Below are 72,089 nucleotides of genomic sequence, written 5' to 3'. Positions count from 1 at the left end.
TCTGTGTCCGTAAGGCTTATACATCGTTTATGCTGAGCCATCATTGAGCCAAAAAGGTATAAAATCACTCACCAGCTGCTCGGCACACCATTTAAGTTTATCAAGGCGTTCTTATCAACAAAGGAAAATAATTGGTTCTCGATGCTGTTTATTGACACCTACGATCAACGTCATATTCACATAAGCATAGATGAAATGTGTCGTCTGTTTCTGAGATGCATCATGACGGCACCACCTATCGAGCAAGTTCAGAAATTATCTACAACACGGCGGCTATACAGCGGCACTGCGCTGCAATCCAGAACCACGGGGCTGCGCACCAGAGAATCGAGGACTGTGGTGTCGTGCACCCTGAACCGGTGCAGGAGGTGCAGGTGAGTCGAATACACCTATAGTAAAAAACGCCCATGGAGTTACTGCGTGTCTCTGTCCATGTAGTATTTAGCGCCTCCTCCCCCCCCCCTAAAGATATAATTTGACCATCAAACGAGCTCGATCAAACCAAACTTCAGCTAAAATAGCTTTGCAGAAACTACGTTTGAACCATAGCCATCGCTAAACAACCAAACCACCGCATCAGCCCATTTAGGGTTGGACTTGCATCTACCGGCATCGCCATTATGTCAAGTTGCGTAGCCGAATCCAGGATTTTTTTCTCACCAGTCGTAACAACTATAAATGAGTACGACTTTCTGTGGGGGAATGCGAATTTTTTTGCATTCGCTCGTAAAAGGCGGATAGGTACAAACCTGTCCCAATCAGTGCGCACTCCGGACTGATTGATGAGCCGGGCGGCCGATAAGCCAGCCTTCGCAGAACTTTGCCGAGTGAATGGGTGGTACAATTTCTTTAGTGGAGAATATTGTTGGGCGAGCTTCGGTCATCTGGACAGAGTCTCAGCGGCAACGTTGTATACAACTGTAGATTACTGGAAAACTGCATACAGGAGTGAATTGATAGAGTTGAAATAACTAGAAATGCGCTTTGAATTTTTATACAAGCAGATGAGGGTTACTTGCATACAGCGCTTGCATATAAAAATACAACGTCCTGTGAATCATCGACAGCATACGGAAAGTTAAACAAGCAGTTGCAAAGAGCTGTGCTTCAATGTAACGCGTCATATTCAAAGTCGCTGGCGCCTTTTTTCACAAACAATGTAACGCAGTTTTTCTAGTGTGTCCTTTTTTCCTACCTTTGCACGCCATATTTCAAGGTGAAGTTCCCCTTTGAGGTCACGCATTTTACCTTCTGAAAATGACGCCTATGTCACAATGTTTATTCTTTTCCACGAGATGAGCTGTTCGGCAAAGTGCATGTCGTTATAATCTGTACAGTTTTTCGGTAGCGAAGGGCGTGAGGTAGATGCATACTCGAGAAGCACAACGCTCTGTCTCTACTGTCCTTCTTTTTTCCTAAGTTTTTGCCCTGCCCTTTCTATTTGACCAGTAGATATATAGTTATACACATGAAATTATTACTCATGAATTCATACTGACAGGTAAGGAAATGGAAAATCTGCTTCGGAAAAACGGTTTCTTAACGTTCGGCTCCGTGAACGTCGCTCTTTCGTTTATATGCGAAAATTCAAGCTGCGGTTAATTTGTGTTTTCGTTCAGACAAGCGAGCACTATCAAGACCTTTGGCAGACAACAAATTTTATAACAACATGATGGGCGTGACAGTGAGTTGATAGTAACACAGCTTGCACTGCTTGAAACATCTGCTCAATTTTATAACGGCGTTGACTCTGGCTTGTTCGCAATTCATGATCAAAAATAAGCCGAGCACAAGTACAACGGGGCAAATATAAGCAAGACAACCTAGCTAATAATTGTTCTCGCTGCGGGCGCATTCCGTTGGGTGAAAAGTCGAGTGTCGTGTCTAAAAACCAGGTGCACATCACGTGTGAAATTATAGAAACGGACATGACCGATAAGCTGGATAATGAGTGCATTCGCTTTCCTTCTATAGCTCCTCGTAAAAAAAAAAAGAGTTTTGGTGCATGCAATAATCATGTTTGTTGAAACGTGTTAGCCGGATACTTTATATCTTTTGAGAAATAAACCTAAAATCAGCACTCGTTTGTCCTAATGTGTTAGTGCGTCGTTTTTTCGTTTTTATTTTTGCGCTGTAAATTCTACGATCTCGGTGTCACGTTGTCGAATAAAAACGTGACCGAAACGCGTTACCGATTACTTAAACGTTCTTTTTTCTATCTGGCATCAGGTAAGAATAAAGCCAACACGGTGTTACCTACCTGACAATAACATCGGCGCATCGAGATGACGCACACACAGCCAAAAGAGAGGTATCCGGTGCATAACTGTGAAGAAATCAGCGCTTTTCTTGACAGAAACTGAAAGCAACTGACAGCAACCGGGGTGCTTTTTTGAAACGCTTTGTCCAAGCTTCCCCCGTTGTTGGCACCTTAGCTAACCCTACAAAAAGGGAGGTAGCTGAAGAGCAACAAGTGTTATCAGGGGGGAAAAAGATGACACACTTAGCGCACAGCTTACTTCGGGCGAGGTGTCAAGACAACTTGTCTCCATACGATCACATGCTTACGCTTCAGGCCAGCACGTGGGCTAAAATGCCAAAATATTTACTGGGGTGTCTTGCCCAGAGGTGCAGTTTGCTTGTAACCCCCTTCTTTTTATTTTCCTCCGCTCTTTTATATGCCCGTGTGCTCAGCGCTTAGCAGTGTTTCAAGTGCAGATGCAATAAGGTATTTTTCACGTCACTCATCCTAAACTCAAAATGTAGCGAGAACTTCGACGCAAAGCTTGACAGCAGATGAACACAAGATCTAGGCACACGTGCTCCACGATCTTACGTAACACAAAAGGAAAAATTGGGGTTTTTTTAAGCATATACTTCATTTCTAAGCGTAAGGGTTTGGTCGGCGGGACTAACACCGTGAATTTTACAGCACGCATGTTACGCAGAGCTCCGAACATGATAGACTTTCGTTCGATAAGTGTTCCTTTAGGCGCCTAAGCATGTGTCACCTTGCAACGTGACTGATCAGAGACGTAACAACGTGATAATAAGCAAGAAAAACTTAATCTACATTTGAGATTCAGGTCACATAACGCGAACTATAGTAACGCAATAGTGCGACTTGACGCATGCAGCACGCTATGTGAATTGGAGGCATGCTGTAATGGAAGACACAAGGCATTATGACAATCTGCTATTCTTGAGGAGGCATTAACATGGTACATTTACCACTAACATTGCACGCACACGCCTAGATTACAGTGATATTACCTATCAGTCTGCGATACCGTCAGCCTTAAAGATGCTAGACCCTGTCCACTATCTAAGCATTCTCCTTTCTATGGGTGCTTTTCAAACTAGCCTTTTCGAAAGCCCGTACGTAGAATAAAACATATGGTCACTCCATCTGCAAAGATGGTACATGGCTTTTTGTGCACTATCTCAAAGATAACGCAGATGAGGAACATCCCACTCACTCCACAATATAAATTTGTCAAATTCTGCCTTCTTCCACAACCATGGTTGGCTGGGACAGACCTACTCACCCTGTTTGAGCAGTCTTGCTAAGAAAAAAGGCGTACCATTCCTAGCGCACCGTTTGACAGCCCCTGCGCTATATCCACCACCATGGTAGTGGCGGGTTATAGACTCTGATCTATCTTTCATGAAGGTTACTAAACACGCACCTACTGCACATATTCGCATACACTTCGTCGAACTCCAACACCAGTATACTTGCCTGGAATTTTTCACAGATGCTTCAAAGTATCACATTAGTGTGTCCTATGCAGCTGTTGGCCCATCTTTTTCTTGTTCTGGTATTCTGTTCCCTCAAACAAGCATCTTCACCGCAGAAGCTCATGCAATATTTGTGGCCGTCAAGTATATTAGGGAATTAAAATTACAACTACTGGTAATATACACAGATTTGCTGAGCGTAGTAATAGCTTTGAAAACTCTGAAAAACATAAAAGTCCCGCCCTTGTGTCACTTTTCTCTTTTATGAACGATCTATGCTTTCAAACAAGATGTTGTAGTGTGCTGCGTGCCAGGGCACCGTGAAATCAGAGGAAATGTGTTGGTGGATCGCCTTTGCCGCATCCGCTCAAGACAACGCTGCCCCTAAACGCATTCATAGCTGTCTCTGCCCTTGAAATCAAGCCTTTTTGTACGAACGGGAGCTGAAAGCGTGCAAACGGTGCCTACGGGATAGGCAAACGCAATACAAATTACATGTCATCAAACCGAGACTCGGAACTTGGCCAACAGTATCGAAGTCACGCTACACACACGTCACACTTACCAGGCTACAAATACAACACCCACCCACACACATACACACACTAGACATTTAAACCTTCTGTCTGGCGGTGACCAACCCATCCGTGAGAGATGTGGAGATCAACTTACGGTTCTCCACATCTTCGTTCAGTGAAGCCATTCAGATGCTCTGAGAAAAAAGCACTGTTTATTGCCCTACCAGCAGCAGCTTGCACTACACCTTGTCGGGATCATCAGTAGGGACGCACTTTTTAATCCCCAATCCCTGTTCAAGTTTTAATAGAATCTAAATAGTTGTCAACCCATATTGCGAGCTGATCTGTAGCGCGACCTTTGCACAGAGTCTGTGGCTGCGGCGGCATTCACCACCAACACTGTGATTTATTGCAGCTACACATATTACGTGTCACCTGCATGATTTTGTTACTTTAGAGTTTTAACCCGCCTCAGGGCACAAACTATAGGATCCAATATACAGCAACTCTCCAGTAACATAACTTACTTCCTTTACACGTCATTGGGAATGACAGCCCATTGAAATGCTTTTACCATTTTTCATGGCACTCTTTAGCCAAGCATGGCGCTTGCACCAAAACACCCACATCATCATCATCAGCAGCAGCAGCAGCACCACCACCACCAGCAGCAGCAGCAGCATCATCGTCATCGTCGTCATCATCACCAGCATCATCTTCATTGTCGTTGTCGTCATCTTCATTGTTGTCGTCGTCATTATCATCATCTTTACTGTCATCACCGTCATCATCATCATCGTCATCAACATCATCCTCATCAAAATCACCATCATTATTATCGTCAAAATCACCACCACCATCAGCATCATCAAAATCAACCATCCTAATTGACAGAAGATGTATAGTAATTCGTGATTGAAGGATAATTTTGAGTGTAAAAGAACTAGGACGGGGAGAAAGATATCGATGAATTATCACACTCTAAAGCATATTCCATTATGTGCTGAAAATCTGAAGTCTTAGAGTAATTACTGCTGTATTGCTGGGAAGGCACGTATTATTGAAACATTGTTACAAGAGGTCTTAGAAGCAATACCTTCTTTTAACTACAACGAAGTGTTCTTAGGAAGAAGTATTTAGCTAAGTCTTCAAAGACCTTATGCAAGTTCTGCCGGTGTTAACTAATGGCGAAACTGGAGGGAGAAGTGCGTGGGTGTCCGCCCACGTTCCTCTTCAGTCCGGAAATGATGTACTTCAAATGACTATCAAGGTTGGGCTAAATCAGAAAGCATTATCTATGGTCTGCTTTACTATAATTGTTTCGTATTTTTCCCTATAAAAATGGCAGCTCTCGAAGCATGGTAAAAATATTGAATAGGCCACCTCCGTCTAAATATTTTTTTTTTCCTTTATGCCTCCTAACGGGAGACCTAGGCTAAAAACGCCAATGGCAGCGAGAGCGAAATGTTCCCTCACACCCTCAGAGGAGAGCATGCATTTATGATAGTATTTTATACTAATATTGCCAGAAGTTTTATGCTGCTATGAACTACAACACACGTGCTCTTATGGGCAGACGCTCAGCAAAGGATTAAAGGGATTTCACTTGTCTAATAGCCACTTCATATCGCACAAATACGGCTATTTCTGATGTTGTCGGCCCATTCCACTTCCGCATAATTATTTCAGGATGGCTGGAGATGGAATATGCACGAAACAATTGCATGAAGACCTACTTCAGCTTATTCTGCAAGTTTCAATTTACACAAACTTTTGCCAAAAGGCATGGTGTCAAGCATGCGGATGTAACATCCTAACATCCCTATTCTGAATACTTTAGGCTCTATGAAGGCAGACTGGGGCGCGTTTTATGAATGCAAGAAAGGTGACTACTGGTCTACTAGAATAAACATTTCTTCATCTGTCCAAAATTTGAAAACATAAAGGACGTACTGATGAGTGACTGAGAATCACTGTTTTATTGGAACGCTTTGAAAAAGCAATGAAAATAAAGACCAAGAACACACACTTTCTTACTGTCCAATACTTGTCTAAGGCCTCGTACAGCTTTTCCGCTGGACACATTCTTGTGCCTGTGGTCAAACAAATGAATTTAACTCTTGCTCTTAATAAGTGTCTGTAATCTAATGCCCCCACAGGTGTACTGAGCTTAAAATGCAAATATAGACAAAATGACCACCTGCGGAATGGGCAGAAAAAACCGCTTGTTAAAAGTCCGATGCCACGGAGCACGTACTCGTGGATTGCTTGGCAGTCACGTATTTTTGAAACATTCGTGAAATAACACCGACGATTGTAGTACAACACACATGTTCTTAAGAGCTCATGTTTGGCTAGTGTTTGCAGGAGTTCTGCTTTAGCCGTCAATCCTATTGACATAAGTAGCGCTATATATGTTTTCATAAAGAAGGTATTCGCAGCGCACAGTTTTCGACGGAGTTCTTTTTAGATGGCCATTAAACGGGCAGACGAAAAGGAACGACTGAACACAGAACTGCCTGACCTCATCCTCAACACTCGGCACAATTTCGTACCGCGTAGGAAGCACTCAAACAAATGAACCTACCATCCCACTCTAGACCAGGTCTTATGAATGACACGCCCACCCACTCCCGGGCGTAAGTAGCCTTCTCTTGAAACTTTAATTCTCTGCTTTTCTCTCAATACAGGTACACTTGAGCTCAATACATGAGAGAGCAAAACAAGTACTGCAATAGTGGTAGAAATCCTACTTCACGTATAAGAAAGCTGAAGGACCCGGACACATCCTCGTGAAATGCTTGGAATTCATGTATTATTGGAAAACTCCTCAAGCAGCGCTCGAAGAGAAAGGTTCCGTATGTACCTTTGGGATCAGGCTAATACAAGTGGGCGATGGTGACGAAGCGTTTTTAGAGGCAGTAAGATTGTGTAGCCATCTAATTACAGTAACAAAATAAGTCACTTTTAGGGCGGATGACAGCGTACAAAGCATGTGAATTTACGCTGCCTTATGTTCTCTGTATTGCTAAAACGTACTACGCAGTAAGAACGTCTCTTGTTGAATGTGAAACTGCAACTCATTTGAGAGTACTTTACGCAATATATTGAAACGTTTGTGGTTGTCTGCAATGTGAGAGACGGGGCTCCAATGTAGCATTGAAGACTTGGACGCATTGTAAGCTACAAGGTGTTTTGACTCATTATATACGTTTTTTGTGTTTAGTCTACCTGCATAAGTTCTGTAGGTAGTCTTTTCGCGAACATCTCAATGGTGGTTATAGAGAAGAGCGCAATAGCAACGAGCTTCACGTAACTATATTAAACTGGGGATAATTTCACCGGCATGTCCTCAAATCTCAAAGAGTGGAGGCGGTTAGCAAGAAGACATTTATCTTGTGGCATCGGATTGGGGAAGTTAGAGATAAAGAAGTGCAAAAAATCGATGTAACAAGGCTATTCTCGTTTAATTTGTAGATGACGAATTATCCAAAAATGGGTTAAAAAACATGAAAAAACAAGTTTCTATACATAAGGAAGAAGATTGAGTACAACGAGGAAGAGAGGTCGGCCTGGAAAGAGGGTTTCTAGCCTGCTACTCCTCACGGCCAAAGTCATGACCAGAGTCAACCCTGTAATACTTACATGGTGATAATCAGGGTCATTCCATAGACGTGTCATAGATGTTTTTATAGCCTTGGTGAGACGGTGATATCATATCGGAGAAAGTAAGTGGATACGACATCACCGTTCGAAAGCGCGATTTCCACTTCTGCGTCAGCTTTTTCTATTCTCATCTGTGCCACAGAAACTGGTGTGCGCTGTAACGTAACGGTATGTTCGGGTTACACGCTTTATTTAACATATTCATTATATCACACAACAGACTGCTGTATCCGATTTCTCGCTTCAAGTGGTTGCTAATTCGTTGAAATGTGGGGATCGAAGCAATGCAAATGACAAAGCGTAAGTTATAGGGACACAATACCTCACTCCACGGCTTTTAAGGCCGTTTGTCATTATCTTCATGAACAAGAATGAATGCGGCTTTAAATTTCCAGTTGTATAAGTAAAATAAAGAAGTAATTATTTATTTAAAACATAACAAACTATAATACTTTATTTCTACTCAATCTAAAGACTATAGCGCTTTATATGAATTGGCAAAAACTATTATTGCGCTCTTTCTTTATTATGAACGTTTTTAATAGCACTCAAAATTCAGCACTCAAAATGTTTAACCAATTCATATCATAAATTACAGTCCAAAGCCCCTGGATTGGTATGATATATATAAGAGGTCACAACAACAACTGGAAGCGTTTGTTGCGTTTTTTGTCGTTCTTCACTCTAAATCGAAGCATACAATACAGCCCAGCGTTTGCTTGCCGGAATATATTTCTTGCATACTAGCATCTTTTCAAACGGTTATGCATTTCTTTATAAGTCTAACTATGCTGTTTTCGCTGCATTAATCTTGAACTGAATCGTAATAACTATAGCCCATTTCTCGAACTAGCTACCTGAATATAGTGGCCCCTATTATAGCAATGCAAGACATCCTCGTACTGTTCGCCACTCGTTCGCTCTTGTACGGATTTTTTGTGCGAATGTTACGATGCCACCATTCCCACAGTAACGCCAGTGCATTTCGTTCGAACACAGTTCACTGTGGCTGGAAAACTGTACCAATCACCTTGTCAGAAACGTGCCCATGTCCGTTATTCGAAACACGTGTACCAAAAAAGACAGCTTCATGTTTACACCTCAGTTCTTGCAGGCTAGCGAAGCCTTTCCGTTCGAGGAAGGATTGAGCGAACGCAGGAAAATGGAAAACCTCACAAATCTGCTCTGGTCCACTAGCGTTCTTCTCGGTAATCTGTTATAATCGGTGCAACAAACTTTGCATGATAGATTGGTGACATTGGCCAATGTAGATGAGAACTCTCTTTCTCGTAAACAGGCAGTAACCCTTGTAGAACACGATTGATGCCATTGGGGTACTATGTCCATTGACAGCTTTTTTCGAGGGGTCATGCTAAGATACACAAAGAGCACTCTGAGAACAAACACTTTACCATCAGGAGACGAACGAACATTGAGAGCGATGCGAACAAAGCGCACTTCAAAAATGGAATTCAAGAGCAGTAGTACTACGACGTAATAAAAGGGTTTGGCTGAGCGGCCCACCTAACAGTGGTTTACAGCAAATCAAAGCAATCCACAGGGACGTGACAATTTGGCAACCATTTGCCCCGAAAATGTAGAAAACTTTGGTTCTAACACAAGCTCATCTATCTATCTATCTATCTATCTATCTATCTATCTATCTATCTATCTATCTATCTATCTATCTATCTATCTATCTATCTATCTATCTATCTATCTATCTATCTATCTATCTATCTATCTATCTATCTATCTATCTATCTATCTATCTATCTATCTATCTATCTATCTATCTATCTATCTATCTATCTATCTATCTATCTATCTATCTATCTATCTATCTATCTATCTATCTATCTATCTATCTATCTATCTATCTATCTATCTGTCTGTCTGTCTGTCTGTCTGTCTGTCTGTCTGTCTGTCTGTCTGTCTGTCTGTCTGTCTGTCTGTCTGTCTGTCCATCCGTCCATCCATCCGTCCATCCATCCGTCTGTCTGTCTGTCTGTCTGTCTGTCTATCCATCTGTCTGTCTGTCTGTCTGTCTGTCTGTCTGTCTGTCTGTCTGTCTGTCTGTCTGTCTGTCTGTCTGTCTGTCTTTTAAAGATTTGTGCTGGGTGCTAATTTTGAGCCCTTCTACCTAGCGCCTCCTCTTGGAAGTGTTTACAAAGGTCCACGTGATGTTCTCCTGCCCGACAATGTGCTCAATACATGGCGAGCTACAGAATCCTCAGATCTTACGAGCTAAAATGTAAATAATTATTGCAACAGAAGCCGAAAACATGTGCCACTTTTACAACATTTATATTGTTGAAATACTTGATTTATACTATAAAAATGATTCTAAAATGAAAAGTGCGGTAAAAAAACAGGACGCGAATGTTTTGTGAATCGAAAATTCACTTCGCTATGAACGAAAGCGCTAGCTTACCGTTTGACATTGTCTACAAGGTAGTCTTCATGTGGTTGAATGAATGTTTGCTTTTACATGGTTTATGTTTGTTGTTTAGTCCCCAAACGTATGCTTGACTTGAACACTCCTCAAAGCGATCGACAAACGGGGTTTAGAACTTGCTAAAATAACTATGACATCTAAAGGTGCAGATAGCTTCCCCCACCCATGAAGTTCGTGCCAAGCGATGGCAAATTTGATAAGAAACACGAAAAAAAGAATTCCGCCCAATATGAGGGGAACCGGCAACTCTGGGGATCTAGAAATATTCAATATTCCTCTTGGGCATGATGTACTAGGGCTGCCCAAGCACCCAAACCAGATGAACTCTTGTAGCAAGCTCCCTCGGCAAAAGCATGCAATAAGTCATTCAGGAGCACAAACTGACATCAACAAACCAGGCTTGCAGAGTGGTCTGCTACAGTTTGGGTCTAGATCTAGAGGTTCGGCCAGCCTAATTACCGTATTCCTGCTCGCCAATTCATATGAATAAAGTTACTTTTCCTGTTCCTCCTAACGGCATTTCAGTTGCCTCCACGAAGGAACTATTTCTTTCTCTATAGACCCAGCATAACTACTGTTTCATTTTCAGATGACTGAATACAGAGGTTTTTGAACAATCGCCGCAGTGCCGCATCTACACAAACATTAAGCCAGCTTTGCACTAGTGTGGATAAACCTGAAGGGAGTGCTGAACTAAGCAGCCTTATTAACGCGATAGCGTTAAAGAGCTCGTGTCTCAGAAAACATGCCGACGGCGGTGACCCCGTTGGATTTGAGCAAAAAAACGTCTGTGTGTCTCTTACCGAAAGATCAAGTTACCGTTATAGCCGTGGGACGTCGCTACTTGTCAACGCGTGCGCACGCAATCACACTGAAAAAATCGCGCACTCGAAGAAACAAAAAGTGCTCAAGGTGACGAGGCATGGTAGTTTCTTTGCCCTGCCACCCCTACCTGCTTAGCTTACAGCGCTTTCGTCGGGACGAGAGAAAAGACAATGCAAATGCAGCATGTGACAAACCTTTGTAACTGAGCTCGCACTGGACGGATTCTTAAAATTTTGCGGCGTTGAATTTGTGAGGCAATAGGCTCTTCTAGTGAGTAATTGATTCCATGGTTTTTGTAGCTATTTGTTTTTTTCTTATGTTTTTGTTCTTGCTCCTGTACGCCTTCTTTTCTCTTCTCTAGTTTCTCTCTATAATTTTAAGTATTTCTTTTTTTTCAAGATTTTTTTTCTGTTTTTCTCAGTTTTTACTTTCATTTCCTCTTTCAATTTTTCGAAGTGGCCTTTGCAATGGTACGTCGAGGTTAACTATATGGCAGTCGGCACCCCAACGGGCACCGCACTTCATATTAGCAAGGCGCTCGTAAACAACAAGCAGAAGACGACCTCTTTGAATCAAACACGCACTCAAATGGTTCTGATAAACTCCAGAATGGGTGTGAGCTAAAAGTTTAGGATCTACTTCTACATATACGCGGTTCTTCCTGCGGGAATATCATCGCCAATGCGATTAAAAACAGAAAGTAGACTTTTTTGAGGTGTGAGTGGCCGCCCACATGGCCATAATGTATGTGGTTTCACCTGCTATACGCCAAGCGATGACAACAGCATACGATCAGAGCCTATACGACAGCCCGGCCTCCTAAGTTGCTGTACACTTGAAAACACAGTTTCTTTCTTTCTTAGTCGAGCTACTCAAAAAAGAAGAATGGTATTTAGTTGCTACGTATAGTTTCTGAAACGGGGATTAGCATTACGCAATGATTTGATTGTCGCTATGCGTTTTGCATAAGCAGCGTTTAAAATGGGCTTTCTCTTTTTTTTTTGCCATTGTCCCATCAGCGCATTTGACCACCTCTGAGAGGTGCGATGACCTGCTTGAGAAAACTAATGAGCGACCTGATGTCCTGCGAATGATCTGAGGTTGTCGACTTCAGCTTATCTCAATTTCCGTAATAGCGTCTGCTTCTCGGATGACCAAAGGACGTCTCTAGAGAGCCTTCTTAGGTATTCATCTTTCGGCATTTATTAAAAAAATTTCGTTGCATTCGAAAAGCTTCTTTTTCTTAGTTTTCATTCACGTCGTGCTAATCAAAAACATCTCAAATTCTGACGACGTGCAGATTAAATATTGAAGGAAAAAGCAAAAATAAAGAGAACAGTCTGATGACGTCAAGTGTTCTCGTCTTCTTACTGAAAGGGATTGTGATGTCAGTTCAACGACCACTGCGTGGCTAGCTGAGTGAGCCGTTAATGAACCAAGCGGACGAGAAAGTGCAATGAACTGACGACGCAAACTAGAATTTCCAGGGTTGTGTCATGAACGGAACGCTCACTTGTGAGGAAGAAAGGTCATTGTTTCATTCACGGAGTTTGGAGAATATCTTGACCCAAGGATATTCCAACCAAAATTGCTGTAAAATGAGTCACATGCACTCTACACGGGTTAGAAGTGTGTGGTAAAATAATATGTTCAGCCATTCAGCAAGGTGCTCAGCAATCTTGTTTAGGTCCACCTACAATAAACTTTGCTTTTTTTGATGAATACACTGCTTTTGGTGCATTCTGTAATGCGAGTGGGACTTCACATACTTGCAGCGTACTCTTTGCATGATTCCTAAGCTGCGTTTTGTACTGAAAACTCCTAAATGTTTGCACATTGCATTGCTCCAAGTTTATCAGTGCAATAAATAAAGGTATAGTAGATGTGGTAAAAATACTAAACAATCGTTTTAGAGCGGCTCAGGCGTTGGCGGCTTATTTCAAATAATACGACTGGCCGTCTTCACACTTTATGCTGTTAAATGTGTGAAAATGATTACCTAATAAAGTGGAAGTACAACTTACAATCTAACTGACGTTGCCAAGCGTATATGCAGTACTTATTTCTTAAAATAGTGTGCCCATGACTGGAGAAGTCTACACTGTTTTTCCTAGTCACACTCACAAGAATAACCGGATTCCATTTCACAAACAGTAACATGGCAAATATCAGAGGCGACATAGTAACTGATCAGTGTCAGTGTTCTGCACTACAAATTGCTAAAATTAACAGTTAGCAACAAACGGGCGTTGTTGAATAGAGACCAAGAGCGAAATATATTGTCTGTTTTGTGCCTCTTCTGAAAAACACATGCCTCAAGTAAATACTTATAGGTATTAGTCTTTGCAACGTAATACAGAAATATAATGGCATTCGATGCTACATTGATTTACTCGCAGAAAAAGAAAGCCTTGCGATTTCTCTAGTGTAAGTCTGGCGGTTCGTGGGCCCTCTGACACAGCAGAGCCAGGGAAAAGAAAACCTTTGTTGATACACTTATCCCAAAGAAAGGGGGATTGACGAAGAGTCGGACAAATCATAAATACTGAACTTAAGATTATTATTATTCTCTCGCACGCACTCTGTCTTTTTCTGTTTCGTTTTCCCTTTTTAAGCATATCTCCTTACTACACTCAGCTAGGCTAAATAGCTCCAACCAAAAATTTTAGGTCAGAAGCCCTAAAAACGACATTTACCTGCGTCTAGTCAACACTAACGGTGGCTTATCTGACGCATGAAAACACTGAGTTATTTTTAGTAAGCCAACACTCCTAATCTTTCCTCAATTTCTAGACAATATTACAAAGTATGAGCTAATATTTGTTATTATTTCCCACGGTCTTTTCATGACAAGCCAACGTCATCTATTTAAACAAAAGCAGAAAACTTGAGCAACTACTGGCAGTAAATGCTGAACGTCCATCACTTGTATACAATCGGTAGGCACCAGGAGTAATTAGCTTGGTCATCATTGTGAGCCACAGATGGTACTGTAAAAGAAAAAAACAGATGAAGTGAAGACACTTGATGAAATATCAGCTTGTGGGTGCTGAAGGGGGTTGTACTATAAAGGTACACATTTTGCGTGCAAAATGCACGGCTAAATCTGTCAAAGGAGTTGCATTGCACCGACATATTTATTGAATGAGCTCTTCACACTTGAAGAAGTGTAGGCAATGCTGAGGCTTTGAGCAGCAGCGTCTCAGAAGGCTCCCGGAGGTGGTGTGGGTTCCACATTTGTTATTCTGAGCACCCAGACTCCGACGCGGGTCGCGATGTTCACCGGGGGCGGCGGCAAGTCTATCAGCACCAGCTGACCCACTGGTTTCCACGTGAGTCGCGGGGCATGACCTATGAGCTGCACGTGTGTTTTCGCGTTGAAGTACATTGAGCCGAGCCGCAGAAACCCGCTGGCGGGCCACTGGAGCAGGAAGGCGTACACCACGGGACCCTTGTCGGGCACCGGGGTCGTCGGAGGAGGTCCGGTCTTGGGGCGGAAGTAGCTGTCGTGAGGGTCCGCCATGGAAGAAGTTGGCTCGGTGGGTGGTAATGGGGCTGGCGGTGGGAAGTCCGAGGTCGTGTACCTGAAATGGATGAATTGATTTGTTAGATTAACGAAAGCACGTTTATTCCCTCACAAACGATTCGCGTGAAGAGCAAAAAAAAAAAAGACTGCTTACACTGCATATGCAAAGTTCGATTGCCAGTGATGAAAAGGCAAACATTTTTGCGTCAAGAGCGAAAAACTTTATATTCCTTCCAGCGGCTGTGCGTTTTGTTTCCCAAATTCAATCAAGCAGAATAAGCATTGTCATGAGCTTTTGAAGAGAACTAGGAACAGGGGTTAACGACTACTACGGCAACATATACAAATTTAAGAGGACGTTAAAGAGGCAACTTCTGCAACGCCTTCAGAAAAGCGTTTGCCATCCAGATTCATATAAAGTGTTTTTTTAAACTAAACACTGGACAAAAGTAGAATAATTAACTTTGACACAGCGCAGAAAAAAAGTTTTGAGGGGCAATCATGATGATACTAGAAGCAGATACAGTGATAACAGCGATACGGTCAAATTAAAGCCGTCTTGCTTGTACTTTCTACATTATATAAGGTGTTCAGCGCTACTCTTCAAGGTCCCCTGACAAAGAATTATTTGTTTGGTACTGTTCTACAGTGATTTAGAGGTTTCTGTTCGGAAAGTATGAAACCGAGTTGTAACAGGTCTACCAATCTGTATATACAACCGATATTTGCTGGTTGATACTAGTTTTCTGCACTGCCAATCCTTCGCCCATGGCCTAAAGCCACAAGAAACTAATGCCCCACAAAGCAAAAGCGCCTAGGATCACTTTCCTTCGAGCATTCATGTCGGCAAATGAACAGTTTTCGAATCAAGGCCCGGCACGAGGTAAAGGTTGAAATGATACTGGTGCTTCCGTGTTTGAGGCCTGTAAAGCGCGTGTCTTCTCAAGGATATGAAAAAAAAGCAATTCTGGCCTACTAAGCAACCGGTGCGTCCTTGAAAGCAGCCTGAGAAATGAGCGAGAGGGGCAGGAGCATAGCCAGAAATCTTTTCCGGGAGAGGGGTGAAGGGCAAATGTTAGATTTCGAAAGGGAGAGTACATCCTTGACATGTTCATTTTTACTTCTTTACGCTATGGAGAAATTTGCGGGAGGAGGACCACGGGAGCGGTATACCACTTCCTGGCTGCACCCACGGAGAGGGGTGAGAAACTGCACTCCTCGTCGGGTGCCAGTCTAGGTGCTGTGTTCACCACACTAATCTTCCATGACGTTGACGATACTTGTTTCACTAGTGAACTTTCACACATCATCACGATTTACGTCCTACTTGTGGCATTGTTTCTATATAGGTGCTTACATCTCACAAGCGCATTCAAGTTTACATGAACACGAAACTGAATATTTTAGAGCTCACGTCCCCCACATATATATTTTTTTTTGTGGGAAAGGGGTTCTACTAAGATACACATTTTGCTCTTAATATCACGCCCCCAATCATTAACTCCCTGTTTTCTTGATGAATCTGCCTGCCTCATGTAGAACAGGAGTATTTGATTAGTGTATGCATTAATGGCCATTTGAATGACCGTTTCAAAGTCATATTTAGTTCTTTTTTAGGTCATGTCATTATCTTTCATACATTATCTCATATTGTCTGCAAGCAAACTGAAGAAAATTGTACCAGCTTCTCTTGCCGAAGATTTGTTTGCCATGGAGTTTGGTTTAGTGCGTAGAGTTTCCATTCAAATTTAAGCTTACGTAAACATATACACGTGTACCTAAATACCAGCAACTTGATTCTGTATATATCTCTCAATAGCTCCTTCGACAGGTTTACACTCTTCTACGTCCCTAACGGCTGAGATCGAAAGACTGCGAACCCAAGGAAACAGCCCGAAGCCATCAGTAGCATATCGGAGCTGATAGGGAGGCATCGTATTTCTAGGACACAATTGCTTCTTTGTTTGTTTCAATCTCTGATACATATTGCTACGCAAGTATTACAGGTGGACTGTTTATCGGCAGCAACCTGTGACTGCAGTACACAAAAGGGGGTTGATGACCACACTGTTATTTCTCGAATTGTGGACTCTTCATATCTGATGTCAATGAATTCCTTGCGCTGTTTTATCCTGGAATCGTCACACACTCACACATTTCCTCTAAACAACAGCGGCTTAGCAAGAACATTGACCACCTCCGACTACAATGGCGTGCGACGATAACAGGTGTGGTGAAGACAGTGAAGCTGATAACACGCAGTAAGGAGACGCCTTATGCGCCGCCTGTTCTTTCTGGGTATTCAAAGCAAACAAGGTGTAGAGTTCTCCTATAATGTCTTCCAACACGTGGCATGGAGCGTGTGTGAAAGGTAGCACCGACGCGGAAGATATCCGGGTGTTTTATAAAGGGGGATCACATATCTTGCGGCAATATTGGGTCCTTTCGCGGAAGGGACAACTTTCGTCTCTGATACCTGACTACTGCAATTGCCGAAGTTCTTGTTTGTGCGATATACGTAGATTGTTGTGCGCGCGACTTGACTGAAACGCTCAATCAGGACTCTCAGAAGTGTTGTGGAGTTATTCGTCGTGATTCATGGATTCAAATTTCTTTTCTCAATTTTCGAATATCGCGCAATATCCCACCAGACTGCAGGAAAATAGGGAAATATCTTGAAATATAATTTTCACAAGTTGAATATTATGCTTATTTTTTGCACACGCAGTAAGTTTCAGATAAATGACTCAAGCTGTTCACTATTACGAGCACTTTAATGCTTAGTGAGGTCTGGAAAGGAAAGCGACAGGGCAGTTATTTTGTGTGAAGCTCAGAAACGCATCTTGCCCATGAAAATTGTTCAGTTATTTTTGGCGCGTCCATTCTCACCCAATAGCATAGTACGCTTGGAACATTCACCAAATTCTCCGTTAAACTGTAATTCTAAGCAATCGCTACAAAATCAGAACCGGTAGAAATGGCGTAGTACTTGAAGTTTGCAGTGTGCTACATGCTCCGAACGAGTCCACTGAGTAAAATATGAAACAATAACATCTGTAAAACCCCTACTGACATTCACACGCGATATTACACTTGTAAAATAGCAATCTCGAGCTTGATCACTGTAAACCTTGTCCCAATGAGTCCTGTACTTCGTTGCAGAGTTCTTCCATTTAAAGTAACGAGTGCCTTCTCGTAAAAGAACATCCTCTAACTAAAGTGTAATAAACGTAACAAATGCTTTAGTGTCACGGCATGCTTTATTTTTTCGAGTTCATTAACAAGTACAGGCCTACGTACTAGCTTTGCAAGCGCAAAACTGGAAAGTTTAACGAATTCTGCTTGTTCCCTTCACCTCTGCAGTTTGCATCTTTTTTTATTTGCATATAGGGCCTCAGAAATATCATGCTCTTTTTTTCAATGAGCTGGGAACAAAAAAAAACAATTCGCTGATGAATGGTGTCATAGAACTGGTATCGCTCATGATTTGATGACCTCAAGAACGTCTTCTGTACGTATACATGTATGCAGCGCAACACATGTGCTTCTATATATCTGTGTACTCTGCTGTATAAAATATTTGTTAATCAGCAAAATTCACTGCTCAAGCGTTACTGTAAGCGAGGTAAACAAGCAATTCTAATGACGTGGGTCATGCTATCTCCTCCGCTGTTTGTTCTCGCTGTATTACTGTGGCTAGCTCGAAGTCTCAAGTATTTCTATTTTATTGCTTGCAGTAAATCGAGGCGGCGTTATATAGAATTCAAAATGTGCATGAACTTTCGTTTTAAATACTGATAGAGCACTTGCTGAAAAACTGCGAGAATTATTTTTGCGTCGCCCGCACCAACTTTCCGCTAAAAGTTGTTCGCTTTCTTTTGGCTTAAATTCCTGGTAAATAGTGTCGGTTTTCCATAATAAGCTCCCCCGGTAGGGGTGGAGTAGGGGGGGGGGGGAAGCTCAGGTTTCACAATAAGAGAATTGTGTCCCTTTTCACTCTGTTTGTTCCAAGCAAAGTGGGAACAATAAGGTGCCTTAAAGTATAGACAAATAGGAAAATATTTAGTCAAATCAACGCCACCACACCCGCATTTTATCACACCACAAAATTTCTGGCTATCACAAAGTAATCGGACACCTAAATTAGGAGTATTGGTTTTGTACTGTGTGACATGGTTTCACTTTGCTTGCAAATTTCTTAGTTTTGGCAAAGCATCTTTTTTATTGCCATAACGGGCAAGTGTTTTTCTTTGCCTTGTCAATCATATTTTAGCATATTTGCGATGATGAATAATGACACCGGGGCTCTGCCACGCGAGCAGCTAGCACAAAGTAAAAGACGGAGACGGTTTGCTGGCTCTTGAGCAAATACTGTCTCTGTTACGTTGTATTGCGTAACTCATAATTTAGCCTTTAAAAAAACGGAAGGTATTAGGAAAAAAACACACGAAGCAAGCTCGTAACGCTTGAATGCAAGTACTTTTTCACGAAGAATTGACTCAAGGGCTAAATACTAAACCTTTATCGCATTTCTTTTCTTCGGTGTTTTTGTCCACTCTTTGTCAAGCTAACTTCATCACATTGTTATTTCATCCCCAAAGTGAATTTTGTTCAGGGGTGTGTTGCAGCAAGCAGATATATCCCGCTTCTTATTACGTTTCACCTTTTCTTCTTGTACCTTTGCCGTGTATCGCCTTAAAGTATGTCTAAGCGAAAACTCGCCGTACCACACGTCAGCAGAGACCGAGTCGTTCTGTGCTGCCCACGGCTTGCTGGCGTAGACCGCTTCGCCGTGCAGTGCTAGCCAGGCGCCCAGGGTGGTGAGCCGTTCCTCAAACACCATCGGGATGCGGCCGTCATGAGTGGGGCCTAGCGTGATGAGAAGGTTGCCACCGCAGCTGATGGTCTCCACGAGAGTGGCTACCAGCTCGTGGTCCGTGACGTAGTCTTTCAGCTGAGCGTTGCGTCTGTAGCCCCACGATGGTTTATCTAGGGTCATCACGTTCTCGAACTTGTACTTCTGTAGAGTCTCTGAGAAATATTTTGGGGGTCAGATGCTGCCATTGTTTGAGAACGCGCGGTTATGAAACTCAAGAACATTATCAGCGCAGAAAAATCTGAACGCTGAACATTGTCTAGAACCATTTTAACGGATATTGATAACAAATCCTCCATCAATCTGCGATGACAAAGATTGCACCAGACAAAAACGAAAAGCGAACTTTCCAACCTCCTCACCTTTTTATTGTACTGTTATCCGTTAAAAGATTAACTGATTTTGAATGCGTAAAATTCAACCTCATGCTTTCTTGCGAGACACGTACTACTTTGCCTTAGTTTTCCGTTACAAAGTGCTCGATATACTTTCTTGTGTTTCTGGGTTCACAAACACAGCCGGTGCCCATCAACGATGTCTCAGGCTGTTATGAGGCTGATAATTTATTTCTAATAGTGGCAGTATTTATCATTTATTGATGAAAATTTCTGCAATCTGGCGCCTCTGGATCTCTTGAAGTCTCCCGATATCGTCAAGCTGCCTTTGAAGGTTTTTTTGGGGGGTTGGGGGGCGTGGGTCCCCCTTGTCTTTTGGAAAATTAATTTTTATCCTGTATATTGTTGTGAACGTGACATATTCTGATTATTTTGACATAAAAGCACGTACTATGGTTCCAACAAAGCCGGGTTTATGCCCCTCACGAAGTTAGCATAAATTCTCCGTACCACTACAATTTCATAGCGTTGCCTCTGTGCAGCTTGCAAGACAATGTGAACAAGCATATAATGCACCCACGCGATTACTCAATTGAATTATCATCAGGCTGCCACTATTGGATACTTCAAAAAAATGCTCTGTCGCTTCTCTAACGCGGTGCCATATACCGGTCGCTTGAAGACAACTGGTACACACGCCAAATTCAGAAAAATTGATATGTCTATTGAGTTAAATAACAAATGAACATAATTTCGATATTAAGCGGCTCTTAAGATGAGTTTTATAACCAAAAATCATGCATTCTCACATACGGTTCAATGAGAGCTACGTATGTTTCATATAGCCGGACAGTAAGCCCATGGAAACGCGATTTATTATAAGCAGTCCTAAAAAACCGAAGGTCACTGCAACATCAGTGAACAAATATTCTTACATGTTTCCTCTGAGGACTAAGAGTGACCTTTCGAAGCCAATATTTCGCGTTACTGTAAGGAATCACACTTCACGAGAGATCGATATTTGCGGAAATGTCCCTACAGCCTACACACTCGAGCGCTTCGAAATGTTAGCTCGGAAGACATTGATGCAGTATTGAAGAAAGAGGCCGATCTTTGCAAATAAGGCATTGAAATATGGATTGCCGGCTCACGTAGCCGAAAGAAGGCTGCATTCGCCGGTGCATACGAAGCTTTATGACCAGCATTTGTGACGTCAAAGGCGAGAGCTAGAGCAGAAACCGTCGGTGGATATGCAGTTCCATGTGAATTTTATATTGGGAAGCACGTATAATATGAAGCGAGCACTTCTCGGACGAATAGGGAGATCATCGCAGTGAAGCAAAATTCAGGATCTTTTTGCGTCGACAGCGACGCAAGAAGAAGAGAGTCAACACAGTCCCGTTCCAAGAAATGCTAGAGAAATCCCGGAATCTAGTGTCAAGTCAATAACGTTGATAGACGACTCCTTTACGGGGGACACTCAACGTCCTTGCGAACAATGAGGTCACGTTCTGATCCGCGTGAGTCGAGAAAACTGATGCTTTACCCAGAGGTGATGGTATGCTTGCTTCGAGAGCGTCTAGAGATGGGGAAACGGTACACTACACGTACGTGTCTATTTAGAGGCGTATATTTTCCCTTTATTTTTTAAAGAAAAAGCACACGACAACTTGTGGAAGTGGGGAATGGGATAGTGCAGAAGAGCCGAAAATGCCCTGCATTGAGGGAGCAAGAAGAATTAAGCCAATAATGCGATCAATAACTAAACGCGCTTTACGCAATCGCTTCAATGCAAAAAACATGACACTTGTCTAGAATGATTTCTATCTCTGGTGGCTATATCAAGGCCCTCAACCGAGCTTGTGAGACTTCGCCAGTAAGTTGCATAGTTCAGGGTTCCGCTGTTAGGAGGAGAGGGTGGGGGGTCCCTTTTCACGCGAGTAAGTGTTTGCGGTTTGTGTTTGGTCTCATGTCCTGCGTTCGCTTTTGATTGCCGTCAGTTTGTGCAAAAATAGAGTTTTCTAAGAAGTAATATATGTCGAGTCAATTCGAAAATTACACAGGTGCGTTTTTGCGCTAAACACAGAAAAAAAAGGTCGACCCAAGAGATCTTGAAAAACTGGTTTGATCTAGGCGAGGGGCGAAGCTGGTTCTCCTAGGCGAGGGGCGAAGCTGGTTCTCCGACTATAAAAAGCATGACCAAAATTTGCAGATGGCAAAGCACGGGCACTCTCAAAGAAGACGGTATTCAGCTGTCATCTACGACATGTGTTTGATGCCTATTTTAAGTCAAATGGGTTGTCGACGGATGCAGTTTTTGAGAAAACTGAGCTTTCTATTACAAGTTATGAGCTTTTTGTGTGCATGATGTGTGCTGCCGTTATTTTCAAGCACTGTATCGGCACTTTTCGTGCTATACGGAATGCTCTGGCGACTACATTTGCCATGCTGTGGCCTCGTCGCTAGATAATTTCAGCGTCTTTACCCACACAGTGACCGAAAACAATGGCAATAATATGAACTGGTGCACAGTACGGTGTTGTGTGGTCCGATAAGACATGGTTCAAATCAGCTATATCTAATATGTGGCAGTGGCTATATATATATATATATATATATATATATATATATATATATATATATATATATATATATATGATGACCAGTTGTTGTACCGGTATGCATTAGATGATCTCATCTACTGTGGATAGAGGGAAAGCCAGAAATTTTTTGAAGTAATTTATAGAGACTAAAAAACAGCTTGACACACACACACACACACACACACACACACACACACACACATATATATATATATATATATATATATATATATATATATATATATATATATACACATATATATATACAAGCCGAAAGCTTCCTAAAGTAGAATACACATGTGTAAGTAACAGTGTCACCTCCAAACGGATCTCACCACATCGAGAAGTTCAATTCAGGGGCACTACGAAAAAAAAACTTTAGAAGCACTTCTCTATCGAAAAGAAATGGACAAGCAAAGCATGTCATGAACATACCAGAGCTTCTACTCTTCTTTATACCTTTCTTCATTTATTTCTTTTCATCCGTTACTGTTGGTTTTGATTGGTTGCTATTGTGATGCCGCCTGCGCGGTTGGTGTCTTGCCAAATCAATCATGTTCTGACGTCGGTGCCGGAAAGTGACGGGATCTGTTTAAAGTACGGCAACAGTGAAATGTGGGGACGGGGAAAAAATAATCACCTTGATAAAAGACGTATATTAAGGAGAAATACCCGACAATGATGCCAAGGAAAGTATACAGGGTGTTAATAAAATCAATTTTCTATTATATCTGAACAAAATAAAACTAGACTAAAACATAACTGGCCACCGGCAGAAACCAAACCACCGACCATCGAATAACCCTTCTGATGCTGTTATTCAAAATAGGATATCTTTCATGCCGGTGGCAATTATTATTTTCGTTGTTTTTTTTTCTTTTATATGTGGATGCATTTCTATGTCTACCTATGTCAGGCATCCGGCGGCATCCGTTCGCTGGCAGGGGTTATCTCTCCACTTTCACTCCCTCTTCCGTAGCAATAGCTGCAGGCGCGCGCGCTGATCCGTGCCCCTAGCAACCAGAAAAGGTGGTGCGGGCGGAGTAACGGAGAGTGAGTGGAGAGGAAGTGTGCGCTCGGGCATGTGAGGGCGCTCGCATCGTGGGAGTTTAGCGGAGCTCCCACGTGTGTGGAGAAGTGTTGCACAGTGGCCCTCTGGAATTGGAATAATTTCGGATTCATTCCACAATTATGCAACCCCGACACGGAATAAGAATACAATGAGAACAACGCTTGGAGGAACGGAATCGGAATGAAATTAAGTCTATTTTGCCAAGACCAGAAAGTGAATAAAATTATGTCTTTTTCTGAAAATAGAGCCTGTTTTCGTCTACGCCCTACATTAGTAATAAGAGCCTTGAATCCAACATTAAAGCTGCATTATTAAAATAGCTTCTCTGATTACAAGCACAGCATATTTATAAGAAACGGGCCTACTACGATTCTGTCCTGATATCAAGTGTGCTTCTCTGAAGCTTGTCGCTAGTCTTCGCGTACTCGCGGTCGAGCCGAACTACGACAGCAGCATCACCCCCCCCCCCCGCATTATTGCGCCTTGTGATTTTTTTCTCCTGGGCGGATCTTCAGCTAGTCCCCAGCTACCTATTGTCTTCCCGACTCTTCACTTTTTTGTGCTTGCTTCTGTCACCATCGTTGACTCGGGAACATATTCAAATACAGGCTTCTAACATGATGCGTGATGGCTTGATGCATTTGTTCACTGAAAGATACTAGCTTTTGCACCATCTGACCCCATACAATCCCCCGCACTTTTTGCGATACTGCTTTTCTGTTTATTCACAAGGGCGCCTTCACCCGAAACTCTGTCGGTGAAGGTCTGTCGGTCAGCGCAGCACACAGTTGCACACGACGATCTATCCTGGAACCCACCTGAAACAGGAAAGCCTACGTAACTACGGCCCCGACAGCGTCTCCCAAGTCCCGGCTCTGAAGAAAGCGCACGTTCTGTCTTTTCTAGGATGACGAGAGGCCAGGGTGACAGTCGCCGCTGCCACGTCTGTTGGTGGCTGGAGAAGTACTACCATAATGCACTGCCACATAGGCTACTGCGTTCAGCGGTTCACGCTTAAGCAGATAATATTTGTGAAATGCAACACATAGGGAGACGGTAACTGTCTTATCTCACTTTTGTTAGCCAACCATTCAACAAGCTGTCTGGTCATCATTCGGGTTTTAAAAGTGAACGCGAAGCGCTAATTTAGCTCTTAACATTTTGGCGCAGAATTTCGATGAATAGAACCAAGATAAAGCTTTTTTTTCTGCACCTTTTTCCTTGTGACCTTGATTGCAGCATTGAAAACTCCCGAGGATGTATAAGCATTTCGTTTAATGTCAACCTAGTGACCAAAGAACAAGTGACCACTAGTCGATTCTTTTCGGTAGATCAGGCGTTCGGAAAATGAAGCCCAGGAGATCAGGCGTTCCTGAATCTTGAGCTGAGAGCTGGTCATCCCGCACTCACAGTGCTCGGTGATGGAATCATTTTATTATTATTGTTACCTTTTTTTGTAACTACACTCGGCTCCTACGACTTGGCATATATCCGTGTTCGCATCGACAAGCAACTCAGACATTGGGCAAGAGCGTATTTTACTACACCCTCAATGGCTACTACTGAAATATCATGCTCCAATTAGTCATCTAAGGCTGAGTAGTTGCTCTGTCAAAGTCTAAAGCGACAACGCATTCTTTAAGTCCGCCTTTCGTTAGCCAAAGCCAATAGGCTGGTGTAAAATTTTGAACGATATATCGAAGTCGAAGGCTGCAACGAATTCTCTAGGTGCGCTTTTAGTTAGCCAGAGCTAAAGGTAGGTGGTTGTAAAAGTGTGAACAAGTTGCCAATTTGTAAAAGAGAAAACAAGGCATAAGTAAGTGTACAAACAAATGCATTATCCCAACGGATACTAAACGAAGAAATAAATTATTCCTGTACGTTGGTTCTCACGGACATCCCCAAACGAGATGGGTGAATACTTCCTCCACGGCCTGGTCTTTATCTCGCGAGCAGTTCAGTACCCCAAACATAACAACCTTTGGACTAAGATGGCATTGCATACCTATGCACAGGCGAACACAGAAAGTTCTCCTTGCCTCGTTCATGCTTGCGAGGCGCGCTTAACAAGCGTGAGTGCTGACAAGCAGTGTGGCCATGTCTTCCATGTTGGATGCAAAGGTACAAGGTGCCCGAATGGTGGTTCACTGTTTATAGCAGTACCACAGATGTAGAGCGTTTTGTTCCCCATTAATCCAATTTTAGTTTTCTTCCTAATCATGACCGCATGAGACCCGGGGCAAAACATTTTAGTCTTCTTGAACACTACTTTTGTATACATGAAAATAGGCTATGTTATCAGTTTATCATTAACAAACTAAGCTTAAACAAATAAAACATACTAATTTGTTCAAACATGTTGACCATGCCAATAATAAATGTAGCGAGAAAACTAGCCTTAGGGGAGTTATAAGGGTCGTTTTACTGCAGGAGATACAATAGTTATTGTTTGGTTTAACGTCCTAAAACCACCTTATACTATGAAAGACACCGTAGTGGAGAGCTCCGGAAATTTCGACTACCCGGGGTTCTTCGACGTGCACCGAAGTGTAAGCACATGGGCCTCAAGTATTTTCACCTTCATCGAAAATGTTACCGCTGTAGCCGGGCATTGCACGAGATATGGCACGAAGCTTAATCAACCTTGGTAACACGTTTTACGTACTTTTGCAGTTTTTAATGCCTCTCTTGACACCCTATTTATGGGGGCTTTCATTGCGAACCCAATAAAACTATCAAGAAGCATTTCTGACAATGAGTAATTGCAGGAATGAATTCGTACTGCCCCGCCATTGTCGGAATGGGAATGACCAATTTTTCTCAATTTGAGAAATAAAAAGTAATGAAATTGCAGCAAATCCGCATTCCCCGGAATGGAATTGGGACGGAATAGAGGCGCCCATTCCGCAACACTAGTGTGGAGTCAGTGTAGGAGAGGGTAAGTGCAGGGCTTCCACGCTTCTTTCGCCATTCATTCTCTGGTCTCTCTGCGCTCCAGTCTCCCTTCCGCTCACAGGTCCATATATATAAATGGGGCGAAACGTGCGCCTCAATCTGGACAGTTCTTTTTTTTCTTTTTTTCTCTTTTTAATCTCATTAAAGGCGGCAACTGGGCTGCCCACTCTTTCTTGTCGCCGTCGCACTGCCAGCCTATCGCTGTTTCCCAAAATGTATTACAGTTCACTCAATCAGTCACCTTACATCTCACCGCCTGCTCGCATATCCCTTCGTACAGGCCATTGCTTAAGTGTTGCTCGTCCTCAAACCCGTACTCTCACCTACTCGTCTTTTTTCCCACGCATCATTGTAGGCTGGAACGGCCTTCCCCACGCCGTCGTTGCCACCACCAACCCAGATGCTTTTATTGATGCTGTAAAAGTGCACCTCTCATCCTGAATGGTCATGTATCATCTATCCTTACTGTACACCCACCCATTATGTAATGCCCCCACTTGGGGTACTTAAGGAAATAAAGTGAAAGTGAAAGTTCACTGGCTAATCTATGCGTATAGTCTCACGATAAATCACAAGTACTGGGGGTTTATTAAACCACTGAGTAGCTAGCTCTAGGACGATGCGTCAGTCGTGGCTGGCTCTAGAGCAGAGAAGAAGCACGCAATCTTCTTTTTTACTCCAGATTGAGGCCCCGCCGCGGTGGTCTAGTGGCTAAGGTACTCGGCTGCTGACCCGCAGGTCGCGGGATCAAATACCGGCTGTGCCGGCTGCATTTCCGATGCAGGCGGAAATGTTGTAGGCCCGTATGCTCAGATTTGGGTGCACGTAAAGAATTCCAGGTGATCGAAATTTCCGGAGCCCTCCACTATGGCGTCTCTCGTAATCATATGGTGGCTTTGTGACATTAAACTCCACATATCAATCAATCAACTCCAGATTAAGAGCCACTCTTGCAGTCGACCCACTACGTGTGGATGGCATTATCTCCCTTTCGAAAAAAAAAGTCACAAAAGAGGGAAAGAAAAGTACATAGCACCACCCTGATGTTACAACATAGGCACGTGAAAAAAAAATTGAAAATTCGGATAAAGTGAAAGTAGAAATTAAAGAGCGCGCCTTTATAGCAAAAGTCAGTGAACGAAGAAGCGAGTTCACCAACATAAATAAATAACACAAAGAACGGTGTGCGGTAAAGAAAAAAAAGTTACGAACGACGCGCAATAAATGGTTTCATGCGCAAAACAAGAAGGACGTCCGGCCTCGGTCGTGTCCTGCTCCGTGCCTGCGGTGTTGAGTCCGGAAACACTTCGTAGTTCACGTCACTGACGCGGCGTAACACTTTATACAGGCCAAAGTGCCGGCTCAATAACTTTTCACTAAAACCACGGCGGCGGACGGTCGTCAACACTTAAACTTGGTCTCCAGGGCTGTGAAACACTTCCTCTGTGGCGGGTGTTATAGCAGCGCGTGTCTTGGTGCTGTTGCTGGCCGATGTGCAGTCGCGCGAGCTGCCGGGATTCCTCAGCACGCTCTGCGAATTCTTCGGCGTCAGTTGCCAACTCTCTTCGCCTTGGCATGGTAGCATAGATTCAAGCATGGTCTGAACTTCGCGGCCGTAGAGAAGCCGAAATGGCGTGAATCACGTGGTCTCTTGCACGGCGGTATTATACGCGAAGGTCACGTAAGGTAAGGTCCGGTACCATGTTCTGTGTTGTACGTTGATGTACACTGAGATCATGTCTGCGAGGGTCTTATTCAGTCGCTCGGTAGTCCGTTGGTTTGCGGGTGGTACGCAGTTGTCTTTCGGTGTGTGGTGTACCTCAGTTTGAAAATTTCGTCCATAAGCTGTGCCGTGAATACCGCCCCTCTGTCCATTATTATACTGGAAGGAGCACCGTGTCGTAACACAATGTGTCGCATCAAAAATTGTGCTACCTCAGAAGCCGTGGCTCGTGGGATCGCCTGCGTCTCAGCGTAGCGTGTCAAATAGTTGGTCGCGACGATCACCCGTTTGTTGCTGTCCGCAGATAGCGGAAATGGGCCGCGAATGTTCATGCCGTCTTGGTCGAATGGCGTGCAAGGTGCTTCAATGGGCTGAAGCAAACCAGCTGGCTTAACAGACGATTGCTTTTGGCGCTGATATTCCCAACAGGCCTCGACGTACTTCCTGACGCTTGCTGAAAGTCCTGGCCAATAGTACCTCTCGCTCACTCTGACAAGCGTTCATGAGTAGCCCAGATGACCGGATGTGGGTTCGTCATGGCAAGGGAAGAGAACGTCGTCTCGCATGTCTCGGGGAACCACCAGAAGGTAAGCACGGTTGTTCGAACGAGCGTTTGTCTTGTACAGCACAATGTCTCGAAGGCAGAACGACGCCAACGAGTGGGATAAATGACGTGGTATGATTGCGCCCTGGCCCTCTAAATGATCGGTGATTGGACAAATTTCTGCGTCATCTCGCTGCCGTTTGCTCAAGTCTGATGAGCTAATGGCGCCCAGGAAGCATTCGTCTTCTTCTGCTTCCTGATTAACGACATGAAGGGGTGCGCATGACAGTGTGTTAGCGTCTTCATGCTTACGGCCGGACTTATAGACGATGGTGACGTAAAATTCCTGCAGCCGCAAGCTCCACCGTATTAGCCGTCCTGAAGGGTCGTGGAGGCTTGCCAACCAACATAGGGCATGGTGGTGCATCACTATCTTGAAGCGACGACCACAAAGGTACAGGCGAAACTTGGTGATTGCCCACACGACTGCGAGGCACTCTTTCTCCGTAGTGGAATAATTCACCCCGGCACGGGATAGAAAGCGGCTGGCATAGGCTATCACTCTTTCGATGTCCTCTTGACGCTGAACGAACAGTGCACCGAGCCCAACGTTACTAGCGTCAGTATGGACCTCCGTGTCAGCGACATCGTCGAAATGAGTGAGAACGGGCGCTGATTGCATACGCTCTCGCAGTTCATCAAAATCTGTTTGTTGCTCGTTTTTCCAGACAAACGGCGTGTCGTCCCTTGTGAGACAAGTCAGAGGTTCTGCTATCTGAGAAAAGCCGTGAATAAACTGGCGATAGTAGGCGCACAAACCAAGGAAGCGCCGGACGGCTTTCTTATCGACAGGAGCTGGTTGCTCCTATTACACTGCCTAGTTTGTCACACACAATTTTTAGCCACTAGATGAAGCTAGTCCTTGTGAACATTTCCGTTGTGTCTTCTTGTTGCATGGACACAATTTTCATTATAAAGCTAACCCAACAGGCTCAAAAGCATTCGATTATCTGCAGACGACCGTATTTTGTTCGAAAAATATCATCTACAGCTGATCAAAATGTATTACAGACAGCCCTTATGGCCATTGATAACTGGTGTAGTAAACGAAATGTGGTGCTCAACTCTGAAAAAAAAAACTGTTCTGTTACGCGTTACGAAAAAAACAACAACTTTCCGTCACTTTCAGCTATACCTTTTATGGTAGTCCGGTATTACAACTAGATAAATATAGATATTTAGGCGTTACTCTTAGCAGCAACCTTACGTGGACAACACACATAAAAGATACTCGCACAAAGGTGCTTCGAATAATACAGTTTCTGAAGAGGAAGTTACAAGGTGCTCCTTCTAGCATAAAACGTTTGTCTTTAGAACCTTCATTCTGTCTAAGCAAGAGTATGCTGCAGTCATAAGGGACCCTTTAACAAACAAAGATGTTACGCTTCTTGAAAAAAATACAACGAAACAATACAAGAAACAAGAAAAATGCTGGATCATTTATTGTTTTTATACAAAGTTAGGTGAGGGCAATTTCCCTTAAATGCACTTTGTTGTGTTCAGCCAGCCACTTCTAGGAATATACTCGCCACAAACATGATAGATCCTTGGCACCCGTATTTGCACGAGCTAATTGCTTACAAATACAGGTATATTTCAAGAACAATTAATTACTGGAAATCACTGCCCATGAGATTTTTTTCGGCTGACAATTTTGCTATATCGCTTGAAAATCATCTACTTGGGAATTAAAGTGTTAAAATATGTTATAAGTTTTGTTGCTGTTTCACAGATGTGACTTATGTTGGCGTATAGATACATGTTTTCTTAGTTTTTTTGTTTTTTTTTGCTGTTACAAATTACTTGATGTTTTCATGCCCCTCTTACCTGGACAAAATGCTTGTCTAAATGAAAAATAAATAAATAAAATCTCGCACTTTTATGCAAAACAACATTATCATGAACGTTTCGCAAGTGCGTGTAACGTTTTCTCTGCGAGATTTAAGCTTGCTCACACCGCTGTAGTAATTACGCAGCCGTGTTCAGTTGAACGCATTCCCTTCAAGTGGGAGAGCCCGTGCTTTCTTTATGCTACGCAAATATTGTTTCACAGAACTAGCTGCTCAAGAACTTTGTGCATTCTACAGGCACTACGCATAAAGAAAATGTAGTCGGAGTAGTCTGTGTTTAACTTGCCTACATCGTTCTAGACTAGTGTACCCTCAATTTGGGGGGGGGGGGGGGCGAGAATAACTGTATCCCTCCTAGTTTATCGAGTTCGAATGAAACCAAGTTTCGCATTGGATGCCAAAATGCAAATGAGGCTGCGGCGTGATTCCCATGACGATCTGCTATTGGCACTAGGCTTTCCGGGCGCAAAGGTGGTAAGTATAATAGTTGTTGGAGTGTAAAATAAGTACTCCACGGCCACAAATTTTGTCAAAAAGTTACAGCATATATCCACAGTGTCAATGATGATGAGTGAGGCGAAGCGTCCATTGTCTGTCTGTCGATCCTTCTGTTCGTTCGTCCATCCGTCTGTCCACACGTCCATCCGTCCATCCATCCATCCGTCGGTCATTCCATAGAAACCACCCCCCCCTAATCATCAACTATAAAAATACCATACCATCGTCTAGTGGTTTTATATACTATATCCCTTACAGAGTCACAGCTTCATCTAGTGAGCAATTCATAAACTAGAGCTGGCTTCACACTATGTACTATTGACGGAGGAGAGAACAACCCGCACCCTAAAGAGCGTAGCCCCTAAAACCTGCATCGTTCTTTGCATCTTAAAAATTGATGTGGCAGGTGCGACTGAGTAAGGGTGTGAAGAGATTTGACACCTTCTTTGAATGATTACACTGTGTCAAATCCCCCCCCCCCCCTGTCTAACCCCCCTATCTTTTCACGTGTAGCACGCCTCGCTCCAAGGTAGTGCGTCTCGACCAAGGTATCTTCTAATTGTCTACCCTGAAGACACAGTCATGCCTTTACGATCTTCTCCTCCGATATATCTTTGGTGGGCATGATGTGATTGAAATGTCACTTCACGGCTAAGTAACTCGCCCTTCTATATTGGAAGATAGACAAACCGAGTTCCATGGTGTTGAGGATGTTTCAGCTATAGACCGATGGCTTGAGGCCACTCCGCCTAAATTAGTTGATTGGCTTGAAGCAATTTACTCTAACTCACAATAGCTTATGCCAAGCTTGTGCAAAGAAAAATAAATACAGTTGGTCTTGACCATAGCCACGTTGGCGTACTTACTAGGATTGTGACCGTCTTTGCAGTTCCTAAAGTCGCCATGTTTGCACCAAAGTCCTTTGCCCCAACGGTCATTTGCGACCACTGTATCTCGAACAGTGCTGCGGGGGACAGAATCACACGTGTACAAAATTACCTTTATTTACTATAGTTTAATAAATAATGTAGCTCTTTTCAGAGTTGTACACAAGAGGGCGTACAAACAAATATTTTGTTGAAGAAAATAAAAAAAGGAAAATGCCCAAAACAATTCAACCATGGGGATGATAACAGCATAAAAGCATAAAATGAACGCGGAATATATGTGTTCTTGTGGGCGTTGAAAAAAATGAAACTAAAAAAAAACATAAACCAAACAGCAACAAAAAATATGGCTCCACCTGTCTGAAGGGAATCGTGAGATAATACGAATGCGTTCTGGTGCGTCCAGAACGGTGTTTCACACGTGAGAAACCAGCGTTAGAAGAATAGTGTTTGTTTTCAGGGGCGAAGCTCCTCTTAGTCTAACCTTGTATTTGATCACGCGTAACCAAGAAAAAAGGAGACGAAAAGAACGCAAAAGAAACGAACAACCTTTCATGTCTCATTTTCTGGATAGCACTGCTCTGAGGCTACTCTACAAAGTGCCGCTACTCTTCGACTGGCTGTTGTGCACGATTTGCCCGAATTCGTGGAGAACAAGTGCCTCTCCCAGTCTCCTAGATAGTCGCCGTACCTGGCAGATCGTTAGTGCGGCATGGACAAATCAGAGCGGCGGGCATGCTGAAGATGCTTGCGCTCGGCTTCCTTCGCTCGCGTCTCGTCGGTGTTACTCGCGCGCCGTCTGCAATCTAGAACGCGGTCGGACGCATCGATTCATGTACGGACGCACAGACACATGGACGGATGAATGCGCGGACGCTTGGCCCCACTCATCATCATTCACTCTGTGGATATGCTGTGATTTTTTCTTACACCGCGCAGCCGACAGCGCCGGTCACCACATGTGGCGTTCTTTTGCCGAGAAAAACGCGGTATGCACATCCAGCTTTAGTAGCTAGCGTGACCTGTTAAAAATTTCTATGAAGTAAACAAAACAAACAGCGTTCTCGGCGTTGGCGTTTCACAGCGGCGTCTCGAGCACGCATTTCCGGGTTCTTCAGAGGCGCCCAGCCAGCAAATGGTAGAGAGTGAGGTGCGGTTGGACGAAAAAGTGGGGCGCAGGGGGAGAAAGTGAAGGGCGAGAGAAAGAGCAGCGAATCACTTCATTTACCTTCCCATACACTCTCTCGCACCACATGCTCCAGTTGCTAGGGGCAAGGATAAGCACGCGTGCCCGAAGCTGTTGCTATGGGAGCGGGCGGTGGACGGATCCCGACGGACACCGGACATACCCCGATTAAGAAATGCATTAGTATTTAAAACATACAGATGGAAATAGTTTAAGCTTTCTCAGTGACGCAGTTTCCATATAAGCGCACTTGTGCCGTTTTATTTACTTTTTCAATATCGGATGTAGAATGGTGGAGTAGCTTGTAGGCAAGTGTATATAAAAAACAACATAGCATTGACAATGAGGAGGTTTTGTGTGTATATACTGGAAGTTTTCTCACAAATTTACATTTTGTAATGTTTGGTTAGGTAAAAATACAACTAACCTTAAAATGAATATATACCCGTTTACACAACGCGGCATGTATTTCAGGCTATGAATAACATAATGACACAACATATTCATAAGTGTGTGCTACGTACCCTGCCTGGAACAGTGCTTATTGTAACCGTCCTATCATCAGTGGTATCCACATCGACATGTTACAAAATATGAAGTGACACATGTGCTTCAAGGTAGGTATCTTGCCAGGGCACAAGGTTATCTAATGCAGCTAGTTGCTGCCTATGTTTCAATATATAAAAATAGATTTTCATGTATTTTTCGAGTTCTCGTAAATAATGTGTATCTATCCAATAAGAAAACAAGCTAGCAGTAGCATATGTTAAACATGTTTCCGAACATCAACAAAGTGACATTTCTATTGCTCGTAAATGTACAGCAACAAGCTCGATTTCTCGGAAGAGTACCTTCAATTTCGTTTCCTATGGTGTTTTTGTCTCCGATAATTTATCTATAACCTTGTCAGACACACCATCCATGTATTCAGAAGCTACTTATCTTTCTTTTTTTTTTTGAGGGAGGGGGGAGGCGCTGTTTTTGTACTAGTGGCAAAACAAAGTGCCCAATACATTGTGCATCGAAAAAAATTAGCACTATGTGTAAAAAGGGTCTCTCTTTGAAACCGATATGTTGCACAGAATTGCATTCAAGCCATTCGGTGAAATCACAAGGATGTTCTGTAATTCTATCGACGTGCCGTGTTATAAGACAACGTCAGTATTCCTAATTTGTTTTACTCTAAAAAATATAACAAAAACAATTGGCCTGTATCTACAGCCACAATGTGATTACGAACATCTACGAACAAAACATGGCATATTGCAGAATATTGAAATAGTGATTTCGGGGTCAATAAGGATTGCCTACTAAAAGTTGCACAAAATAAAACCTCACTTTGCTTCATTGCAACGTATTATCGAGTACCCAATGGCTATGTTGTGCGAATGTGACTAAGTGGCAGACAGTCAATTACGTTTGAAGCCTGAAAATCATAGCCACTTCTTCAAGATTACAATGAGGGCATATCGGTAACGGCTGTTGCAGTTTAATGAGCCACATTATTTTGTACTCTTTTCTCTTACCTGTTTGTATAGAGCCAAGCCAAAAACTTAGGGCTCTCCCAGTACGCGTCTGGTGCTTCCCAATCACCGTCTGCCCAAATCACTTCCGGCTCGTACTTGAACACCAGGTCGTGTAGTTCCGGCAATATCTTGAACTGCACGGTACGCGATGATACGGTAGTCAATATATTTCGATCAGGTTTTGTCACTATGTTCTATTTCCACTAATTAGTGGGCAAATTACCGTCATATTTATTAATGTTTTTATTATCTATCAGAAAGAAGATATGTTTCCTCACGTCTCCGTACTTCTGTCATGCGTAAGATGACGCGCTTTTGTTTACAACCTTTCTGCTTTATGTTGCCGCCTTGGTTTTCCATCATGTCCCGCAGAGCCTACTCTATCTTGGCTTCTATGTGCAAATATCTGAGGCCATCGACTGCCTCGACATATACCTTATAGCCACCCCCTCTCCCTATAGTCTCTTTGACCTGAACATGAACAACGGTCGAACTATCTTAACGCAACTTCATTTTGTTGATCTCCAGCAATGTATGCTCGGTTACTTTTGTTCCAGTAGTAACTTCGCTGGGATTTCTGTAGCAATGTCAGATTAAAAAAACATGAAAAATACATATTCTCTGTGAATAATAAGCAAATCCGAGTGACGGAAGGCTATTATTGCGCAGCTTCAATTTATTATATTTCTGCTGAAAAGCTATAGACAACTTCAGAATGAGCTGAAATGTGCATTTCGCGAATTCAAAACGTGTCATATTGGTTTAAATATAATGTCTAAATTGTCGTCTTTAGCTTACATAGCAGCGGTCAGCTTCTTACTTGTCTCGCAGTAATTCGACGCTGGATGCAGCTTTCGACGCTCCTAATTAGCATGGTGGTGTCATGCTAGTAGCCCTTACAGGCTACTAGCCAGGCTGTGCCCTTTACCGGCTGTACAGGCTGTGCACTTTACCGGCAAGCCAGCGAAAAAGTGCCATGAGCTATATATGGCCCGAATAGAAAACTGAAAATAATGGTGACGAAGAATACGAATAAATATCTGCCTCGCTCCCAGTCAGACGCTAGTGTGTGCTTTATGTATTGTCTGCTCGACTAGTGTGCTGTCCTCGGCAAGTATGCGCTGTATTGCGCACCACCCCGTGTCACTTATAACACTCTTAGGTTCACAAATTTGCTCCACACCGCATTGCGGTTCTAATAAAGGATGTGGCACTATGACTACCGAATATATATTGACATCGCACACTGAAGGTGGATTAATTACGAGTATTGCAAAGGCGTAACTGAAATGAAACTTTACTTGGAAGCTAAGTGTGGAGAAGCAATTAAAACGAAAGTGCCGAGTTGCTCTCCGCAACCATTTGTCACTGCCAGTTTAAAATAATTATGCAGAAACACTCCTAAAGGCTTTCGATGGAGGCAAAAATGCTGTAGGCCCGTGTGCTCAGATTTGGACGCACATTGAAGAGCCCCCGATGGTCGAAATTTCCGGAGCCTTCCACTACGGCATCTCTCATAATTGTATGGTGGTTTTGGGACGTTAAACCCCGCATATCAATCATCAATCACACTCCTAAAGTGGGAACTGCCAGAGGTAATGCAGATAACACTGAAGGCCATAATAGGAAGCGCTTGTAGTCGATGGTAACCACAACCATAAAAAAGCCACTGCTGTCATAATTTAGCCATTACTAAAGCATCTCAGTCGAGCCCAGGGCTTGATGTATTGATATACTGAGACCGATCGGCGCCCCTCGATTGGTCGCACGAACCCAGCGCTTCTCGTGTTGAGAGGCGTAATCAAAGCATTGTGCGTTTGGCGCCCTTTTGATAGATGGCGCCACAAGCACAGTGTGATGTGACGAAGGAGCGAGCTGGGTGCAAGGCGCCAAAGCTTAGAATGACCGTGTTGGCGTAATATACGACGTGTCCACATTGGTAAGTCGCACCGACCACTGTCGTGAATATATATCTTTGGCGTTGAGAGGCTGTGTACTTCTAGGAATAAGGCTGCGACGGAAACAGGCACTTGAATCAGAACATTAAGTTACGGCTAAGAACACCGAAACAGACATGTAAGTCAGTCTGAACATCAAATTGACACTAAGAACTCCTTGAAAGATCGACACATGAGATTCAGTAGTTCTGCAGTCGCTTCTCAAATCGGCGAATGTCTCACTCGATGGGACACATTAGCGATGGTATGTAAACCTCACCTGATTCAGCATAGGTCACCTATAATGGTTAACTTAGCTATCCACAGGTAAATACCGTCATGATGCGTTTGACCACTTTTTCCCAAAACAAAACAGTAATCTGTTTACCTGACGATGATGGTTATAACGGTTTCATTGTTTACGCCTTCAAACGCAGTTATACGCTCTTACGTTGTCGTGCTTCCAATTTTAAGGGGACTTCCAAGTAAAAACAAAACAATGGAAAAAAGCAAACGGGCAGTAAATTATATGTCATCAATATTTCTCTAAGAGATGTGGTTCGCTTCAATGTATCACGTAACAGGATAAATCATACTGTCAGAAATAGATGACGTATGTGGTGTCCATATGCAAAGTACCTAAAATGCTTTCGAATAATAAGTCTTGCAGACGCTGCATATTTAATTAAAGTTGTGTTCTGTGGCAACCCGACATAAGGGCAATAACCGCGTTTCCGGACCATGCGGCAACGTGGAAATAATTGATGTGCTTAGTTTTTGGGATGACAACATCATTATTAAGTAATAAAATGTGACGCTCCTGTAATAAGTGCGCCAATTACCATACTTCAGACAGCCCTGCTCTGAAACATATCTGAAACAGTTGAACTATCAGGGTCCAGTGTTATTGGTGCTACTGTATACTTTGGCTTGCTGTTTTATAGCCTTCAAAAAACCAAAACTAACAAACATTTCTCCCTGATTACCAGATGGCATACATTTGAACGTTTGCTTTAATCAAGATCATGACGCTAATGTTGATGAATTGAAGATAGGAGCCTCCATGCAGGATTTTCTTATTCAAGTATGCGTATTAGTTCAGGACGTGTTGTCGAAATAACCTCTCCGCTTCTCTCATCGTTTCAAACTAATTTATTTTTCAACAACTGTTGCTTCGAGTGCTCCTAAATATAGCCCTCTGGGAGCTACAGTTCGGCAAGAGCCTGTGTCATAGCGTTCTGATGTACAGGTAGATACAATCAACACTTTATTCGTGCACTCACGTGGATGAACTCGTTTGTCTTGAAGTTGTTCTCCCTGTCGTCAATAAAGAGTGGGTTGAACCACTCGTAGAGGGAGTAGTAGACGCCCAGCCGAATGTTAGTGCTCGTCTTCAACGCCTTCGCGAACTCACCTGCGTATGTGGCAGCAAGAATTCGAGAGATAGATAGATAGATAGATAGATAGATTGATAGATATACAGATAGATAGATAGATAGATAGATAGATAGATAGATAGGTAGATAGAAGATAGATAGATAGATAGATAGATAGATAGATAGATAGATAGATAGATAGATAGATAGATAGATAGATAGAGTACTATACAGAGCGAGAAAAAATTACATGAGCTCTACACGCTGCAAACGAGAGTAGGCCTATTACTGAGCCTTCAAGTTTTACTCTTTCTTTTTTCTCGCTAGTAAGACACTATACCATAGGCATGGCTGCTAACTATATATATGGCTATTAACCAGGCAAGCTCTCGTGTCACCTAAGAGATCCCGCTTCGGTCCAACGTCAACCGAGTTCCAGTTCCACGAACGCTTTGAAGGCCATAGTGTGTAGCCCTCGAAGTGCTTCGCCGTGAATACAGCGTACCTGCGCAGGTTATGAAAAGGTGAATGAGTCGCTCGGCGCTCCTGTGGCAATGACCGATCACGAAATTGGACTCGCAGGTAGCTTGCTACTATAGACCATCCCGTAAATATGGAATTTTGTAAAGGTGGAAGGTGTTTTAGAAGGTGTTGAGAAACACGATTTCATTATTTTTCCTAGATAAAAAGTTTTTTCTCCCTAGGGTAGAAGGTGTTTTAGAAGGTGTTGAGAAACACAATTTCATTATTTTTCCTAGATAAAAAGTTTTTTCTCCCTAGATCCGAATTGCGAGGAGGAGGGGAGGGGCAAGCTACGGGCCTGGAACTAAGGCTAGTAATTACCTTAATACCTAAAGCTCTCTACTGAAAGCTGCATTTATACTTCTTCAGTGACGATCACATAGAAATATACATGTGTGTGTGTGTGTGCGTGCATTTGTGTGTGCATTCGTGTGTGTGTGTGTGTGTGTGTAGCGCTTGCGCTTGCGCGCGTGTGTGTGTGCGTGTGCGTGTGCGTGTGCATGTGCATATGAGTGCATGTGTTTGCTTGTCATTGACACATAGCAGAGACGTGGAATCCCGTCAGTGGCAAAGGGTATAATAGGCAGATTGTGAGGTGTATAACTAAGTGGTTGCAAGAGCTTGATCCATTTTTAAGCGGGAACCTGGAAACCAGTCCTCGTGTTTGTTCCAGAAGCGGCATGGAATGCAAATCAACTGAGCTGTGCGATCCCACGACTATTTCGCGTAGTGAAAAGGCGAGTAATGTGCGGAAGGTTTTAGAAGTCCTTGACCTTGTCAAACATTATGATTATTATGTACACGATGCTTTTTTGTCTGTGATGTTAAAATATCTCACATGCTTAGAAGAAAACTAAGTGTGATGGGTCGTGCATCGTGGGGAGTAACGCTAATGCGCACGCGTAATGTAGTTAAAAAAAAGCAAAGTTCTAAGTTCAGCGTTCCTCCACGTGGTATCCTCTTACTTGTATACATGTCCCTCTGTTTGTTGGTACCCCATTTTCGAGCTCGTGTAATTACCTCACTCCCGACTTGGCCAGCAGATCTACCCATCGTTCGGCGTTGTAGAGCTCGCAGGTGAAGGCGGTGGCAAACTCTTGATAGGTGACATTGGGCCTGTAGTTAGCGCGCATGAAGTCCGAGAACAGGCTGTTCTGACGGCCCTTCCAGTGGTACCAGAGCCACTCGGACCCGAAGCTTGGTACTGAAAACACGCCCCAGTAGAGGAGCACACCCACCTGGCGACGAGTATGCCCAGTGGAACATTCAGTATCGTACACGCTCAGATAACAATAAATAAAACCGACTGGTGGGCTACAATTGGTATTGGCTATAGGTTGCTTGCCCTGAAACAGGAGATATGAGTGAAGTCAGCAATAGCGCCTAGTGTGGCTTTAGGAAAGATCTGCATCCCAACATAAAACCGACTAGTGGGCTATAATTGGTATTGGCTATAGGTTGCTTGCCCTCAAACAGGAGATATGAGTGATGTCAGCAATAGCGCCGAGTGTGGCTTTGGGCAAGATCTGCATCCCAACTGACAATACTTCTTTTCAATTATTTTGCTTTCTCCATCGGATGGCTGATTCAGCCTATATAGATATCGGCTGAAATGTTATCTTAGGATAGTTTTTAACAGAAGTTTTTGCGAATATGGGCCCTGCTTCATATGCGTTCATACCGACAATATACCTTTAATAATAACATGAGGTAATTCTCCTTTAGATATTTCATTATTGTGCGTTTGTGAAAACCAGAATGTTTCTCAAGTCATAATTTTGTTTTATTTCTCAATTCTGTGCGAATACATACACTGCTTTCACGGCCACATGAGCTAAAGGTGTGTGGTTCGCCATGGTACCTAGCGATATTTGTGTTGTGGTTTTAAGCAGTATAGGCCTAGGGCGAGGCTTGGTTTCCAAGCTCTGACGCGGTAATTTTCTCCAACGTGTCAAGTCCAGGGAAGTGGTGCAGTGCACACATAGCACAATGTGCTTTTTGCTATGTTGCCTGCCACGTATCTTGGAATGTCCATGGTAGTGCTAAGTCATGTCATGTGTGTTAAATCTCTCTCTTTTTTGCACTGTTATACAATAGTGTTCGCGAACCAACCAGCCCACCTAAGAACCCTCGTGCTGACGGTATGACGCACCTTGGCCTGGTCATACCACTGAGGTAGAGGCCTGGTGTCTAGGTGGTCCCAGCGCGCGTAATACTCGTTCGTCGAGCTCGCTGAAGCCATGACGAGAAGCGCCAGCGGTAGCAGCCGGCCCAAGTTAAGGATCGCCATTTTGTCCGTCTTCCAACGGCGGTCCCTCGTTACACGCGTGAAGCGCCCGGGACCGTGGCTGCATTTGCCGTAAGATATGGAGAGAGAAAACCACAACGCACTTCGCAGCGAAATAACAGTGAAAAGTAATGCTGGAATCGATCATCTTTAAGCATGGGACGTGGTTGGTATATAGTAAATCTTGAAAGACGCTCGAGTTCCGCCTACAAGAATAGAACGCCATGAAGTATTTGCGCGACTCGCATCGCATTCTCGCTTACTTACCAGGCATCTCGGCGGGTGCATCAACTGGGCTGCGACAAAGGAAACGTCTGCGCGCGTAGCAATCGTAAAGTGCCTTGTTCAGGTAAAGTTGCTAGCTGCCTACTACGTCACAATTTGACATTAGGCAAATTCGCCAACTACCCCTTACGTCTGTGTTTGCACGCTTATGCAGCTGTACGCCTAGGTGATGCTGTTACGAATGGTAATAGTTATATATGAGCGATTTGTAATGAGTTGGCATTTAACTAAGTAAGTCGTTGCTGAGTCCACATAGTATGACGCCTGGTTCAATTCTTCGCTTTTGCCACACGATATCACATGCTTTCATGCGACTGCTCAAAGTAGATAACATTTGTATTAGTTTCTCTTTTTGTTTTTGAAACAGTTCTAAGGAGTACTGCGTTTTTTTTTTTATAGAATGCCTGCTTCCCACGCAGAAGTCATGGCTTAGATTCCAGCTCAGAGCCATGTTTGCATCTATTACCACTTTTCCTTCGCGGACCACGAGGACTTTCAGCTCGCAACCAAGGACGCCGACACGGATTTTTTTTCGCGCAACAAGCTATTTAACGTTATCGCGTAGAAATCGCAAGGCATGTAGTACATCTTTTGTCTGGTCGTCCATCATGCTAGTTGCGCAGTCACATCGGACTGATTGCCTTTCAGCTATAGCGACAAAGTGTGGAGCGAGAAAATAATGGAATGCGTCAAGGTAATGTGAAGCAGCGGTCATAGTAAATAAGCGAAATCAACCACCCACCGGTTGGCCGCGGCGTTTCTTCGGAGAACCCCACCGCAGACACCAGTACGAAGTAGCTTCTTCTTCTTTGTTTTCTACAAAGTGTCTGGCTGCCCTTAAACCGGAAATCTTTCATACTAATCCTTGCTAAGGTATTCTTCTCAGTACAGAAAAAAAGACGCGAAAAAGAAGAACGTTTAAACAAGGGTGATGGCTTTAAGTGTAAAGACTGTACTAGTGTTCGGCCGGTACAGAAAACGTGCCGTGTTAGTAAAAAGTAGCGTTGACGATTTATTTGCGTGAATATCATTTGAATTCACGTTAAGAAGTGGGTGCTACCATTCTCACGAACCAACGCAACGTTACTCTACGTGGAAGTGTAACGCGCGCATTCAAGATTTCATCTTTTAAGTAACATAACTAATCATGTCTATGCAGAAAAATTACCTCATCAAGAGGACCGCTGTTGTACTCATGATTATCGCGGCCGACACTGACACAGAATTGCGCAATAAAAGATCGGTTGTACAATTAAAAAATAACGACAATATATAATAAATATAAGGCAGAAGGCAGAAAAAAACGCAAATTAACGTAAGTTACTTCAGTCTCACTGAGCGGTAATGCATAAGAACTTTACCAGATGAGACCATTCTGCCTTTGTTTTATTTTCTCTCCTAATAACTTCTGGCTCATACCAATTAGGGGGCTCGGCACACTTTCCATTCAAAGGTTCAAACGATATAAGTGCTACACAACATTCAAGACTGCTTCTTCTTCACCTCTTTTCATGACTCTTACCCAATGCAGGGTATTGGCCGAGTGTTAGGTGAATTTCTTTTGAATTTTTTGAAATACTTCTCGTATAAGGAAGAAATAGTTACTACAGCAAAATTATTTATGGTATATTAGTATTGAAATGTATTGAAAGGAACTGAAAAACTTTTGCGTGGCCACACAAGCATTGGACTTCCTCTTTTTTAGCCTGCTGCGCTCATCTGGAGGGCAGCTCTAATGACGTTAAGTTCCCCCACTCTGAGGACGAGAGAAGCTCGTGTTAGAGCAGAGGCATAATGGCTGCTATTATGCAAACTATAGGTATAAAAATTCCACTGCAATGGTTGTGCAATTTCAGGAAATCTTATGTTTTGCTGAAGATTCTTTTGCCGCCATGTGCGTGGCATATTTTTAGGGTTGAAGCTCCTTAGGTTGTGGGTCTGTCCGTCCTCCGATGGTGTATGAAGCCACCGGTGGCGCACACTCGAAAGAGCAGTCCCTTGAATGTCCGCTGGATGGCGGCACTTGTATATGAAAAATACATGATGAAAAGATGCGAGATGGCTGTACTTGAAGTGTTCATTAGATAGACGTACGGATGGACATATCAACGCGCAGACAGACAGAAAGGCGGACGCATTGACGGACGGGTGGATGGACAGACAGACAGAGGGACGGCCGCATGGACGGACGGATGGATGGACAGATGTAAAAATGGACACACGGACAGACGCATGGAGGGATGGATGCACCATCGGTCACACGGATAGACGGACATATAGACGGGCGCACGGATGGACGCATGGATGGACGGAAGCAAGCAGGAATAGGCGGACGAAAGCACGGATGGACTGACGAACGCTTCGCCCCACCAATCATCATTTCCTCCGGTGATTTTTTTTTTTTTGTGCCCGATACCTCTCCTTTCCATTCCCACGGGTAGAGTAGCAAATATGCTATACTGGAATGACTAACCCCCTGCTGCGTGTCCTTTTCTACCACTTCTTCTTTTTTTTTGTACTGAACACGGGCCATCATCATGAAAACTGCGCGTGGCGCGCGTATGTAGCCCCTGAGTGCTCAGATAAAGAGGAAGACGAACTCGGCCGTTATTCTCGCCATCAACAGCATTTGATTTTCACCGGCGATCCAGGTGTAAACATGCGGGACCCGATGTATTTCGAGAACTACGGCACTGCTTTGGACTTCGAGGTGGCCAACAAGGGCGAAAAGGTTCTGGTTCCCAACTTTCTGGTGAGAACGCTCGGTGATCATATTTGACGCAACTAGCTCAATTTAAGTGGACGCGCTCAGCAAATAACCACTGTGGTAATCGCAAACTCCCTTCCAAAAGTATCCAGAAACAGGGTCCCACTTTTAAGTACTGTAATAAAACTGAGGCTTGTTTGATAATAACAGGCGTAGAGGCTATTTAAATTCAAGCCAGCGTAAATGAACAGATATATCGTCCCTGAAACTTTCTTAACATACATCCGTGATTCCAAGTGTACACTCCAGACATACTGGAATGTCCATGCTCACTTGAGAGTCCGGTTTAAAGAAGGCACAAAATGCGCTCATTCAGAGCGTCATAAAATAAAGTGGACTGATGTTTATTAAAAAAAAAGAAAAAGTCACAGCATTTCCGCAAAGGCGAAGCAATGAACGCGATGGCACCGAATTGGTAGGTGACGCGCAGAATGGCAAGCATATCGGAACGTGCCCCACGTTTCTCACGCACAAATGACGCATGAAACGTACTCGCAAGTACCGATAAACGCGAATAAGCGTCCCAGTTGTTACTTCGCTGTGTCTGAAAAGCACGCCCTTTTCGCACATGGAGGCTGTGCAACGATTGCAGTGTTTTTTTTGCGCCCCGTAACTACAACAGAATCGTTCCAGTGCAAGCCTAACGTCAGAGAGACGTATGATCCTCCCCACTGGGAGATAAAGGCGTGCGAGAGATTGTTCACTCCCCTTCTCTCCGCAGGCCAAAGTACGCGTGAGAAGTGAGAGTGGCCGCGCGTGCTCATTGCGCCATCTTGCTGATAATGCTGAAAACACGGTTCCCCCCCCCCTTTTTTTTTCTCCGAGATTCCCGATAATAGCGGTAAGTGGTAGATATAAATAGGTTGCCGTTTGAGCGTTCAAGGAGGTACTTACTCCTCGTTGGCTCAATGATTAATGCCTGCATTTAGAACGCGGAGGTCCCACGTTCAATTCGACGCACCGAAATCTTTTTTTCTTCGTGCGTTTTCGTATATAGAATACGTATACATATACGGTGCATGACATCGACGCTGACGCCTACGCCGGTGGTGAAATCCAGCTGAGAGTGTCCATATAATTGCTATCGCAATAAAATGCACCCACATTGATAACCAGTTGGCTGTGCAGACAGAGCAGTGCAGGGGGAGCTGCGTAGATACGATAAAAAAAAAAACAAGACATAGCGACCCTTGACGATGGAAAATAGCTTTCAGTGGAAAAGAAGCGCACCTGAAATAGGCATACGCAATGAGGCGGAGATTATGGGCAGTTGAAAATTATAGTGAATCATTTATTTATTTATAAGGGTACTTTCAAGGCCCAAAGGCACTACGGAAAGTAGTGGTGTAAACAATTATAAGTACATTTTAAATAAATTAAAAACAGAAAGAAACAAAAACGGAAAAAATATACAGCGCATTAAGTACGGTGAGCTTGAAGTCCTTTAGGTCCGTTATACAGGCGATGGAGGCGCGAAGGTTGTTCCAGGAATTATAAGTAACAATAATTTGTCTTGCAAACCACTCTACCAGCGCATACGTTTAGGTTTTATATTTCAATCTACTTTTCGACGCCACCCGCAGGTCGCGGGATCAAATCCCGGCTGTGGCGGCTGCATTTCCGATAGAGGCGGAAATGTTGTAGGCCCGTGTACTCAGATTTGGGTGCACGTTAAAGAACCCCAGGTGGTCGAAATTTCCGGAGCCCTCCACTACGGCGCCTCTCATAATCAAATAGTGGTTTTGGGACGTGAAACCCCATGAATCAATCAATCATTACTTTATTCGACGCCATCTCAAAAGATTGTGATTTTTAAGAAACTAAAGTTATGCTTGTTATGTTCACGTTCAAGTGCTGCGCCCAACTGCTTGTGATGTAGCTACGCGAGCACTACTCAACACAGACGTGCGGCACCGTTTCCGAATTTTCTTGCACTCTAACTCTGGGCATATAGCGTAAGACAAATTGCAGGCAGCGAAGACAAGGTTTTGATGCGGCAGATGCAGTGAGCAGTACGCAAAAGTATTGAAGCTGAACTTACACATGGAAGCGCTGAATACAATCTGTTGTAAGCGGCATTCTCTTGCGCGTGTGCGGAATCGTCATCCTGAGTCCCTTGTTAATTTCTATTACTTCACGATTCTCAGGTATTTATTTGAATGAAGCAAAGAATTTATTTTTTAATATTATGGCTGACACTATTTTAACTTCTACTGATATCGAAAGCAGTCTCACTAAGAGATACGTTGATATAGTATTCAGAGAGCGAGCGAGATTGGAGGTAGAAAGGTATGACGTCCCTCTTAGTTCTATGGTTTCTTAAAAATACTGACTAGAGAGCACTGCACCATCGAGATCGTTCAGCCATAATTAGAACAAGGGACTTGGTCAGTCATGCTTGCGGCTTTTAATGCGTATACGACTGTAATTGTTTGGTGGTATGTATGGCTTTGCTTATTGTGTTTTATGTTTTATTTTCTGGAAAGAAAAGGACTGTGATCTATTGTGAACCTGTAAAGCTCATTCAAAGCTCTGCGTAAATCGGTCAAGATGGTGATAGCGGTAAACTGATCGATGAACTTTGTTTCTAGACAAAGTTGCTGTAGGTTAACCGAAGTTGCATGGAACGGTGAGAAGATCTCGTGGAAACCACTGTACTGCACATCATTCTTATACTAATGAAATCGCCATGCCCTGCAGCTCCTGCAGCCACTTTTGCCAGATTTAGTTGTCTACGGCACTCGACATAGCACACATGGTTGGGGCCGCTACTTAAGCATGACCTATTTCCACATGGAAGGTGTACTTGGTAGTACACATTCCGTTTGTCACACACTGCCAGGCGCAGTCGTTCCTTGTAAGACGGGATTTCGGAAGTGTTGTGGTTGCACATTCACTTCCCTTTGGCCTTTTGCAGGTCAACACGCTAGGTGCCATTGTAGTTCTGATCACGTGCGTCGTCGTCGCCAGCGTTGGCGTCGCCTCGTTTCGTGGTGCCAAGCGCCAGCATGTGGTCACCTCAGAAGCATCGACGACGGTGCTGTGGCTGGACCCCATCGATAAGCTTGATCATCACCTGGCCGAAGAGTGGCGCACGTACATGCCGAGCCCCAGGCCAATCCTCTGCTTCCTCAACCGCGAGGGATTTCTCAGGTATGATTCTGTGTTTCTCAAGCGTGCCCGTTATGAGTTGTAGATTTCATTTGCTGCAGGGTGCGCGAAAAGCCAGGTGCCTGATATAGAACAACAATGTGGCTCTCGATGTTGCACTGGTCACATGCGCATATGTATAACCTTTTCATGACGTTGGAGCGATTGTAGAAGCGCGAATGTGGTGATGTAAGTGGAAGTTTTTATAAACTACCAGTGGGTATAGGTTAGCTAGAAAGGGCGCCTCTAATTGCTGTTGCACAATAGCTCTCTTTACACGACTTTTTTACAGCCTATAATATTATTATGTTTTTGTAAGGATCGAATTTCTCTCAAATTCTCCTTGTTCTCTTTGTAAAGGCCACCTCCAGACACATTGATACTGCGCCAGTTCCCGGGCTTCTACTGCAACGAGATCGTGTACAACGGGGTCACCTTGGACAATGCCACGCTTCAACCCCGGGCTGACGCCACGGACGACGCCATAATTTACCACCTCGACCAAGTGCGCAACGCCTTTTACCCTCACTGGAAGATCGTCCTCAACATCTTCGTCGGTGAATATGCGGCGAAGGAAATGCTGGGTGGACAAGAAAAGTTGTTTGGCTCCCTATTCGCCTGGCTAGAGCGTCACCGCGCCGTTGACGGCGTCAACTTCGACTTTGCCGACGACGCCTTTTTCAGAGACGCGGACGCCTCCAGTGATGCCGTCTCCCTCTTCGCCTCGGCCAAGGCGGATCCGCGTTGGGGCAACCGCACCTTGTCCGCCATGATGCCATACGCGGCGACGGTTCTCCTGCACGAGGAGCTGTCCCTCACCATCGACCGCGTCCTCGTGAAGACCCACAATCTCCTGAACAAGACATCGGTGGCGACGCAGCTGGCTGCACCGCTTGACTACGCCGGCTCAGCGCACCGTCGCCCCAACCACCGCACGATCATGGGTCGCCTCGAAGGACTGGAAGACAACCTGGGGAAGAAGACATGTTTCACGATCGCCCTTTCGGGAACTGTTTTCACGCTTAAGTAAGTCATCTCTACCCATGAGCGTCTTTGTTACAGCGTCTACGAAATTTTGCTTCCATGTGACTGACAACAGAGCATTACTAATTTTGGCCACTGCCCTTCATGGCGGGCCAGTAGCTGCGGTTCTCAGCAGGGAAACTGAAGGGGGTGGGTTTGTCTATGGCAGTTACGATTGTATTCTGGTGTAGATGAATGGTTTAGGCCTAGATGTACTGTGCGATGTCATCTTTCGGTAAAGAATGCCAGATGCTCAAAATTTTCAGAGCCCTCCACTACGGCGCTCAAAATAGTGATATTGCGGTTTTGAGACGCCAAACCCTTTATGTTATTATAAAACGATGGTTCGGGCTACTTGGCAGACATTTTTGCAACATTTGTGGGCACATCTATTAAGAAAGTAGGATAGAAATAAACAGAAAGTAGCTTGTGTCTGTTTACTCATATCTCATATTATGTGGTGGTGCGCAAGTAACTTTACCTCGAACAACGGAAAGTAGACGCATGCTTTACGCATACTTAAGAATAAAACTGACAGGCGCGAGAGAGATACTTATCAGTACTAGGATAGAAGTGCGCCGTAATCATTAATCAATCTTCCGTGAAATGGCCCTTGCGCCACAAAACATCAACATAATCATCAACGTGATCATTCCTTATTAACGCAGTAATTTTTGTTCACCGCGAGATGTTCAGTTGTTGTGTGGTAAGGAAGTAGGAGTTGCTAAAAACAAGTGCTGTTGATCCTTAGTTCTGAAAGCAAATAATAAAATAACATTCACCTTTATTTTGATGCTGTAAAGACCGTGGTCGCAGAAAAACACTGGAAAATAATCTCGCCTAATATAAATACTGAAACATTTATTCTATACTTTGCTGAATGACTTGAGAACAGCTTGATTCACAAGTGGCAGCTAAATTCGGTATGCCGTATTTCCTTGAACTGTCTTTTTTAATATAACCTAATGCTAATATTCGAAAACTGGAATTTTAAGCCACCATACTCAGCCTTTTTGATATTATACATGGACATGTGTGAGTGCAGTGAAGTATTGCGTTAGGCACGTTGAGCTGGCGATTAAGCGACCCCACCCCCTCACGCGCTCATTCAGTTATTTTTTATGTTTCTTGACCATCTTCGCTCTGCTTATGTTTCTTTGTCTCTTTCCTCAGATTTCTCCTGTATTTTTGATCATGTCGCCTACATTCAATGGCCTCTACTACACTGCCTTCGCCCCCCCTTTATTCTTTTAACCCCCACCTCATCACTATTATTTCCCTTTCTTTCGCGCCCCTTTGCGTAACCATATTATGCATTACTATGCTTACCAGGAGTTTCTTGACATATTGCTGCTTTATCTGGCACTTACCTGCCGAGTTAACTGTCTGCTACAGCGTATTTACTACAAGCCTAATTGAAAGCACTGAACACCACTCCTGGGGCATCTTATGTAATCTTTTTCTTGATATTTCCCTGATGCCACAAATGATTTATGATATGACTGCACTGCGAATACTGTATTTATACAATCAGGTATGTACTTTTTCTATGGCCCAGATCTCCATCAAAGTGTGACGTAGGTGATCCCGTGATGCCAGGACGCCCTGGGAAGGCCTCCTTCTCGGATGTATGCACCGACGCGCCCGACCGTGTCAAGAACATAGAAGACGACGTCGCCTACAGCTCCGAGAACTACACGTGGGTGTCGTACGAGGACCAGTTCACCGTCTTTGAAAAGACCGCCAAGGTTCTGCGTCACTGGAACCTTCTGTGCGTCGCCGTGGTCGACGTCGACCTCGATGATGTCCGAGGCCAGTGCGGACGCGCCTATCCGCTGCTGAGGCGCATCTACGAGACATCGTACATGCTCAAGTATTCGCCAGAGTGATCTCTTCTCTGAGTGTGAAGTGATTTTTTGGGTGTTTTCGAATATAATTTGTGTCTGCGCAGATCTTTCTCGCCAGACTGTTAAACATGGTGTCGTTATTTTAGGAGGCACACTAACAACGCATTTCGTTGCTTTAAACTCGGGGTCGCGCCATCTATGGAACTTGAATGCATATAAACAGAATTTCCTGGTGCCTCTGCAAGCAGACGCTAGTGCCATTTCCGTGAGGTTCAGGCTGTCGCAATCAACGTTTATATAACCGCTTTGGCGCCATCTATTGAATGCCAGTGTAGGCCACTACAATTCACTGCCGCCTCGTTGATCGGCGACTATGGGGCGCTGGCACCCGCACTCATCTTGCTTTCCTTGTGAACAGGGCTAGCAGTACTAGTAATAGTCGCCGAAATATTGCGTTTCAAAGGTATTTTCATATGGTAAAACATTCTGAGTTGTAAACAAGCAATAGAAGGCTGGAAGCAGGAGTGGCGTTAAGGGAGGGGAGGGGGGAAACACGGGAAGCTGAAGCCCCCCTTCCGGAATTTTCCTCAGCCCCCCTTAACACTCCCCCAATAGCAAACATATTTCTAACACAACGCCTATTGTCACCGCCTTTCATCCCCCCTCCTTCAATGAACTTACTGTGACTGCCCCTCCCCCCAGTAGAAAAAATGACAGTGGCTTAGCTCAGCTATGCCAGGATATACGTAGCGTTAGCAAAGGTTCAGCTCATTATTTTTAGCTTTCCAGAGTGTCTAGTTTTAGCTTGATTATCATGCTTACTGCTGCTGCAATGACACACGAATATTTATTTTGCCGGGCAACTACTTCGGGATCCGATGAGTGAAGCTTCTCCGCTCTACTGCACCAGAGTAGCGTTGTGGGCTTGTTGGTTATGCATTTGAAAGAAATTTATGTAGCGCGAGGCAAAAAAAAAAACGGGAACAGGAAGGAATAGACAGAAAACGGTGGAAAAATTTTAGACCATTATCATCACCGATAAGGGTCACCTTTTGTTTGACGTCACACTTTGCAACGAGGCGCTATATATAAGCTCTTTTCGAGTAAAAACTTCCCCATGCAGTTGCGTTGGCTTCACCGCACGAATGGCCAGACCTGGTTCAAAAATTTTAGCCATTTATCACCCCTTATAAGGCACAACTTTCGTCTGGCGTCACACCTTGTAGCGAAGTGCCATCTATGCGGTCTTTCCGTGTTAAATGTTCTCCAAGTACGTTGGCTTTACCACATGAAGGGCCAAAAACGGTAAAAAAGTATAGCCCCTTATCGCCCACGATAAGGTTCAACTTTTGTATTACGTCACACCTTGAAACCAAGCACCCCTGGTGCATTGGGTTCACTGCACGAATGGCCAAAAATGGTCGAAAAAGTTTAGCCCATTATCACCCCCAATAAGGGTCAACTTTTGTTTGACGTCACACCTTGCAACGAGGCGCCATCTAAGGGCTCTTTCCGAGTGAAAAGTTGTCCTGGTACGTTAGCTTTACCGCACGAAGGACCAAAAACAGTCGAAAACGTTTAGCCCCTTATCAACCCCTGATAAGGCTCAAATTTTGTCTGGCGCCACACCTTGTAGTGAAGCGCCATCTATGTGGTCTTTCCGTGTTAAAAGTTCCCCTAGTACGTTGGCTTTGCCTCACGAATGGCCAAAAACGGTCAAAAGAGTATAGCCCCTTATTGCCCACGATAAGCTTCAACTTTTGTATTACGTCACACCTTGAAACCAAGCGCCCCTGGTACGTTGGGTTCACTGCACGAATGGCCAAAAACGGTCTAAAAAGTTTAGCCCATTATCACCCGCGATAAGAATCAACTTTTGTTTGACGTCACACCTTGCAACGAGGCGCCATCTAAGAGCTCTTTCCGAGTGAAAAGTTCTCCTGGTACGTTAGCTTCACCGCACGAAGGGCCAAAAACCGTCGAAAACGTTTAGCCCCTTATCAACTCCTGATAAGGCTCAAATTTTGTCTGACGTCACACCTTGCATCGATGTGCCATCGATGCGCAATTTCTCAGTTCAAGTTGGCCCTGGCACTTTGGCTTCACCACACGAAAGACGAGAAACAGTAGAAAAAGCAAACTATGACGTCAGAAAAAATTTGAGCCTTATCGGTGGTGATAAGGAGCTTAACTTTTTCGACTGGGTTTGGCCATTCGTGCGGAGAAGCCAACGTACGAGTGCAACGTTTAACTCAGAAAAATTCAATAGATGGTCCATCGCTGCAAGCTGTGACGTCATATTAAAGTTGAGCCTTATCGGGTGTGACAAGTGAACCAACCCTTTCGACCTTTTTTGACCATTCGTTCGGTGAAGCCAACGTACCAGGGGAACTATTAACTCCGAAAGAGCGCATATCTGGCGCTTCGCTGCAAGGTGTGACATCAGACAAAACTTGAGCCTTATCAGGGCTGATAAGGGGCTAAAGTTTTTCGACCATTTTTGGCCATTCGTGTGCTGAAGCCTACGTACGAGGGGACCATCCAGCTGGGAAAGTGCGCATATATGGCGCCTCACTGCAAGGTATGACGTCAGGCAAAATTGAAGCCTTATCAGAGCTGATAAGGGGCTAACATTTTTCGAGTGTTTCTGGCTCTTCATGTGGTGAGGCCCACGTACCAGGGCAACTTTTCATTCGGAAATAGCCCATAGATGGCGCATCATTGCAAGGTGTGACGGCAAAAAAATTGACCCTTATCGGGGCTGATAAGGGGCTAAACTTTTTCAACCGTTCTTGGCCATCTGTGCTGTGAAGCCAAAGTACCAGGGGAACTTTTAACTTTAAAAGAGCGCATAGATGACGAATCGATGTAAAGTGTGACGTCAGACAAAATTGAGTCTTATCAGGCGGTGATAAGGGGCTAAACATTTTCAATACTTTTTCAGCCAAGGTACTTGCTAGAAATTTTCGGCAGACTCTGAATACTACGACACAAGCTGGTCGAGACCTGCACGCCTACACTAACAACAGCGGTCAGCGGGTGTCATTTGCATCATCTGCGGCCCTCTCCTTCCGTAGGACCGCGATGCGATGATGGATCGACACCCCACGGATACATTGTGAGGCGTCGGTGCATGTAAGAGAAAAGAAAAAAAATTCAACCGTTCCTTCAGGAAAAGCAAGGAAACAATGTTGAATGTGTGAGATTGCGCCTGTTTTGACATCTATACTTGACAGTAGCGGGCTACGATTGGTGGAATTTTTATGCAAATATTCATACTTCCATAATATCAGTGAAACGCCACAGTACCCATATATACAATAAAAAGAAGTGTTATTTTTCATGTTTCTCCATAGATGGAAAGAACAATTACGGTTATTTGAGAGGAGGTCAGGTAAGTTGATTACTTGTCCGATAAGTTTTGAATGTTTGCTGTGGAGGGGTGGGAAAGCTGGAGAGACAGCAGACAGTGATTTAATGTAGACAGCTGCCCCCCTTTGCCCTTATTAGAAATTGCCATTACCAATGAGAGGCCAAACTTACTTTTGTAAAATACTTAACTGCTGTCTAATCAATGCTCTGCTGTCAATTCTAAGTAGGGAGATCACATTTGAATCTTTGGTTGCGGACTTGCCCACTGAACATCAGTGTTTGAAGATGCATAATTCGAACTTCGAATTGGTAGTAATGGACACTTCCACACTAGGTAGTGCACAGGACAAGCAAAACTGATCTAGTCGTAAAACAGGACTTGCATGCTGTGCAAAATTATTACAATTATTGAATACCAAGCATTTCCGGGAAAGACATGTGGAAAAACAGTCTTGTCTTACCCCCTTGTCTTGAACACAAGTCCACTTGTAAAAACGACCTGAGCAGGTTCAACATTCTTCTCTTGGAGAGACTATATTCTGAACTAGTTTGGAGTAACATCTCTTGAATTTGAAATTTCATTTTAGCAATGCAATGTTCTGGTGTCTAACAGACTAATTTATTAAGATCTCGCTTACATAGGGCAACTGTTTGCTACCTTGACTGGTACAGCAACCAATATTGGGCAGAGAAGTGCTCAACGAGTGGAACACCTGCAGAGAGCACAAATAAGAAAGGTAACTTAACAAGCAATGTTGATTTTATTTGAGCAAATCTCAGCAATAAAACTTTATTTTTGAAACGAAAACAACACAATACATCAAAACAGCACAAGCAATTTGAAAAGAATACAGTTTGAGCTTTAAGCAAAGGGTGAGTACATATATGTTAGCTACTTGGGAATTCACACTTAACTGGACAAAGGCAGCAAGTAGTAGCACTACGGATTTGTAGTAACAACATATTGCATACCGATACCTATTCTCAATCGAAGAAATCTTGCAATAACAATACCTGTTAGCCAAAGAAAAAAAATACAAAATTTGTGGAGGCCTAAATTTACTTCGTAAATGTGGAACAATACTAGTAGAAAAGAACCATGTACAGCAGAGCAACAAACAACCGAGCTGTTCCACACAACTCCCAATATTTCAAATCGTAATTTACCTGAATGACGTGGCACAAAGGAAGGCCTCGAATAATGATTTGTACTCTACTAAACTGACATTTACATCTTTACAACTCCGTGGCATTACCTCTTAAGGCAGACTGGCAGCGTGCGCCAGTGGACACTCACTCTAGGCATACGTCATAAACCCGACGTCCAGGGACCTCGCTTTTCGAAAACATTGCCGAGTGCATAGGCAGGACTTTAGCCACCTTTTTAAGTTACTTGTTCAGTCGCCAAGGTGACCCGTTGCGATGCTGCGGTAATAAGGATGGGCCTTTCCGGACTTTTACCGGTTGCGCAACTATAGTGGTCAGCATAAATTTAAAAAAAAAAGATACATTCACTGCATATGTCTTAACTACAAAAAAAAAAAACATTACGAACCCATGTAGCTTGATGCAAAAAATGGTGGACCCATACGGAGGAAATCATTCTCACAAGAAAAAAAAACAACTTCAAGAACACTCAAAGTGCACTAAAGAGAACGTACTGGCAGTTCCGTGATTAACAGTCAATGAACACTAGAATTTTACGATGACACAAACAGTCTTCACTCACGCAGTACAGCACACACCTTCGGTGCAACACTGCCTAATTCCTGCATTTGTGTTCTACAAAAGCATATATAAGAACACTGCAGTAACAGACAAAAAAATAAAGCATTACGTGCCGAACAGACTCCCTTTAAACCGCAAGTTTTGTTTGCGGTGATTACAGCCCGCACCGGCATACCACTTCAGTCGCATTGTTCGGCCTTTGGCATAATGTTCATGTTCATTTACAGGGTGAAGCGAGACCAAAGCATTCAAAGCTGAATGCCGAGTTGGAAAGCATATACTATCACCAAACACGGACTTAACAACATAACTGGTTCTAGATAAAGTCGTTGACCGCAAGCAGGTGGCCATGTGCTAGTATTGGACCAAATACCAATGCTCGCGACGCCCTCTAACCAGGACGCCCGAAGAAACCAGATTCGCAAGAAGCGAATACTGGACAAACAAGAACCTGCCGAGCGCGTCCGCACAATAGCCTAAAGACTGAACCACAGGAGCCCCAAGTTGTGATTGGCAGAGCGCGTCAGCAAAAGGGACAACAAACAACTGAAAAAAAATACGCAAGACCTTCGCAGAAGGCGCAGCACAGTCACAGTGAAAGCTAGAAGAATGGCTTTTCAGAGCTTTTTCTAAACAATCATGGGGTAACTGCTTCAAGCACACTTCTTGGGTACCCACTATGGCATTAGTTACATACTCTGAATTGTAGGCCGGCCCAATTCACTATGATAGCCTTCGTCATTCTTCTGAGAAGTGTGGTATCCGCTAAGCACTTGCAAGAAATTTTGTGCAAATTGTTCGAGCAGCGGCTGACGACGATGAGGAATTATGTCTGAAGATGGTATGCGCCACACTTAAGAGGTGGTCGAGAACAAGCTTTTTTAAAGTGTTCGAGCATCGGACTACCCACTCGTTCCGCTATTCGCATTGTGTGAGGCTTGGTTGTTCTTTTGCTGTTTTAAAATGCTTCATTACTTATATAAACATGATTCCTTTCCTGACGTCAAATCTGCCTAAGGCACGTTTGTCAACAAGTTCCAAGCACCAGCATGGCTCAGCAGTAGGACACGTGGCTGACATACAGTGAACCCGGGTTTGAGCTTCGCTGTGTCTTTAAAACTAGGCTTTTGTTTTTCTATTTCATGTGAAGTCATTATGCACACCGGTGGCGGTGCCGTACATCTACGGCGTGGCGCGCGACCCAAGTTGCGATCTCACAACAGCTTTCGCTCTAAAACATGCACGCACAGAGAAAAGCCTCCCTGCCGCACAGACCAACAGATGAATCTGTTTCAAGTTGCCCAGCTTTACATGCAGTTCAAAGCAAAACAGCATCAATATGCCACTACATTTCACAATGTGAATGGATGCCTATCATGGCTGACAAACATGTAGATCAGTCAAAATCGTGCTGCGATTTTACATGGCGGTGAAATGCGAGGACTAAGGGGAATCATGGCACCATATGTTACACTTACTTTATTTTTTTCAATGATATGTGTCCAGCCTATATGACAGTCACTAAAAACTCGATTAACTTCACGGCATCTCAGCAGCGTACCAATTCGGGGTGCTATAGATTTTGGAACCCTTGAGACCACCCTTGAAACAGCTCTGTGTTAGAATAAGCATTATATCACCGATGATAAGGTATTATACAGCATTTCGTAGGCAGCTGGTAGCCCAGGGTGGCTGCCCAGCAAAGATCACGGGCATGTCTCACCGGGGCTATGAGAAATGTAGTCCGTCACGCACTCTTTATCCGACCGCTAGTGATCACAGTGGAACGACACTGAGAAACACTGCCGATGAGTCTTCACCACAGTGACAGGCTTTTTGCATGATGCGTTCCCGATAAGGGAACGAAGAAGCAGGAACCAGAAGGTAAATATCTGCTGATGATTGTACGGCCTGGCAGCAAGACAGGGATGGTCTTGCCCACCCGAAAGGCGCAGGCGGGACGCAGAGGGCTACGCTGGTTAGGATGTAGCATGCATCGATGAGATTGAAGATTGAAGTGCTGTAAGTACACCAAAATTTCACGTTTATATGTAGCGCAGCATACACAAAGTGCACCAAGACATACGAGCTCACGGGGAACACAATATTTGAGAATGCCCTATTCTTACTTAGCCTAAGAATGGCCGAGATAATGGTATTTTTCTGCAATTGGTAGCGCATCTGATGCGATGCCCTAAGGTGATGGGTTTGAACTGAAGCGAATGAAGTTCGCGGAATTTGTATCACAATTACTGCACAACAGCTAAAGACAACAATGTCCCCAATGCTTTTGTTCGGCCTATTTTCTAGATTTGTTCATGCTGATAAAAAACCTCAAAAGAAATGCTCCTTTTGTTCATAGAGAGCGTCTCACCTGCCGCGTTCCGACCCTAGGCTAGCATACAAAGGTTTATAGTTCAGCAGCAGTCTTGATCAAAGGTCGCGATCTACTCTCTGGTGAAAACAGTCAAACTCGCCACCTTCACTACAAGTGATGCTGGCAACGCTCCCAGGAATACGTGTACATTGATGTAATTTAGTACAACTTGTTGTTGGGCAACCTTGTGCAAGTTACAATTAAGAATTCTGGACGACAGAAACCACCGGAGAAGGTGAAAAGAGCGTCAACTTGTAGCTAAATTTATTCTTGCCAAACAACCGTCGTATATGAATCCCGCTACAGATGCGTAAAACACACCACTACGTCTCATCTCACAATCTGACACTCACACTGCGTGTGCTATTTGAGAAATCTATAAAACTATCGAGCAAAAGAGGATGACCTCCCGATCAAGAATAACCTTTAGTCACATTCTTATGCACTGTAGCACGTGCGGCAAGATTTGTTAATATTACTAGTCTAGGTGGAAGCTAGAAGTTTATTGATCTAGATATGCTAGACGCATGCCTCATGAGGAAGAAGAAGTTTGTTTGATTAGCAATACGTTAGCGGTACTCCGGCCAGCTGAATTAGATCTAAACGATAGGTTTCTGAAATAGCACGTACAGTGTAAGACTGTCCGATCGTGCCTTGTGACGTAGTGGTGCATTTTGTGCATGTGGCATGGCGCGTATAATGCAGTATCGAAGATGCATATATTAGGCATACTATTCAATATACTCTCTGCGTATCTTGTATCTGTATATGTCTCGCAAGTCGAGTATCTCTATCTATTTCCGTTACATTTCATAATGTATTGTGTACCTTAAGATACAACATACTGCAGTAGCAACGCTACATTGAGCAAAACATTAATCACTGATTGGACTGCGAACCTCAAGTTAGTACTGGTGCCACTGAGCCACCTTAATAGCATTAGAAGCAGTGATATTTTAACTTTCAATAAACTCAACCACTCAGGTGATCAGGCGTAGGCGACCTTTTCGGAAAGCAGAGCAACACGACAGTTACATTTCATAATGTATTGTGTACCTTAAGATACAACATACTGCAGTAGCAACGCTACATTGAGCAAAACATTAATCACTGATTTAACTGCGAACCTCAAGTTAGTACTGGTGCCACTTAGCCGCCTTAATAGCATTAGAAGCAGTGATATTTTAACTTTCAATAAACTCAACCAGTCAGGTGATCAGGCGTAGGTGACCTTTTCGGAAAGCAGAGCAACACGACAGAGCTTGCGCAGTCTTGACAGAAACTACCTTCGCGTATTTTCTCGCGCGTATTGTTGTCTAGATTTATTCGCTTTTAATTTTGTCAAAGTCATGACACTTATCCTTAGTCACTTTCAGGTGTCCCGCATCACGATGCGTGTGGTAATGGCCACACAAATTCTGGTGCCGCTCTCCAGATGCCCAATACAGTTGGCAATCTTAATAGCTATGGCTTAATTGCAGTAACAATTAGAAGTCCCATTTTTATTGTGCATCTCAACTGATTCAATCCGAATGATATAAACAGAACGGCTTCTCAATTTTAGTTATATTGGTTGCCGTTTTTAATCCTCCCCATTTTTCTAGCTATTACTAATTGCAAGAAAATCGTTGCTATAGGCGGCAATAGTGCGAATACCGGTCATGTCCCGCGATGTCTTCTGCAACTACGCTGCCTTGCATTTTTGTTTTTGTTTCAATTTGGCGTAAGTGGGTCCGAGTCACAAAAATTGGCCCGTATTTTGACGTTACACCGCAAATGTCGTCGAAAGACGATAGTCCTGCGCCTGGAGGGAGCGAACAAAACGTTTATTTGATGTTCTGCGCAATAAAATTGGTGTATGGTATTCTGGAGGCGCTGCATTCGAGTGCCTCGAGCACGCAGTGGAGGCGAACGAGCCCATCAAGTCACGGCTATCTGGCAATTATTCTGCAAAATGAAGCGCGCGGAGTGCGCCCGTCTCTGAGGTGATAAGGTGTAGGACGCAAGGCGATGGGTAGGTGCCACCACTGTGTCATCTTGACAAAGCGTTGAAAACACTCGCCTTTTCGTGCAAGCGTTGCATGGTCAGCGCAGCGGGATAAACGCTATGGTCCTTAGAATTACTTTTGTATACCTTTTCTAGTACAAAATACACATACATAATATTGACATGTTGTTATGGTGCCTCAGATATGGGCAATAAATACTTTTTATTTGACAATCGCACAAGTGTGAACGCTGAACCTTGAGCGTTGTTGGCGGGTGCTGTGGATGGGGTTGGCCGTTTGGGAGTATCGTTTGGCCACTTTGGATCCGTTTAGGTTACCGTTGAGGTCGGACAAACAGACAAACGTACTGACAGACAGACATATAAAAATTTTTACGTTGAAGGTTCTCAAGAGAGATTTTGAAAAATGATGAGCATGAAAAACTTCGACATTGTTTAAGATTGATTGATTGATTGATTGATGTGTGGGGTTTAACGTCCCAAAACCACTATTTGATTATGAGAGACGCCGTAGTGGAAGGCTCCGGAAATTTCGACCACCTGGGGTTGATTGATTGATATGTGGGGTTTAACGTCCCAAAACCACTTCATGATTATGAGAGACGCCGTAGTGGAGGGCTCCAGAAATTTCGACCACCTGGGGTTCTTTAACGTGCACCCAAATCTGAGCACACGGGCCTACAACATTTCCGCCTCCATCGGAAATGCAGCCGCCGCAGCCGGGATTCGAACCCGCGGCCTGCGGGTCCGAAGCCGAGTACCTTAGCCACTAGACCACCGCGGCGGGGCGAGATTGTTTAAGAATGTCCTGCTAAGATTACGAGCGAATCCGGTTACGATGGCCCCATGTTGATGGAGTAAAGAGAGAGAGATAAATACAGAGGAAAGGCAGAGAGGTTAACCAAGCTTGGCTCGGTTGGCTACTCTACACTTGGGGTGGGAGAAATGGAGAATAATAGAAAGGAAAGAGATAGAAAAGAAGAGGAGTAAGAAATAGAAGGATGAATAGTAAGCTCGAGACTACACAGCATGACGGCACACTGTTCTTTCACAAGCGGTCGTAGTCTGGCGGTCCTGAAGAAGTGCAAGAGGGCTTTCGTGGCTTTGCGTGTATGGGAGACCGTCGGCCAAGTTCCCAGGATATTCTCTTCTGTAAGCGGCCGTGAATCCAGCTGACGGAGCTTGGCTTCCATACTACCTCGTTCAGACTAGTATGCTGGGCAATGACATAGAATGTGCTCGAGCATTTCTTCGCAAGTGGAGATGTTGCATGCCGAAGTTTGAATGCCAGAAAAGCATGCATCAAGGTTTCATTGCATGTCAGAACACCACACGGTCAAAATTTTCAGGATTCCCCTTCGGTGCCCACGTAATCTCCCCTTCGGTGCCCACGTAATCATGTTTTTTTGGGACGTAAAAACTGAAGAAATAATATTCAGATTAGGCACCGTAAACGTGCTCTTGTTAATCCGCGACCTGAAGCATTCACCCGCGATAACGCTGGAATATATGATCACCACTGTATAAATTGATAGGTGGGGTTTAACGTCCCAAAACCACCATTAGATTATGAGAGACGCCGTAGTGGAGGGCTCCGGAAATTTTGACCACCTGGAGTTCTTTAACGTGCACCCAAATCTGCTGTATAAATACAAGACGCATTCTCTGGACGATGAGATTACCAAAGGCCGACGACACTATTTGCCACTTTCGGTGTACAGCGCGCTTCGCTTGTACTTGGAATTACTTTAACGGGCAAATTTCAGCTAATTAGTTTCATTTCTACCAGTGACGACCGCTTCCTGCATAGTCACCACCAAGTGACAATACAATAGATTTGATGCGTTTCTGAGGTGAACATGTCCTCTCGCTCATGAAAATTGATTGCACGTTGGTGAGTATTTAGATAACGACTGGCTTACGCAGGCAGGCAGGAATAAGAAAGGTTAGAGCAGCTTTATGTGCTCCATGTAGGCTTGCCTATATACACAATGTTCCACAAAAATGTCATGACTGGCGTTGTTGCTGCAGCAATGATTCATTATTGCAAAACAGACATTGGTAGAGAGCCTGGAACTGCACACCTGTATTCGCGCCATCGTGCGAAGGCTTCTTATTGGAGCTCGTGTAATTGGATGACAATCCACCAGCTGGTCGGCAACCTCGACAGCGACTGACATCAATTACAAAATGATTAACAAAGGCCGCTGTCAGCGAAGTGTCCATAGAGCTTTCGTGTTAAACCGCTAAATCTAACTAATGTGTTCTTCGGATGCTAACTACATTACTTTGAAACAAAAGTTTTGAAATACCAACAAACATTTCACTGAAATGAAATGGGCGACATTTAAGAAGCTTTCAAGCTATCGCTCATGTGCTCACGCGTTCGCTACTTGACTGTGGGGGTCTACAACAACAAGTTTGCGAATGTATGCATAAGTATCATGAGTGTGAAGAAGACGTATAGTTCGCAAGCAGCATCGCCAACGTTGAGTACTGGCTTCTTGGCTCGTCTCTATCACCTCGCGCTGATCGCCGGCATCTGCCCGAACGCTTCTCAGTCCGGAGTGTGTTTTATTCGTAGAACCACCGTCAGAATACACGCAAATAAACGCCTTTTCAACTGGTGGAGGCGCGATGCAATACAATTGGCAAGTATCTTATTGGATACAACTTTCGCGGCAGTATTTCCTATCTGTATTACCGATAATTTTCGTCTGGGTATCTTGTATTGTATCGCGATACAACTTCAAGGTACCTTTGCCCAGTCCTGGCGGTGGTTTGGCAACAAATTGAGTTGCGAGTTGACGCTCGTTTCTTTCGCCTTTTTTCCCGGTCGTTTGAGTCATTTTCTTGTAATGTACGAGGATATATAATAAAGTAAACAAAGATTCGCCCATCATCACAGTTAAACCCGCGTTAAGTGGTGAATATGCAGTCAAAACTGACCTTCCAGGCATCTTTGAGCTTTGTGAACAGGAACAAGCTAGCCTGGTTCAACAAGGGCTTCGTCAAGGCTCTATTGGCTATGATGAGATCAAGAGAAAACTGGAACCTCAAGAGAAGCGTGAAAGACCATTTTTTATGGTGTTACAAATATTTATGGGCTGTCGGTTTCCGATAAACTTAGCACCCGTATTCAAGCAGCCATGTCAGTGAGTGAATGTGTTAGCAGTGGTGTATCTGTGCGCGAGAACACCGGAAAGTTTAATACGACCATATCAGATCCGCAAATTTTTTCGTCAGGTTCATTTTATATTGAACAATGTGCGTGGATATGTAGGAATGCGAACACAGGTGTAAAAACTCATGGGCATCTTACTGCCGACACATCAACTTCCCGGATAGCTTCAGCACATCTTCAGCACCGTGAAGTTGAACCGATTCATCCACACCGCAATGCATTGAAAATGTGCTTGCACTCATTACAAAACTTCCGCTGTTCTCCTTAATCAATACCTGGTAAGCCCGAATTCTCTGATAATATAGTCTCCAAATGTTTCAGAGTATTCCGTTACACGAAGACCTGCCAATGCTTAGCCATGCGCAAACAGAACCTGCAAATGCTGTCGTCAGAAAAAATGAAACAGTGCTTACCCGCGTCACTGCAGACCTCCAAGCAGACAGGTACAAAACTGATATGAAAGATGTTCGATGATGGCAAATCATGGAGTGAAGGGTGGGCGACGTGAGCGAAGGACCAGAGCTTGTTCTTTGAATGTGCCAGATGCAGAGGTCACGAAGCAAGAAAGTAAAAGCCACTTGTATATCACTGCGATAGATCGCGCACGTATTTTAACCGATGCACTAGGTTTATGATACATTGATATCAAGTTTTAACACCTAGTTTAGAGCACGACCACTTCACACAGTGACACCAATTATAGATGCTCTCACATATTGCAAGAGGGCAAGTGTGCAGCTATCCTGAGTTGATAACAGAGTTAAAATACGAGTTAAAGGAAATAGCAATTGTATCAATTGATTCAGTCTAAAGGTAAAGCAACATTGTAAGCTGCCCTTAGTAGTGCCATAGATTGCCAAATCTTTCTGCCAACAGGCTGACGCGTTTTCTCTATAATGGATGTGTTGTGTCATCTTAAATATCTTCTTTTGGTAGAATAAAGAGAACAGGTTACCAGTTCTGTTACGAGTGCTGCAGTAAACCATTTTCTTTGTTTCAACGAGAATAAAACTAGCAGTTTCTAAAAAATTGGGTGATCCTGTCCGCAAGTGCGTACTTAAAGCACGTAGTGCATGAATTCTCTTCAAACTTGCTACGCACCCACAACGCGCCCTTAAAGGAATAGGCGTAGTAGCATGTGTGCCTGTTGTGGGTTACCGGCTCTAAACCACGAAGTCATGATAATCACATGTTATGAGACCGATGGCTATGTACACTTGTACCACGCATTATTACTTTTCTGCAATATTTTATGCTGTATTGAGAAGCATTTATACAGGGCATTTGTGTTTTTAAAGCATGCATGGAAGTTACTTTTACTTCATTTCCAAGAAGAGGAAGTTCGGTTCACTGCATTCCCAAGCATCCACATTCAAGAAGACTCGCTTGCCAGGAAAGCAACCTGGGTTCGATATCTACTCCTACCCAGAGTTTTTTTTACTTATTTTATTGGCAACCTTCGATTTTTCGGTCGCGCAGAAGATAATTTTTCGCCCACAATGAACGACGCCGACATTTCTGCAAAACAAGATCTTTAATGCCATCGCGTTAATGCACAAGGGCTCGAGATAACCATGTCATGGTATTGTGAATCTGGCTGCTAAGGGCAGCTCTGAGTAACTCAAGTGCTTCCATCGAAATTATGCCAGTGTGTCATAAACTGACGATTGCTTAGTCCACGAGTGTTTCACTCTATCATCGTTAATCAATGAAGTGCATGTGCTTAGGGAGTCATTGCGGATCTTCAAGCAAAGGTCCATTGAATCGAAAAGGTCACTAGCATGAAGAGTGACTGCCTGCTGCGGAAGGGTCGACCAAGGACATCTTGCAGGAAGAGATGGATGACGTACAGATATGCAGGCTCGTCTCTTGCATCGGATGGAAAACCTAGCAGGCTAGAAGGAAAAGTGAGCCACATTTATGGAAGATGAATGCTGAGTGCCATTGAAAGGGCACTGAAATTGCTAGTGCTACACAACTGCGGCATACCGCGTCATTCCTTAAAGAATCTGGTTACTACAGGTAATTTTAAGGCATGTGCGCTATGTAGGCATGCGCTTTGACTGGCATATGGGGGCTGCGATTATTTGAACGAATATTTTATTCAGCATTTCGAATTGAAATTTATGTCAAAGTGACTTGGAAGTATTCGAAATGGACATATATGTCCAACAGCTTCACCTAACCCCTTGTATTGGTGGTTTCGCTAAAGTGGAGGGTTGCGAGATCGTTAATACATCTATTTAAAAGAAATCTACACTGCGCGAAATCACACGTCAGGGTTAAATGGGCATAGTGTCGTCCCACCAATTCATCGTTTAAAAGCTTGTTATACTAGCTTGCATGCTACGAGCACAGTAAATTTGGAAGCTTGATGTGCTATTCCCACCAAACGAAATACGAAAAAAGGGAAGCCTTCCCGGTTAGTATATTGCACACCATCCGAGTATTACCACTGACAGGCTTTCACATCCTGTTCGGCATTTCTGCACAGTTACGCATGCCTATCCATGGTGATAAGTGGAGAGTGCGCACTATTCTATCGCTAAGGCTTGCAGCTGTTCGGGTTTCATTTGACGAGAATAGTACTTCACAGGTTAGCATTTGCCATCTACCTAAAATAAATCATGCCATTCAATGTGGCTTCCAGTTTTTTTTTAACTTAAAAAAAGGAATTGGTACATGCCTTATTTCAATTGAAGTATTGCACAAGTTGGTTGGGTGACGACAAATATGTTTATTATTCAGTGGCGAAGCTCCTTAGGGTGTGGGTTGTTCTCTCCTCTGTAGCAGTAGTATGTAGTGACCTCTAGTTTACGAATTGTTCAATAAGTTTATTGCGTTGTGAGTATGTGCCCTTTGAAATATCACTAGATGGCGTGAGTGGGTTTAGCCAGATAGGACAAGTTTTAGGGGCACAGACACACTGATGGACGCTTCGTCCCACTCATCATTCACTCAATGTACAAGCTGTATTTTTTATAACATGCTGTATATACTATTCGAATATGGTTCGAAATTCTTTCACATCACTACTCGCGTCGAGCCTAAAATATACGGTTCTCGCATGTCTATTGATGCTAGCTCTGACGCAAGCGCTCGCATCAAAATATCGCCAATATAGCACAAACTGTAGGCTGCAAACTAAAGTTTGTCCATCGTGTAGCCCTCGAGTGTCGCAAGTGATATTTTTTATTGGTAAAAAATATTGGGCGACGATCAGTAAGAATTATGGAAAGTGTTTCAGAAGACAAGCACTGACTTGACTCTGTTTATGGGTGCCTGGTCTGACACGCAGTTTGTCCAAGAAATAAGATGATGAACAACCGAAACTTGTCTATTTAACGGAGAGATTTGCGATTGAAATCAGACATTGTATTAATAAACCCCACCATTACTTGGTACTACTTGATCATTTTGCAGTTTCTGCGGCATACTGTAGATTTTATTCCCTCTGGGCACTTTTTTACGATTGATTATTATGTGGGGTTTCACGTCCCAAAACCACCATATGATTATGAGGGACTCCGTAGTTGAGGCTGCGGAAATTTGGACCACCTGAGGCTCTTTAACATGCACCCAAATATGAGCACACGGGCGTACAGCATTTTCATCTTCATCAAGCTGGTACTCGATCCCGGGACCTGTGCATGTACTCTTTTTTAGTCACTCATTGTAAATGTTTGATATTTTGAATTTCTGTGTTCTTACGTTAACCTGGTTGTGCTGTTAATCATAAATGAAGTCACGAGTCTGCTATGTCTTCCCTTGCCCCTATTTAACGTGGATTCACTCACGCAAGTAACCGCACATCACCGGGCAAACATCGACCAAGACAACACAGTGGGCTCGAGCAGGCAGAGCACTATCAACTGAGTGACAATCTACCGGAGACTTCATCGCCGGTCGAGCGATGACTGGACGAAATGCACCAAGAACCTGCGGGGCAGTCCATTGCGTGCATCAGATGCAGTGCTGCAAGAAAAAAAAAATCACCCACTTATCCATCATGGCAAGACGTGGTGCACCCATTTTGCCAATATACACGACTTACTCGAGATCGGTATAGACAGCATACGCCTCAACAACAGCACCCTTACTTGGCGACTTCTGTGCGCTGTAGACATAGAAATGACCACGAACTTTTAGCTATCGGGAAATTAGGCATTTTTGTTCGTGAATCTTTTGCTACGTTGAAATGCTATGGTGAAGGTAGCGCAGTGTTGAACAAGATGTTTGATCTGGGTGTTTTTGTTGGTGTTTGAAGAATTGTTTACCGTAGAAATGCTCACTGGCAGAGTTCAATATTCGATATAAATTGAATTATTGACTGAATGAAGCTTATAAAGGATTATAGATTTACTGCTTGTACAATGATTGCATTTATATTGCAATTGCTGTCCAATGAAGCAATCTATTTCAGCACTTTCATTTGCTTCAATTTTCATCTCTAAAGCCTTTGCATCAAAAGAACTTTTGGCACTTATAGACAGTTAATGAGTCTCACAGAGAGAATGTGTCTGGTCGATTTCATTAGTATTGTGTCAAACACGAAAAACGAGCCCTTAAGAATACACTTATTTTCCCATTCATTATTGAGGGTATCGTACTGCAGACTTGGTGTCTTTAGGTTGTATACGAGGGAATATTGGTCAGCTGCCAGCTCGTAATACGTGCTACGGGACGCCAAACGGAGTGCCACACTCACCGCCATGGCTACTGGTGGCGCTGACTGAAACTTGCTCATTTAAATTCACATATATACCCAATAAAGTGCCCGGTGGATAGCCGCCGTGGTAGCTCAGTGGTAGAACATCGATCGCTTTATTCGAAGGTCGCAGGTTTGGTTTCTGCCCACGGCAAGTTATCTTGTCACCTCGTTTTCTTTCTTCACATTTACTACACAATTCGGTCCAATAACTTCCCCTATACTTTCCTTGGTATTATTGTCTGTTTGATCTCATGAATATTGTGGCAAACACACAACACAGAAAAATAAGCCCTTAAGTATACACTTCCTTCCTTCTTTCTCTCCATATATATATATATTGTTAAGCGGTTTATTGACGGACACTCAGCGATGATTCACGACAGCGACAGTCAATGCGGGGATCGACTCTCTGCACGAGCTGCTCTTCTTCTTAAGAAAAGGGCGACCCACTAGAAGGCGCTGAAGAGGATGACCCACTGTCCAAAGGCTTTACCACAACTACCCCGGGTACGAAAAGGGAGCCGCCTGGCGACCTAACAGCTGGTTACAATGAGCGGATCATGGTAGGCCTTGAGGCGCTCCACGTTAACAATGTCGCGTCCTCGACGACGCATGTCCGAAGATTGTTCGATGGGTTCAATCAAGTAGTTGACTGGAGAAGTGCATTTGACGACACGGTAGGGGCCTTCGTATTTAGGCAATAGTTTTGAAGATAGGCCAGTTGCAGTAGTAGGGATCGAGAGCCAGACGAGCGCTCCAGGGAGGAATGTGGGCGCAGTAGTACTGGTGTCAGCGCGAATGCTTTTTTGCCGCTCTTGATCATGCGCAGTAAAGGTCTTTGCAAGTTCTCTACATTCTTCAGCAAGCTTGGCTGTAGCAGAAATAGGTGCCCACTCAGACGGATCTGGCCTGTACGGAAGTATCGTGTCGATGGTGTGTGACGGGTGCCTTCCATATAATAAAAAGAAAGGTGAAAAGCCAGTAGTGCTCTGAGGGGCGGTATTATATGCGTAGGTGACGAAGGGTAGAATGGAATCCCAATTTGTGTGATCGGCGGCGACGTATTTGGAGAGCATGTCGCCCAGCGTACGGTTGAAGCGTTCTGTGAGGCCATTCGTCTGCGGGTGGTAAGCAGCAGTTTTGCGGTGAACAACGTTGCATTCTTTGAGAATGGCTTGAACGACTTCAGACAGGAAGACACGGCCTCGGTCACTGAGCAGTTCCTGGGGAGGGCCGTGTCGCAGAATGAATCGTTGGAGCAGAAAGGAAGCCACATCACTCGCTGTAGCCGCGGGAAGAGCGGCTGTTTCGGCGTATCGCGTGAGGTGGTCTACAGCAACAATGGCCCAGCGGTTACCAGCCGACGTTAGTGGAAGTGGCCCATACAAATCGATGCCAACGCGGCCAAACGGCCTGGCAGGGCAAGGTAGAGGTTGCAGACCTACCGGCGACAGGTGCGTTGAAGTTTTGCGGCGCTGACATTCTATGCAGGAGCGAACGAATTTCTGCACGTAGCGGTACATGCCACGCCAAAAGTACCGTTGGCGAATGCGGTAGTAAGTCTTCGATACCCCGGAGTGCGCACACTGCGGATCAGAATGAAAGAATTCGCATATGTCAGAGCGCAGACTGCGAGGTACGACTAGTAGCCACTGGCGGCCGTCACCGTTGTAATTGCGTCGATGGAGGAGGTCATCGCGAACGGCGAAATGGTGGGCTTGACGACGCAACGCGCGAGTGGATGGAGTGGATGGATCAGTCAGCAAGTCTATCAGTGAGGCAATCCATTGATCCTTGCGCTGTTCAGTAGCAATGACATGAATGCTAATCGAAGAAATGGCAAGGTGAGACACTGAGTTGTTGGCATTGTCGTCAGGCAAGGGAGAGCGCGACAGGGCGTCGGCGTCAGCATGTTGCCTTCCATTGCGGTACAGCACGCGGATGTCATAGTCTTGCAGGCGAAGTGCCCACCGGGCGAGACGGCCTGAGGGATCTTTCAATGACGACAACCAGCATAGTGCGTGGTGGTCGGTGACAACATCAAATGGGCGACCATACAAATAAGGTCGGAACTTTGCAAGGGCCCAGACGATTGCCAAACATTCTTTCTCGGTGACTGTGTAATTAGTCTCGGCTTTAGTAAGCGTACGGCTCGCGTACGCCACTACATATTCCGGGAAGCCTGGTTTGCGCTGCGCAAGGACAGCGCCGAGGCCGACACCACTGGCATCCGTGTGTACCTCTGTAGGGGCCGTAGGGTCGTAGTGACGTAGTATGGGAGGCGACGTCAACAAACGACGAAGTGTTCTGAAAGCGTCGTCGCACTGTGATGACCACGAATGGAGAGGCCCGTTACTTCCGAGAAGCTTCGTCAGCGGCGATATGATAGTCGCGAAGTTTCGAATGAAGCGCCGAAAGTAGGAACACAGTCCTACGAAACTGCGCAGTTCCTTCACGGATGTCGGCTTGGGGAACTCGGTCACGGCCCGAAGCTTGGTTGGATCTGGGAGAATTCCGTCCTTGGACACGACGTAGCCAAGTATTGTCAGCTGCCGAGCTGCAAATTGGCACTTCTTTAGGTTCAGTTGCAGACTGGCGTTTCTCAGACGCGTTAAAACATGCCGAAGGCGTTGAAGGTGCGTCGAGAAGTCAGGAGCGAAAACGACGACGTCATCGAGGTAGCACAGGCACGTGTGCCATTTCAGGTCACGCAGAACTGTATCCATCATGCGCTCAAAGGTGGCGGGCGCATTGCACAGCCCAAACGGCATAACGTTGAACTCGTACAAGCCGTCAGGGGTGACAAAAGCGGTCTTTGGTCGAGCGTCCTCAGCCATAGGTACTTGCCAGTACCCTGAGCGCAAATCGAGGGATGAAAAGAATTCTGCTCCTTGCAGGCTGTCAATCGCGTCATCTACCCGCGGTAGTGGATACACGTCCTTACGAGTGATCTTGTTGAGGCGTCGGTAGTCCACACACAACCGCACAGAACCGTCCTTCTTCGTGACGAGAACGACAGGAGATGCCCAGGGGCTGCTAGAGGGGCGAATAACATCGCGGCGAAGCATGTCGTCGACTTGCTCGTTGATTACACGGCGTTCTGTGGGGGATACGCGATATGGACGTTGCCGCAGCGGTGGCTGTGCGCCTGTGTCGATGCGATGCGTAACGGTGGATGTGCGGCCGAGAGAAGGTTGAGCGACATCGAAAGAAGAGCGGAATTCTTCCAACAGGCCCAAAAGCTGGGAACGCTGGCCCTGCGTAAGGTCGTCGGGTATGCAGGGACCGAATATATCATCGGATGATGAAGCAGATGTCGAAACAGCACCAAGCGTACAGGAACTTGGGCAGTGCTTGTCATCGGGTTCATCCATAACTTGCGCGTCTTCGATGGGTTCCACGCTGCCGAGACATTCTCCTCGCACCAACATAACGCTGTACGGAGATGAGTTCACAACAAAAATAGTGGTGCTGCCGTGAGTGAGTTGCACGGCCGCGAAAGGAACCAGCAAGCTTTTTCTTATGAAAACTCGATGAGATGGCGAGAGGAGTGCAGCGGTGTCAGAAAGGCTTGCGCAGTAGAGCGACACCGCAACAGACGAGTTTGCAGGCACTTGAGTGTCGTCTCTGACGAGTAACTTGCTTGCAGCGGATGGACTGTCGGCCGGCGTCAAAGAAGAGAATGGCGCGAGTTCTATTTCTGCTGGTGCGCAATGAATGACGGCGTCGTGGCGGGAGAGAAAATCCCATCCTAGGATAACGTCATGAGAACATGAAGAAATTATGATGAACTCGACCGTATACATCACGTCCTGAATCATAAGGCGGGCTGTGCACATCGCTGTAGGGTGAATGCTTTGGGCGCTGGCTGTACGGAGGGAGAGCCCGCAAAGCGGCGTGGTCACTTTGCGCAGTAATCGGCAAAGTTTTTCGTCCATGACGGATACGGCGGCTCCAGTATCTACAAGGGCAGATGCACGAACGCCATCCACAAGCACGTCTATCACGTTCGACGGGCTTTCCTGAGGGCTTCCGCAGTTCGACAGCGTCGCAGCCCTTGCCTCGTGGACTGCGACGACTAGTTTTCCTGGTCGCCCTCGACTGGACGTGGCCGCATCGGTGACAGTGAGCGACGTCGTGGAGATGGTGAACGGCGGGTAGACGCAATGGGGCGGGACGACGGTGACATAGGCGGCGGTTGGTCGTAAGAGCGGCTTGACTGGCTGGGAAAGTTGGAGGCGACCTGCGGTTGCTGCACACGATTGCAATATCGTGCCACATGACCGACGCAACCGCAAGCAAAGCAGATGGGGCGATTATCAGCAGTGCGCCATTGGTTTGCTGGTCGCATCCATGTCGCAGAACGCGATTGGCGAGCCGGCTGCTGATATGAGTGCATGGTAGGCGGCACTCGGGGCACGTGGGTGACGCCGGCGTATGTAGGCGAGACAGGTTCTCCAAAGGCCTGGGGCCTCGCGACGGTTTCGGTGTAATTTAGCGGGACAGTGACAGAAATCGGTGGGGGCGGCCTGGCAACAACTTGGGCGTAGCTGAGTGGCACAGATGCAGGAGGTGGCTGGTGGTATTCAGGGACGACCTCCGCAATTTCCTGCTGAATGGCTCGGCGGAGCGGAGGTGGAAGTGTACTTGATGGCTGTTGAGCTTG

The 72,089-nt window shown here is 44.4% G+C and overlaps 2 protein-coding genes across 2 annotated transcripts; one reads left to right on the top strand and one right to left on the bottom strand.

The window, feature by feature from the left end:
• Positions 1–14,410: 14,410 nt before the first annotated feature.
• LOC142767758 (alpha-L-fucosidase-like) lies at positions 14,411–41,027 on the bottom strand. The gene is made up of 8 exons (XM_075869988.1): positions 40,837–41,027; positions 39,705–39,922; positions 38,561–38,667; positions 38,070–38,200; positions 34,850–34,983; positions 32,117–32,214; positions 19,462–19,765; positions 14,411–14,792 (listed from the first exon to the last, which is right to left on the bottom strand). Exons 1-8 carry the CDS (start codon positions 40,972–40,974, stop codon positions 14,411–14,413), a joined length of 1,512 nt encoding a protein of 503 aa, XP_075726103.1. The 5' UTR covers positions 40,975–41,027.
• Positions 41,028–43,915: 2,888 nt separating this feature from the next.
• Positions 43,916–50,148, top strand: LOC119179245 (uncharacterized). Its single transcript, XM_075869987.1, has 4 exons — positions 43,916–44,008; positions 46,941–47,176; positions 47,534–48,199; positions 49,755–50,148. Exons 1-4 carry the CDS (start codon positions 43,916–43,918, stop codon positions 50,083–50,085), a joined length of 1,326 nt encoding a protein of 441 aa, XP_075726102.1. The 3' UTR covers positions 50,086–50,148.
• Positions 50,149–72,089: the final 21,941 nt, after the last annotated feature.

The sequence above is a fragment of the Rhipicephalus microplus genome, chromosome 7 (genome assembly GCF_043290135.1).
Source record: "Rhipicephalus microplus isolate Deutch F79 chromosome 7, USDA_Rmic, whole genome shotgun sequence".
NCBI lineage: Eukaryota > Metazoa > Arthropoda > Arachnida > Ixodida > Ixodidae > Rhipicephalus > Rhipicephalus microplus.
The sequence above is the reverse complement of the archived record's forward strand: the minus strand, read 5'-3'. Positions and strand labels throughout refer to the sequence as shown.

Coding starts and splice junctions, on each gene's coding strand:
- LOC142767758 (XM_075869988.1), bottom strand. CDS start 40,974: ATGGCGATCCTTAACTTGGGCCGGCTGCTACCGCTGGCGCTTCTCGTC. Junction 34,984..38,069: donor AGACAAACGAGTTCATCCAC/GTGAGTGCACGA, acceptor CGTACCGTGCAG/TTCAAGATATTGCCGGAACT. Junction 14,793..19,461: donor TCGGTCTCTGCTGACGTGTG/GTACGGCGAGTT, acceptor CATCCATTTCAG/GTACACGACCTCGGACTTCC.
- LOC119179245 (XM_075869987.1), top strand. CDS start 43,916: ATGCGGGACCCGATGTATTTCGAGAACTACGGCACTGCTTTGGACTTC. Junction 44,009..46,940: donor TTCTGGTTCCCAACTTTCTG/GTGAGAACGCTC, acceptor GGCCTTTTGCAG/GTCAACACGCTAGGTGCCAT. Junction 48,200..49,754: donor GGAACTGTTTTCACGCTTAA/GTAAGTCATCTC, acceptor TCTATGGCCCAG/ATCTCCATCAAAGTGTGACG.